Genomic DNA, 72,089 nt, shown 5'->3' on the forward strand with positions numbered 1-72,089 from the left:
AACATGCTGCAGAGATTGCCTAGCTCTCTGTCTCTGTTAGTCTGGGAATTTCCAAAGAGGTGCTGGGAAATGTTGTTGAAGGCAGGATGGGTAGATCTCTCCAATTCGTGTTACAATCATTCTTAGTGAACTGATTTATTTTATTCTGTTGCATTATGGTCCCCACCCATTAATCAGATTATTGGGGTTACTGTATTCCATTGCGGGACAACAGAAAGCAGAAGCCCACATCTATAATATCAGGCACATAGCAGAAGCAAACTCTGGACAAAACTCACAAAGGAAAGCTACAGTTCCTGGTGAAGACACACACGGATAGGTGGAGAATTTTAACAAAACTGTAATTGTTTTAATTATTGTAAGAAGAACAAAGTAAAAGTTAAAAAGAGAGAAGGAACTATCCATCCATCCATTTTCCAACCTGCTGAATCCGAACAAAGGGTCACGGGGGTCTGCTGGAGCCAATCCCAGCCAACACAGGGCGCAAGGCAGGAACCAATCCCGGGCAGGGCGCCAACCCACCATGCATTTGTAAAACTGTAAAGTATTAAAAGTATGCCATTTGCAGGTGTGGAACTGCAGTGATTTAAAGATACTAATTTGGAATTACTGATGTACTGCAATGCTAACATTACAAATTAGTAAAACCTGTGGACCCATGGTCCTAAAATAAAAGTCAAATAAAAACCAAGATAAAAATAAGGCATGATTGATACTTATGTTTTGTAAATCATTGCTACAAAAGGCAATGTTAGACGATCTTCTTGACTGTCAGAATGCATTTGTCCCTAGGGTGTTCTAGTATCCTGAACTTTGTTTTGCACGGCTATGAGCCATCATGTTTGTGTGATGCTCAACTGCTTTGTATTTAGGATTACTTCTTGCTCATCAGTGTGGTTCAGCATCTTGCCTGCTTATTCCTTCTCTTTCTATGTCACTTAATGGCCTTGTGTGATACGCTTAACAGTCAGCAGATGTTGCTGCTCTTTGCTGTATTTCTTTTAATTATGGTGCTTGTCATCACATAAATGGCCTCTGCAATTTGATTGATGGTCAGCTGATATCGCTGCACTTTTTTCTTTCTGCCATGTCACTTGGGTGTGCACTCACTTTTCTGTAATAAACACACAACTGCAGATCCCTTTGCCAAGGTGACCACTACTTGGATTTTTTTTTTTTAATTTCCTGAACTATTCAGGACATAAGATTTCAATTAAGACCAAATTCTAGCCCCAGTAGTTTGCAAGTAATCGTATGATAGATAAAATAGTCCTTAGCTCGTTTATGAAGACAGGTAATAGAATAAACTTTTAAACATTTGATATTTCTTGCTTTACACGTCAGTACCATCAGTGTTTCTCCTATGCCTTTCTTCGGTATCTCAGTGTGTCTTAACCTCTGATGCCTGCTGCTTCTTCTTTCAATCATGTTCCCATAAAACCTGCTTCTGTGAATCATATTTCGAGGCACGTTACTCATCTCCTGTTTGTTTTTGACTACTACCAATGTTAGACAGGCTCCCATTACACATTATGAAAACATCATTTGTGTAACTCCTGTGCCTGAGGGTGACTCCCACCATTTCTGCTACACCTTTCCTCGGTATGGTGTGTCTCAACCTCTCTTGCTTTTCCTTGCTTGATTGCATTTGACTGAGTAACCATAGCGAAACTGACCAATCAGATTGCTTAGAGGGACTGGACACACAGAAGCATATGGTAGTGTTTTATTATGTAGTAGACAGATGATGGCTAATATGTTATACAGTATCATAATAAACATTTAATTAATATTTAAATGTAACCTTTTGGAAAAGTCAGTGCAGTAATAAAATAGCACTATAGCTGAACATCCAGACCTTGTTAACTATTAAGATATTCTGTGGGGCCCCTCAACTTAACTAGGAGTAAAACTGTGTTTCTCATGCTCTTAACCCTATTAAGCTAAGCATAATTTTGTACTTTGAGCGATTAGATTACTACATAGAAAAGATGAAGTTCCATTTAGGGCCAACACCACTGACCAATGGAAGGTCTCAAACTGGTTGAAAACAACTCGACTATAAACGCAATAATTTAACTATCCTTTGTCAAACTGTATTTCTTAGTTCGTTTCTGACACCTGGAGGTGACAATAAGATGATAATAAAAGGTTACTGATCGTCCCTGCTAGCCAGAGGATGTAGTTTTATCCCCCCCACACCCCAATAACTGTATTAAAAACAGCATTTCTCAATTTAACCATCGGTGCCGAGAAAGAAGCACAAAACGAACGGTGTCAGTGACAAGACCCACACCTTACCCAACGCTCAAGATATAATAAATATGTAAATGCTCTATACTTATAAAACGTATTAAAGTGCTATACAAAGACCGTATAAATAATATTATTAAATAAACTTCAAGAACTTTAGAAAAGTATGAAAACCGAAACAGTAACTCGAAGTTACTACCGTGTAAAGGAAATCGTTGCAAATTAAGGGGCTGGATAAAAAGAGGCAGCCAAAGGTCATTCTAACGATGTACGTGCTTAGAGACCCCGCGATTGAGTTACTCCATTGTTTCTCACAGTCCGTTGAATTCCAAACAACTAACATCACTTCACGTACGTCGCACCCAATTTCGCTTAATGTAAATCTAGAATAATTGCAACAGCCTGCGAACACCAGGTTTATGGTACAGATCTTCCGGTACAAGCGCACGCACCAATGTCTCCTGCGCTTGCGCAACTTCTGACGCAATGACGTTGGCACCGGCTGACGCAGGACAACAGCAAGATGGCGTCCGGGCAACAGTGGGTGTTAGTGGAGATGGTGCAAGCCTTTTACGAGGTAATAACCAATGTCTTTTGTCCTTATATTTGTCGCTTTACCTCTTTCGAATACATTACTTTAGTTATATTAATTGATATCAGTCGCTGAAACTTTACTTTTTAAAGTTATACTTGAACGACAGATTCATTCTTAAAAGTAGTAAACTCAAACGCTACTTCAGGAAGTGTTGTTGGGGGTGGGGCCACGTTTTGTTGAAAGACAATTCAGTGGACCAATCAGAAGCAGAGAATGGACCCAGTTTTTTATATTGCACCTATCAGCAACTAGAAACGGATAACAACTAGCTGTCCTCTAAGTTGCCCGGTGTGATTTAAAGTAAAAAGAAAGCATACGAATATTTCGGTAGCTGCCGTTAAGTTATGTTTTACTTTTTAATTACACGAAATTGTATTGCTGTGAATCAAGTCCCTAACATTTGTGCCTAAAAATAAAAATGGAAGTGGTTTTCTGTGTTTTAGTTCCTGCTTGTCTCCCACTCCTGATAGATTTCTTCTTACACTTTTATCGGAGCGTCAGCATCAGAAGATTGTGCAACATTTCAGTGTGACAGTTAATTGTTTTGTAAATCGAAACATTCACTACCGAGTTTCTTCCTTACTCTAATAAAACGGTCTGTTAAAAACCGACATGAAAGTAATCAAGTGAAGTTCAGTGCAGTGCTTGCTTTTATTTGGTTAAATTATTAGTAATTCATACGACCAGATAATTTAAGCGTTCAGTAATACAAGGCGTTGCAGCTGTTCGTAATGCTGTCGCACAGATCTACATCCCCAGGGTTTGTACCTCTTCCAGATCAATGCCACTCGCTTTGTATTTGAGTGTCCTCTAATGAGAAGTGGCACCTCATCCATAATTGGTTTCTCTCTTGCACTTAATACAGATGGGATGTTGGCCCCTAAAGAGCTGGATTAAGAATATTCTCGTGTAAAGTGTTTTTGAAAATTGATGCACCGATTCAGTGATTTGTCTTCTTTTTCGAGCAGCCAGATTGTTGCCTCAGTGCTAGGACTGAAACATTCTATTTTTGAAGCACACTTCTTTCACCAGTGGACGGGGCATCAGTCCTCAGTTGTACAGTACAGATTTAATTCTCCTAAAAGAAATTCCTCCTCAAGTATGACTTTTTTTATCAAAATATTTTCAGAATCGTAAAGTTGGACCAGTTCATATTAGTTTTATCTTCACCATTCATGTCCCTTACGGAAGTTTGAAATGTTCTGATTCAAAATTAGAAAAGCTCAAGATTTGACACGTCTTTAAAATAACTTGCTTTATTTGTAGTGTTGTTTTTCCATGCTGTTAAAATAATTTAGCAATTCCTGACTTTTCTAAAATTAAAAAATGTTTTTTTTTAATAACATGCCAAATAATAATCCTAATGCAAACATAAACCCATTTCCTGCAAACATTTTATCATTTATCAAACGTTTAATTAATTTAGTACATTTTGATATCCAAAAAGTGACAGAGCAGGTAGGTTTGCTGCCTCAGAGCTCCTAGACACCAGGTTTGAATTGCACTGCCATCATTGTCTGTCATCATTGTCCCAGTGTTTTAACAGGTTTCTTGTAGATTTTCTTCCATATCCTAAATATGTGTTTATTTATTGACCTGCTGTGAATATACCCTGCAATATACTGGTTCCCACATCCAGGGATAGTTCATGTGTTCTCCCCAGTGCTGTTTCATAAGGCACAGATGAATGATGACTGAAGTATAATTGCACTAGAATTCTTACTCATGTTTGCCTTCACGTTTAAAAAAAAAAAAAAAAACCAGTAGTGGTAGATACAAGGCAGGTGTAGTTGGTACAAATAATGATCATAACTTTATAAATAGACATAAGACAATATGCTGTACAGTAATGAGCAAACTTGAGTGAATTCCATGTTGGGAATTTTATCTGAGTACATTCATTCAACTGCAAGACAGCAGTACTATCTGTATTTCCCAAGAATTGGCTTTTTATTCTTTTATATTTTATTTCCATACAAAATCTGGGTAAAGTAGATCCAAGTTGTATGTAATGCATATATAATGTTTAACTAGCGGAGCACTGCAAGTTGAAGTGAATTGAAGTCAAGTATTAAATCCGCATACATACTGTATCTTTTAGAGTCATATACCCTAGCCACTAAATCATAGCCTTTACTAAAAGCTGTCCAACTAGAAGTGAAACAGACCAGTCTGGTAACATAGCCACTGTGCCATATTTTTCAGATAAGCAAAATAATTAGTTTCAATGGAAAATACCATTACAGGCTGTTTTACTCATTTTTTTTTATGTATTTACCTTTTTACATTTGTAGCACAGGCAAATAGGGAGTCAAAGGTGGGAATCAAACAAAAAACTCAAAAGTTTTTTAAAAAAAAAAAAGCTGACTGCATCTATGAATGTGCCAGTAATACCATTTCACAGGGCCCAAAAATTGAGACTAAATTTTTTCAATACCTTAAACAGGGAGAGAGTATAATAAATAGTACAAAACAAATTAGCTAAATAATTTTAGACATTTTAGGATCTTGCACACTTTACGCTGCTATTTCATTATTGCTAAAGCAAATTTAGGTGACTTTGTTCACAGTGCTGGTTTTATGTATTTGTAACAGAGATTGGACTTTTTCACTGTGGTGTATAGAATTTGATTTGTAAATCATAATGGGGAGCCATGTGAATATCAAACTGTCAGTTTATTTTCAAACAGCTTAATCCTAGAAAGTTGATTCAGTTCATCTGGACACATTTCTTTTCCAGGGAGATACGTTACATCACTCATCCAAGTGACTTCCTCAGTCTCAGTTGACTGCAGGTTTCTCCAACCTTATAAACAGTACCTTTGCATAATGACTGAAACTAGCACCATTGACTAACAATGGGCTGTGTGATCAATGATATGCAAAATCAAATCTCAGGAGGTACCACAATTCACTGACCACATCAACTCGGTGGACCAACACATCTAGTTCACCAGGGAGGACATGAAACATGACCGGCTAGCTTTCTTAGATTGTGAAATTTCCATCAGCAATGGGGGACATTTGAAAGTTGATGTGTACCGTAAACCAACACATACAGATCAGTATTTAAGGTTTGACTCTCACCATCCACTAGAGCACAAAATAGGTGTCATCAGGACCCTACAACACAGAGCAAACACCATACCCACAGACACAGCGGACAGGGAAGCAGAAGAACATCATATCAAAAAGGCCCTGAGAAAATGTGGTTATCCCAGCTGGACTTTTATCAAAGCAGGGAAGACACCTAAAGAATCACTTTGGTGATCCCTTATGTGTCAGGAGTATCGGAACAGCTGAGACGCATTTTTTCAAAACACCAGGGGCCTCATGTATAATGCAGTGCGTAGAACTCACACTATAACATGGCGTAAGCACAAAAGCGGGATTGTGCGTACGCACAGAAAAATCCAGATGCAGGAATCTGTGTGCACGCAAAATTTCACGTTCTTCCACTACATAAATCCCGATCAGCGTGAAAAGTAATGCACGTGCACGCGCCTTCTGTCCCGCCCCAACTCCTCCCAGAATTACGCCTCTTTGAATATGCAAATCAATATAAATAGCCTTCTGTGAAAAGACAATGGGAAAAGCACAGGGGGAAATATAAGAATTTCAGCGAATACCAAGTGGAGGCAAAGGAAAAACGTACTATTTGTTGGTTTAAACAGTGGTATAATCAACAAAAGAAAGTTGATCGAGTGACAGAGTGTCGGAGAGACTCGAAAGATCAAGTTTACAAAGTCGCACAGTACCCGAAATAAAAAAGAAATCACATATCAAAGTCGCCGTGAAAAGGCGACTCGTAGCCCACCGTCTGAGTGTCATATGAAAGCTTATTAGGGTACAGACAAAAAAAAATTGGCACACAGTGGGAAAAAAAGCATGAAATGTCAACTTTAATCTCGAAATTTCCACTTTAATCACGTAGTTTATTTTGCCATTAAAGTAGAACATCATAAACTTCATCTTAAAATCGTTTATTTTACTAGTTTCTCAAGTAGCACGTTAAATGCTGTGTTCTGTATTTGATCTTCTATGTGCTCTATGTTTGTGAATCACTACGTGCTTCCGTTCTTTCTCTTTCTCCGACAGGACACAGAATCCATTACATTCGAGATATTACAGCTCTCTGAATAATTAAAATACTGAGATGTATACGTGATTTCATTTTCATGATGATAGCAATGAAAGCATGTTATTAAACATGGGAACACGGTGGCGCAGTGATTGTTCATATCTCACGCAAGAGGCTTGCTGCGCCATGTGCGATCTTCGATGAAATAATTTATTACAGAAGTACTGTCTCTTTCAAGCGTACTTTTCTTTCTCCAAATACCCAATCAGCTCTGTAATAGACGTTAAACCATCTGTAAGCTTAGAACGCCAATTCTTCAAAACTTTTAAGGAACATTGAAATATCTTTGTAGTACATGTTTAATTATTCTATCCGTCTATCCTTCCAGTGTCGCGTCAGCACCAGCAATAATACAGCGCAAGGCAGGAGCTATCCGTGAACTAGCTATACGCTGTGGCACCGTGTCCTCACATGTTTAATTATTAACATTGCAGATTATTTAAATGAAGTTAAAGTTTTATCTGTATACTATAAGCAACATATTTTGCTGCATTTCATCTTAAAAATGATATTGTCATCATACGCGCTTTATAAAGTAGCACAGGTTGTGCAATATTATAACTGTAGTGTAAGTTTACAGTGAGGTGATTGTATTTATAAGTACAAACAGTTCTACAAGGAGCACTTGATGGACTGATTGAGTGCGTTTATAGTTCTTGGGATGAAACTGTTTCTGAAACGTGAGGTCCATACAGGAAAGGCTTTGATGCTTTTTGCCGTGGCTGAGGTAGTGTGTACTTGAAACTGTATACCGATAATTCTATTTCCGATCAGCTGCTGCTGTGATTCACACTCAGATACAGTGATATAAATACTCCGAGTGGTGCAGTGAGAGTAATATGGAAAAAGATGATCCGCAGTGGCAACCCTTAATGGGAGCACCAAAAAGAACAAGAAGATGCAGTGAGCTTAACAACGGTAAAGCAGTTATGGTATTTGGAATACTATGGCTATTCCCTGGACCATTATATTGCTACAGGTTAATTACAATCAGATGCATTATACTAATAAACAATATGCAGTTAATTTCAGTGTATTTATAAAGCCGCGTCAGGAATGTGGAGCTAAGAAAGAAAGGGTGATCACACAGGAACAGTAGCACTGCTTTGACGCTGGGTGCCGCCAGTCTGCAAAACCGAGCGGAGAAATTGCGTACGCCAAGGTATGAGTTACCGTGGAAATGTGCATGGCTTTACGCCAAGTTTAGGTTTTATACATTGCGATTTGAGCGTGGAAACATTCGTACGCAACATTTCTGTGCGTACGCACCGTTTATACATGAGGCCCCAGGTCTCAGTGGCTTTCAACCCCCAAAACATGCTGCAGCAAAAATTGGTCCACCCCAAGGATCGGGTGCCCCGGCATAGACAGAGTACTATAGTTTACGCAGTTAAGTGCCAAGTGGATTGCCGTGAATTATACATCAGGGAAACCAAACAACCACTGGCGAAGCGGATGGCACAACACAGAAGACTTACCTCGTCAGGCCAAGACTCCGCAGTCTATTTACACCTACAGGACAGTGGTCACTCTTTCAGTGATGAAGATGTGCACATCCTGGACAGGTAGGAAAGCTGGTTTGAGTGAGGAGTCAAGGAGGCCATTTACGTGAAAAAGGAGCGACCATCTCTGAACCGAGGAGGGGGCCTAAGGGTACATCTTTCACCATCTTACAATGCAGTGATTGCAGCCATTCCCCAACTCTCTGTGAATGGTACTCATGGGCATTGATCAATGGACAATTTGCATATCATTGATCACACGGCCCATTGTTAGTCAGTGGTGCTAGTTTCAGTCATTATGCAAAGGTACTATTTATAAGGTTGGAGAAACCTACAGTCAACTGAGACTGAGGAAGTCACTTGGATGAGTGATGTAACGTATCTCCCTGGAAAAGAAATCTGTCCAGATGAACTGAATCAACTTTCTAGAAATTCCTTACCTGGATTATTGAGCATGCATTGAGACATCCTGCTTAATCGTCTTCTGGTACACATGGGATACAGTTTATCCTGACAGCACTGGATGCAAGTTAGGAAGCAACTTTGAAGAGACACAAGTTTGTCACCTGGCACCTCTACGCACACAGCAACACTGGCTCATAAGTTCCCAATTTGCTGTTGTCAAGTCTGCTTGGATCCTTAAAATGTGGTACTTGTGAGGATGCAATGAATGGATTTATGAAGCGAGCATACTTTTTTCCACTCATAATCTGTGCAGTGTAACTGAATGGCGTCCTCAATTTCCGCTTAAAGTGAGCAATGGTAGATAAAAAGTGATTAAAGCAGAGACCACAGGAGCTACAAGTTGTTGTCTTGTCAAGTCTTGTTTTGTATTGTTTTTTTGTGTTGCAGAATAGGTCAACGTTATCATATTTTTTCAGATGTGGTTTAATGAGAGAAAGGCATTAAATCAGTTTTATATGTGCTGTGCTAGCGAAAAATTAAAATGTGTTTTCTTTATCACTTTTGTTTGCATTGATATGTTGGTCTGTTGGCATGATTCAAGTGTGAGTTCTTGTTGATTTTTGCACACAGGTTATTTCAGGCTGCTGAGTGACCTGTGCATTATTTGCATGAAGATAGAAGTATGAGTATTTGAATAAACATCAATTTTGAAAAGAAAAATTAATTTTTTTGATCATGCAGCACCAGCATAGCCTTATTGAATTTCACAGTTTAAAGAGCTCATGTGTAGTTCTAAAATGGTGATTTGATCAATAATATCAAGCTTTGTGCAAAGGAAACTTACAGCAGCAACTTAAAATGGAAATGCAGCATGCTAACAAAGAGAACATCATTCATTCTTATTATTGTTTTACTAATAATGATAGAAATCCAAGAAATTTGAATTGAAACCCACTGAAAATTGATGAACTGAGAAAACTGCCTTTTTTATTTTATGTGATTTAAATATTTGGACATTTTTATAATGTGCTTTCCTGATTAATATGTTCCACACCCTTTTTTATGAATTTGTGAACGTAGGTCTTATTTTTGTATTTTTTATACATTAAAACTGGAATGTTTCACTTTTCTAAACATACCCACAACACTGTGTGTGGATTTGTGTTGGATTGTAACTGTAAGTGCTTTAACGAGAGACCAAAGTGAGTAAGTTAATAAACCACCAACAGGTGCATAAAATCAAAGAGAATAGTTATTGTGTATTATTGCTTTAAGGATATGACATTTTTCATTCATCCAAAAAGATAAGGAATGATGCTGCTTTATGTGGGTGACCATCATTCATTGTGCATTTCCCCTTGGAATTAAAAAAAGTATCTCTCTCTCTCTGATCTGGAGGGAATAGTTTGCGTGGCATAAAATAGTGTGTCAAGGCTGGTGCGATAAAACCCTATTTTGGATCATACAATCACTGCTCTTTTGTTGTTTGTTTGTTTATGGAGGACTAAAAACATACTTAACATTCATAATTTACTGTACTCCGACCTTTTGTACTTTTTCTAAATCCAAAAGTGGCAATACTTCATGACTAATGAGACAATCCTTTACCAATTGTACCAGCAATATTGCCTAAATTTGCATAGTCAGCTGGATGCTGTATGTGCATATGACTATACAAGTCCTTTGTTTGCAAATCTTTTCTGCAACGAGTAAGTCAGGTTAAATCTTGGGCTTCAAAGCACATGAACATGGTGGGTGAAAAGTATTGCCAATTTATACTTAGCCACCAGTTTGTTCATCTGTGATTTTTCTATAGTAAATGAGGTATTTTCGTATTTTGTTACATTCCATTACGATTAATGAGAACAGTCTTTGTGGACAAAATTTCAGGAGGTAAGGAACAGCAATGTTGGTTTATTTGGTTAAAATGATAATGCAATCGGTGATGTTTAAATGGGCAGGCGATCAACCTGAAAATTCTGTACACCACCCAACTCTATTGTAAAGTGTGTGTAAGTATGTATGTAATTTTTTTAAGCTTTTTTTTTTATTTTTTTTTTACACTGCTCAAATAGATATAGAAGTTGTCTCTATGCATAGTATTGCCACTGGAACCAAACTTCTCAACAAGTGTCACTCTCCCAAACTGGAGTTGTCAAAGACTGAGGAAAGCCTACCATGGATGCCTTGTGGGCTAAATGTTGACATGTTATCAGATATTTGGCTTTTCACATTTTAATGCAAGGATCCTCACGAGTGTACATGGCACCAGTGTACATGGCACCAGTGTACTCTGGGTCAAAGTTCAATGAATTACTTTGTAGTTCTGTTATGTGATTTGAGGCATTATATTCTGGACATTTGCATAAAGAGAAATACTGAGATGTCAGCTGATCATAACTTGGGAATTTTGCTGGCTCAGGTAGATGAATGGCCCAACAGACTAATGGAATATGCTCAAGTCGCACCTCTGTATCTCTGCAGATGTTAGTCTGATTGAGTTAGAATGGACTATGTTGAGGACCTCAATAGTGAAGGCAGCTACAAGTAGTTGTGGATTAAGGGTCCAGACATGGGAATTTGCATGAAGTTAGAATGCGCACTTGGCGCCCTTCACAGGAAGTATACAAAGTACAGCACACTGAGCATACTGAGATTAGACCCAGGACATACTGGCCCATGAATGTGGGAACTCCCCAGGAACTTCTAGAAAAAGTTAGAGAAGAAAGGGTGGCCTGGTCAGCCCAGCAAAGTGTAACTGAGACTGTCATCATAATAAGCAAAATGATGATGGAAGATCTTTTATGCATACTTCTTAAAAATATATTGGCCTTGATTGAGTTCATACAAAGCTGGGGTTAAGTCATTGTGTGTGTGTTTATTGATTTGGTTTTACACTATGTGTGTCTTTATTCATTAAATAAAATCTACTCAAGAACAGTGTCTTTCCTTTTGGTTAAAATATGTCAGTTAGTTTGGTTAAGTTACCACATTCTCTTTTTGCACAAGAGGAGAAAATGCTTCTGTCTGTTATTTCAGATTTCTCCATACTTGCTAAATGAAAGTGTGTGCTGTCAGGTAGTTACAAAAGTTTCTTCTCCTGCCAAGCTGAAGCAGACCAATCTGTTCATTATTACAGAATCAGAAGATATTGTTGCAATTTTCTCAAAATGTAATTGCAATTAAGAAAATTGCAGGCATTATCCTGGAAGCATTGATTTATTTCCTTAATTTTCACAGGCACCTGCTTACCATTTAATTTTGGAAGGGATCCTCATTTTGTGGATAATCAGGCTGTTGTTTTCTAAAACCTACAAACTGCAGGATAGCTCGGATTTAACAGAAAAGGTAAAAAAACTGTTTTAAAGATACCCTTCATTCTGCTGGTTAATGCAAAGTAATTTTAACAAAAATGAATATAGTATATCTTCAAACATGTTCTATTTAACTTTTTCAGGTAATGCTGTTAAATTTACATTTATTCCTTAACCTAAGAGGTTACTTTGTATTATCAAAATTAATTTTGCTTAACTGACTTTTTGGTGGCTTGTGGCTTTGAAAGGCTAGTATTCAGTTACAAATTTAAATCTTATTACTTAATTTTACCTGTTCTTTAGTCAGTATCTGGATATTTTTTAAGCTACAAATATTAATTGAATGAAAAAGAACATCTGTGTTTTATATAAGCTTTATTTGTATGGTCCATAAACTTTATTCTAAATGTATAATTTGAATTTTCTTTTTAATGGTAACAGAACCTTGAAAGCAATATACTAACTGCAAATTGTTTGAAGTGTCGTTTTAATCTTTTTGAAAATGGTGTAACAAAAATATTATTTCTAGGTAAGAGTGCTTCTTTTATTAAAAAAAAAAAAAAAAACTTTGTTAATTCTCACTTTTAGGAAATAGAAGAAATTATTGAAGAATGGCAACCTGAGCCTCTCGTACCACGAATGTCTAAGGAGAAGCCTGCTCCTAGTTATAATATTGTTTCAGGGTAACTATATGTTGTTGTTTAGGCTATATATAATCCTTTGAATACTGCATGTTAAGAGTACTTTTTAAATTTTCTTATTACTGTGCAGAGCACCTGGGCCACACAGTGCACTCCAGTGACAATTACAAATAAGTGTGTTTTTTTTTTTTTTTTTTATTGGACTCCTGGGCTTATTTCCCAGATTTTGTGTTTTGGGAAGAATATAGAAATTAGAAAACTAATATTGGTAAATATATATATATATATATATATATATATATATATATATATATATATATATATATATATATTAAAATGTACTAAACTGTTATATTGGAACAATGTATTTTTTTTTCTTTTTAACAATATTTTTATCATGATTTTCATACTAATTTTCCAGTTGTTCTATTTGTTTAATCCATTATTTACTACCTAGTGGGTCTGATGCTAAAATAGTTGCAGCCTTTTCACATTCAGTGTTGTTTGCCTGGGTGTCTACTCTGCTCATTTTTAATTGTCATTATTAAGATTCAATGAAGGGAGCAAACTGTACAGAGAAAGGGCAAAATATAATGAATTCAACAAAATAGAGTTAAGCATTTAGATCTATAGCAAAACTAGAAATAAAATGTCTCATAAATGCAAAAATCATGCTGCTGTGCTTTTCTGAATGTAAAATAAGAGAAAAGAAAAAATAACACGGATCTCAAATAATTACCTGATATCAGTTGTTGCCACTGATTATGAATCTCTAGTTAAAACATAAACCTGAAGCCACAGAGGTCCCCAAGGACCAAATTTGAGAACCCCTGATATAATGTATTATTGTAGTGCTTTAACTGAAAAATTTCAACAAATGTTTTATTGCTCATGCTAATTACCTATGGTATATTTTATAACTATGCTGTTAGCAAAACACAATTTGCATTCAATCTTTTTTTTTTTTTTTTAGCCCACCATGTCATAAGATTACAGTGAATGGCAAGCAGTGCATTAACTTTGCTTCTTTTAACTTCCTGGGGCTCCTTGACAATGATAGAGTAAAGGTATGTAATGAAGGTTTTGTTTTCTCTGTGCCATTATGTTCAGGAATTATTGTGGGAGGCACAAGACTCTTACATTTGTTATATAGATGTATAGTGTTTAGTTAAGCCTATGTCCCATTATGCAACTTTTCCAGCAATTTTACTTGTAGCCTTCGTTTACATAATCTTAGGGAACTGGATCAGTCGGTGGTGCACTTCTGTAAAGCAGATTGCCTAATGTGACAAAAATAAGACAGCATGATATTGACTGTCAGAAAGGGGTGAGTACAAATGAGCTGGAAGATTGGTGCTCATTTGGTGAATGTGATTTTAAGTTAATTTAATAAGGTGCATTGACGAGATCAGTAACTGCAGTTGGCATCTATGACATCCCCGACAACAAAAAGTCACATAATGTGACATAGGCTTTATATGTGGTATTCGTTTCAAGTTTGGCCACAGCATGATGCTGCTGTGATTGCAAGCCATCAGTGCATTTGTGTCGCATGTTATGGTATAACAGCTCTATCTGTAATGCCAAGTGTCTGGACACTTTTGACATAACATTTAGCATTTGCATTACAATTGCATGAGAGATTCCACGAGAAATGTGTCTGGTCACTATGCACCCAACTAATCTTAAGAGTTTATTTGCTATACCTCCATATGTTTTTAAATGCGAAACCTGGATATTTGATATTAGTGGTATGTGGATGTGGGATATAAAGTTTGTGTATATTTATAATGTTTTACAGTTTTCTAAAGTGCTAATGTTTAAAAATTGTATTCTATTAATAGATAGATAGATAGATAGATAGATACTTTATTAATCCCAATGGGAAATTCACAATAGCAGAAGGTTTCATTTCTGTTGGTAATTCTTTTACTTTACAGAACCAGGCTTTACAATCTTTACGGAAGTATGGTGTAGGCACTTGTGGACCCCGTGGTTTCTATGGTACATTTGGTAAGATTGTTTTTAATTTTGGCGTTTTTTAATACTATTGAAGCTATACCTTTTCCATATGAAGAAGAGAGGCATCATAACTCCTTATCAATGTCCTCAAGTGTTGTAAAAATCTGACACGATTACATGACTAATGTGCTTGCTGCATCAAATCAAATGCTACCATGGCAAAATTATTTGCATTTGGATTATCTCACAAGAAGGGACATTCAAATCTGGAGTGTGATTGTATTTACCACAGTTTTACCTATAATTAATGCTACTGTTTGTTGGTGATTTAAATTCTAGTAGTAACCTTCATACTGTCAAACTTTGATAGTGTTGGTAAATATATAACTTACTATAATAAGGAGGTAATTATTTGCTCAAAAAAATACGGTTGAATGAAAATCTGCAGATACAGTGGCTTACCTCAGTATCTGGGAAGACACTTTTTCATGATGATAAAAGAAATGTAAAATATTCACGGACGATGGAAAGGAATATGTCCAGACTTGATGCAGTGTTCAGCACTTCTTGCTAATTTTATTAACATTTACTTTTAGTTGGAATTTATTAATTGATCATAGGACCTGGGTTCGATTCCCGGGTCCTCCCTGCGTGGAGTTTGCATGTTCTCCCCGTGTCTGCGTGGGTTTCCTCCAGGCGCTCCGGTTTCCTCCCACAGTCCAAAGACATGCAGGTTAGGTGGATTGGCGATTCTAAATTGGCCCTAGTGTGTGCTTGGTGTGTGGGTGTGTTTGTGTGTATCCTGCGGTGGGTTGGCACCCTGCCCAGGATTGTTTCCTGCCTTGTGCCCTGTGTTGGCTGGGATTGGCTCCAACAGACCCCCGTGACCCTGTGTTTGGATTCAGCGGGTTGGAAAATGGATGGATGAATGGATCATAATGTATTTTACTGTATATATACATTAGAATGTAAAAGTTTACGCATTTTCTGCCCATATTTATTATTTAAAGGAATTTGTTTTGTGCTAGCTATATCATTTATGAATAATTATTGAAAAATCAATTGTCTGCATTTTTATGTTGTGTTTTTACTAATAGGGCTGTCACTTATCTCCCTTTAGTGATCTTTAGTTGTGTTTTATTGACTGTTTTGTTTGCAGGACTGAAAAAAAAAACTTGTGAACATCATAGATAGACTCAATGAAAAAAACAAACTAATGATTTCCAGTTAAGTGTTTCAAAGAAGTAAAATAGCTTGAATAGAAGTACACTTGGAACTGGAATTTTCTATGTTAAATGTAAAGCAATAGCATAAAAAAATAAAGCATTATCAGAATGTCAATCTTCCAGTTTCACAGAACCAGAGTGCCTCTCCTTCAACTACTGCTCTGTTGCAGTCAGCTCAGATAATTTTGTATATTAGACACAAAAGTAATTATTGTTAAAGAAACATTATTTTATAAAAAGTGTAAGTTTGGACTCCTTGTAATGTTTTATTTTATTCTAAAAGGAGGAAATTGCGTCAGATAATGTTGAATAAAAGAACTTTTGAAAAGTACTACTGGCCCATGGCACAAGTAAATAAGAAGTTGCCCTTAATTAGTTTATTCCTTAAAGCAATTTTACAAAATTTAGTTATACCATAAAATTTTCCCTTTAGCAAATAAGGTTGTTTTTTAAACTGTCTCTTGTCTTCTGTACATTGACAAGAAGTGTATTTTAAAAGCAGTCTTTCTGTCTGGCATAATAGTGCAGAGAGAAACATTTGATATCTGAAGAGTCTATTGCAGTTAACATATCAACATGTAGAGTGTAATGGGGCTGGTCTTTGTTTACTTTAAAATTAAGAAATTTTTAATGGAAAAATACCTAATGTAGTTTTTTAATATAAATTCATTGTGTATTTTTTACAGATGTTCACTTGGAGTTAGAAGATCGTCTAGCTAAGTTTATGAGAACTGAAGAAGCCATTATATATTCATATGGCTTTGCAACAATTGCCAGTGCTATACCAGCATACTCAAAGAGGGGAGATATTGTATTTGTGTAAGTGTATACAAGTTTTACTTGTTCAAGGTGTTTTTTACAATTTTCAAACACTTCTGGTGGCTGAGCCTGGTTGAAAGTACTCCAGAATCCTGTCTCTTTCATACAGTACTGCATAAGCTTTTCCATTTCATTTTGCTCCACTGCTGAATGGGTTGTCACCTTTAAATAGTCAATTAGTGTTTTTTGGATGGTGTTTGTTTGGTATTCTGACATAAAACAGTGATCATCCTGAAATGAAATGATGCTTCAAAGAAGAATATCTTGTAAAAATAAAAAAATCCCATTATGATTGAATATGCACAATATTGATAAACATTGTATATTAATTAAAAAAACGCATTCAGCTTTGATTCTGTGTATTTGCTTTAGTATCTATCTATCTATTGACTGATGAATGTCATTAACCTAGTTCAAAATTACATCCATAATTATATCATCTGATTTTACTATTTCCTATATAAGTATTTCATGAAGAGAGAAGGAATGTAAATTAATACATAAATCAAGTATTTTATCCAAGGACTTTCCCACTTCACTACTTCCATCCAGGGCATTGCCAATAGTGCTACAGCCACTGCAATGATGTTTTGTATAATCTCACAGTCACTTTGTTTAGAAGCAGTGCGTTTTTTCTACCGAAGTACAACATTTCTAATTTATATACTTCATCTTTAAATCCAATGTGCTTGTTGCAGTTTTAAGTACAGGATGTTAAAAAGTGAAGGACATTTTATAGGCTAAGTATTATTAATATGGAAGCTTGTGTACCTGTTTCAGGGATGAAGCCGCATGCTTTTCAATTCAGAAAGGCTTGCAAGCATCACGCAGTCACATTAAGTATTTCAAACATAACGATATGGAAGATTTGGAGCGTATTTTAAAGCAGCAAGAACTTGAAGATCAAAAGGTAAAGATTCCAAATTATATTCAAAAGCATGTTCATTTTACAAAATCATATTTTTATGATTGTCTTAAAAATTTGTTTTGTGTCTCTTTGTTTATGAATTTATATAATTTATTGGAGAGCACCATCTAGGCATCACTCCATTCCAGATATCAAAATGATGTCTTAGTTTAAAAAAAAAAATATGAAGGAATTAACAAAAACAAATTAGCAAAATAATGGAAAAAACAAAAGCAGTATCTGCTTTCCCCATGGATGAGGGTAGATGGATGTGCCCGTGTCAATTATGTGAAGCAACTCGTGCACCTTTATACTTTCCAAATCACAAGGAAGCTATTTATTTCGCATCTCTTTCACTTCTATCGAAAAAACAAGACATCTTCCTGCCTGGAGTAGGTTTGTCCCTAGACTCTCCACTCAGCCTAGACTAAAGTACACTTCTAGATTGACATGGCTTTAAATACTTTTCTAGGGACACAGGGTCAAACCTCAAAATTATTTCCGGTTGTCTTTTCTTAGGCTCTAGAGCAGGCATGTCAAACTCACTACCATTGGTGGGCCGCTCCGACTGCCATACGTGCGTCAGCGGGCCGCACTGTAACATACTGAAAACTTTAAAAAATGTAACACTTAAAGTTTAAAGAAAAGCAACTTATTTCCATACAATCTCTGTTCAACAGCATACAATTAGAGTCTTAGCCTCTTAGCTAGGCCCTTATATTATTATATTATATTCATTGCTTATATAGGAGTCTTACAGTGTGAGATCTATTTCTTTTGTCCCGACACTTGGCATCTCTTGTTAATAACCAGTTCGTCAATATCAGGCTTGAAATCTTGTGCAGCTGCAACTTTTATGAGGAATGAAAGGTGCTCGACGGTAAGTCTTGAGCGATGTGGGGTTTTGGTAGCTTTCATCAACAAAAACAATTGCTCATAAAGGTAAGTGCTTCCGAACATAGACAGTACTCTCGATGCCAACTTACGGATCTGCACATACGACGGTGGCAGGTAAGCATACAAGCCTGGCACACCAACTTCATTGTATTTTGCCTTCAGAATAGAATCTGACTGCAGTTCAATCAATTCCATTTGGATATTGTCAGGCACATTCTCAACGTTGTAAGAGTATGGTGACGTAAACAGCGCAAAGTCCTGTTCGTGTAAACTGAAATTACGAAAACGCTCACTGAATTCATTGCTCAGTAATTCAAGTTGGAAAACAAATCCTCCAAAAATCAAATTTTACTTTACTAAGTTTACTTCAAAGTTTATATTGTAAAATAAGCAGATATGCAAAAAGCCCCCTGACCTACACAAATTTTACAAACTCAAAATTACAAACATTTGGTAATAAACAACTCACCAACTTCTCGCGTTCACTTCAGATCTTCAGCTGAAGTCTGCACTAACTGTTCGTTACAATACTAGCACAAAATTACATAAAACTAGAGCAAAAAAACGTGAAAATATGCGAGCTATTACTACTCGTGATGGTCAGTTCTGCCCATTGGCCAGTCTCAGCAGCCCAGCCAGTAGTGTACCCTGCTAGGGGCAGCTGTAGGCTCGTGGCAGCCCTGGGCAGAGAAAGAATTGATGGCCCCTTCGCCCGCCAATGTCAATATGGTATCTTATGCACGTCGGATTGCCACATCCGTTGCGGACACTGCATAGCCGCCTCGTGCTCATGACACGCTTCTATATGCACGTGTCTGTAACTTGAAAACCAAGTGGCGGCCCATGATATTCTCATTATGGCAGAACGTTAATATACTACATATAGCTTACTGCTCCGACTCAAGCAAGTAAATACAGCGTACTAATTAACAAGAAACACAATGTTGTTCGGCCACATTGCCGTCAGCTGTGTCGTTATTTTCTCTTTCTGTTTTATATTCAATATATATTGGCGTGGCGGCCCTGTGCAGGTGCACAGTTTGCACATGCCAAAGGCTGCCCCTGCTGCCAGGCTGCTGCAGCCTAGCACTTCAGTTGTGACATTGCGGCTCATTAACTTTGGACAAGGCTTGTGGCTATACTAGCAGATGACGTAACGTAATGCCATGGGAAAACGCGCTTTTGTCAGAAGGCAGAAGTAAGAAAAGTCAATAAGTAACACCGAAGATGCAGAATGATTAAATCACAAACGATAGTAATCATTTTGTACAAGTTTATTGCTAACTAGGATCTGTCATGTGGGCCGCACAGATTTCTGTTGCGGGCCACATGCAGCCCAGGGGCCACGTGTTTGACATGCCTGCTCTAGAGTCTGCAGATTAGAGCTAACGTTAGCATCTTGGATTGTTCTGGAGCTCTTGAAGGTCTCTATGGCACTTTTCTCTCTTCTAATGAGACAACTTGGTCATCTCTTTACATGGATGAACATTCTTCTGCCTTTGAGCAGCCTGTGGGTCCTCAGTAGCCTTGGTTTTCCTTCAGTACCGATGCAGTGTACTGAAAGAGAGCATTACTGTCACAAATTTGCTAGCAAGTAGAACAAAATATTAAAACCCTAGCTCCAACCACAGCAGTCTTGTTATTTTTTGGTAAGCCATAGTAGTATTTAAATATGTAAATGAAACATTGAGTTACTGCACTTTTTAATAATTTTGTAACTTTGCCTATTAGCTGGCTGTGTTCATGATCATTTACTCTCAGTCTGTACCACAACTGTAAATAAATAGTTTTTAATTTTTAGAAATGCAGTGTTATTCAGTTTGTACAAGGCAGGGTTAAAGATGCATCTGCTAAGCTGAACACTGCAGTTTCTTACCTTAAGTAGGATTTTTGAATACTGTATTATAGAAATGATGTTCTACTCTGGACATACATGCGTCCGCTAGGTTTGCCAACTGTTTAGCAACCTTGAAGGAATCTTCTCAGCTTCCTTCCTAGTTGTTTTTCTTGCTCTTGTGCTGCTAGAGGTTTCACGGTGAAGGCACCACCCATGAACTATTGCCTCTTGAGTGGGAAACTCGTTTTGCTGATGTACTTTTTCGCTTACTGTCTGTTATTTGGCATTTTTCTGAGGCACTTTACTCTGTGTATTTTGCATGATACTCTTTCTCTGGCAGTAGCCTATTGCCATCCCAAGACCCCATCCCATTACATTGGTGGTTTTTATAATTAATTTCCTGTAAAACCACACTTCCACTTATAAGCCCAGTAACTATGAGCTTCATTAACTGGGCTCTGGACATGGATGGTTGGATACTTTACACTATTATATACACGTTACATATGATAAATTAAAAATTTTACCCAGATTGCACAGACATTATTCTTATAGCTATTTCAGATTAGTAAAGTCATATTAAATTTGAATTCAGTTTAGTTACTGTGCAGTATCCATTCAGGTGGATTAGTCTGCTTTTGCATTACTGAATACCCCCAAAAACCAAGTGTATAATGACCATTCATTTTCCAGCTCTTGTTTCTAAGTCTAGACTATACTTGCATTAAAATAGTCCCAATAAATTGATAGATTTGCACGTATTACTTGAGAAGCTCATTCATGAAAATTTACAAAAAAATACTGTTGAGGCCATGAGGAGCACACACTAAGTGCAAAACACTATGGGCATATATGTGTCTCATTTTTGTGTGTCTGCAAAAAGCTGACTACAATTACATCCTATTAGGACAACAGAAATAAACCCTGACAGGTGGCGTCACTGTAGTACCATGGTAATATAACACAAGATAGAAAGCCTGTCCAGAGGGTTGACATCTGCTCTAATAACGTTCAACTTGCCCATTTGCAGATATCGGTTCCAAATGCTACTGCAATAAAACTTTGCCATACTGCAAGAATCTTACCACCTGGACACAATCTGTTTTCAACTTTGCAGTCTGGCAGAGGATATCATAGCATCAAAGCCAGAACAGTAGGTTTTGAAACACTTTACCTAAAGTGGTTATTGTCCTTAATAGCTGGATAGTCCTTGTTGTCTGATAGATATGCTGTAACAACAGGACCCTCCAGTATTATACTTGGGAATAACATAATGCAGAGTATCGGTCATGTGATATGTTTTCCTTTCTGTACTTAATTATTTGATACATTATGATTTTAATTTCTCTTTTGTGTGTATTTTATATTGCCTCTTTTAATTAGGAGTCCCATTTATACAAATTATATACAACCTATTGGTTACCTAGAGTTTTTAATATACACCTACCTTTTGCTTTTAACAGTTTAACTCCGTGAATGCAGCTGGAATTTCTAAGCTTTTTAATTCAAGTGAGGTGCAGTTTCTTTAAATTGTAAATAATTTTGAGCAGTCTCCTTTTTTCCTTTCTTCCATTGTCTGTTAAAATTTTTGAGATAAGATATATTTTAGCAATATCTTCACTCTCTTACAGAGTATGGTGCATGTGATATTTTTTTTTCTTTAAGACATGATATATACATGGACTAGAATTGAGACTGTTGCCCCCTATGTTAGGTGCACTCTATGTGAATTCCCAATCTGACAATAATAGAGTGGATATAGGTAGAGTGGTCATTGTGGTCCACAATGGTGAGGACTGTGTTCAGCCTAGACTGCTTGTCTGTAGGATATATAAGAAACAGTGTACTCAGAGAAAAGTAGTTTGGGTGAAATATGCAAACTTCACACAGTCGGCACTCAGCCTGGGATTTAAACTAGTAGTAGTTCTGTGATGTATAGAGTACAGTACAGTGTTTTGTAGAGCAGCTGTAAATAAGCAGGAGTTGCTGTTGTCTTGCTGTTCCAAAACTTAAACTTAATAGTGAGTATTCGATTGTAATTTACATTTAATTTTGTACAGTGTTAAAAATGTGATGTGTAATTTAATAATGTGTGTATACAGTCAATTAAGCTGGTGTTTTATTTGATTGTTTCCAGTGTGTTGTAATTTTATTTATGTTCTTTAAATTTAATAGAATCCTCGCAAAGCTCGTGTAACTCGGCGATTCATAGTTGTTGAAGGACTTTACATGAATACTGGAGCTATTTGTCCTTTGCCAGAACTGGTAAGATTTTATTCAATTTTCATTGAAACAATTTCCAAGATACAGTATATTTAAATTTTTATTGTAGAGAAAAGCCAAGCAAAATGACGCCTTTTATTGGCTAACTAAAAAGATTACAATATGCAAGCTTTCGAGGCAACTCAGGCCCCTTCTTCAGGCAAGATGTAATCAATCTCAATCAATAAATTTCAAATGTATACCTATTGATCTATAAGACTTTATGGCACTGGTTGTCGATTCAGGTTTTTTTTTTTTTTTGTACTGCTTGTTGTTATCCGACAAGTATGATTTCCTGTCTGCAACACACCTTATTGGACCATTCTTTTAAGACTTCTTTGCCTAGTTAAAGCTTGTGCTTTCATCAAGCACTTCACACTTTTTCTTCTATTTCTTAAGAAAGTGGCCTATAAATACTGTTTAATAGATGCAGTTAGCTTTTTGGGTCTTCCATTGCATTTTTCTGCTTTCAGCTTACCTAGATTCTTCAATTTCTCTATGACAGCTTAAACACCATATTTTGAACATCTGGTTTAGTGTGTCATTGCTTGCTGACTATAGGCTTGTTTATATAAAACGCCGATTCTATGCCTGTCAAAGTTTGTTAGCTTAGCTTAGTGATTTCCAAACATCTCCATGAGGTACCACAGTATTTTTTGGTTAACATCCAACATGTATTTGTTAAATTGCACCACTAGCACACCTGGTTTGGTTAATCACTATCCCATTAATTTGAACCAGGTGAGCTGTTAATACCATTTAACAAATAAATGGCATGGGGGAGGCATCAAGGTGAGACTTGTTCTATCCGTCTTGAAAGACATCAGTACATTTTGGATAGAAACAAGAAATATCTTAATTTTTATTTCATATTTTTTGTGTTTATTATGTTGTGTTTTCTTAAAGAAAATCCATTGTTCCTCTCTAGATAACTAGCTTTAGAAGTTGTGAACCACTAGGGAGCATTGCAACACCCCAAACCCTGGACACAACTACACAGGCACAGTTTCAGATTCCAATAAAGTGTTTTATTGCTGCAAATACCTTAATGTATTCCACAGTTCCAGCAATAAGACTCTTCCCTTCTCCACTTCACCACGTGAGCTTCGTCCGACTACTCTGCTGACTCTGATCCCCAGGTGAAGTGGAGCAGCTTCCTTTATACTGGGCCTGGGAGTACTTCCAGTACAATCACCTTGCATTCAGGAGTACCTACTGGGTCATGCTGAACCTCCCCATGATATGAGAGTCCGTCTCCAGCAGCACCCTCTAGCGGCACCTGAGAAGCACAACAGGGCTTCCCTACCAAAACTTCAACCCCCATGCAGCCCTGCAGGTATCCAAACAGGATACATGCCAGAGGTATGTCACCACCCAGTCTACTTGGGAAACCACATTGTCCTTGGAAGCAGACTCTCCCTGTTTATCCGTTATAACGGCCTCCTGACCAGGAAAGGTACAACTAACTAACTTGGTCGGGATGCCCATCCACCCACCTTCCATTAAAAGGGCCTTCCATCCAGGATGCCAGCCAAAAGTACTTTTCTTAGGAGATGTTAGGCCTTTGTTTCTACTGTATATACATGTCTGTGATTCTCAAGATTGGTTTAGTTTTTATTCTTTAAGTAAAACATGTTTTTTGTTTGTTGGTTGGTTTCATTCAGTTATCCAGTTGTGTGAATAAAGCTTTGGATTATTGTATGTTCTCAAATTATACATATTTATAAAATGAGTCTAAATGTCTTTTTGAATGTTTAACCAGGTAAAGTTAAAATATAAATACAAGGTTCGCATTTTCCTTGAAGAAAGCCTGTCGTTTGGAGTTTTAGGACAACATGGACGAGGAGTTACAGAACATTTTGGAGTGAATGTAAGTATATTTAAAGTTGTAATTCAAGTAACTGTAAAATATTACTTGTTATTTTGAAAACAGAATGGGGATTTTGACTCTGCGGTGCCTAAAAATTAGAAATTAAATCTCAGAAAGACTTGAACTGTTTTTATTTATCCTTTTGACTTAGCTTTTAAATGTTTTTTTATGCATCATTTACCAGAGTTCAAGGAATAAAAGAGAAGTAACTTCAGAATATGATCAGTAAAACCTGTTCAGAATCAAAAGTATCAGAACTGTAATTTGAATGTAACAGGCTTATTGCTTTCAAGTAACTGGTTTAGGCTAGACCAGGGGTCTGCAACCTTCACTATGAAAAGAGCCATTTTGCCCCCCCTTCCTCCAAAGAAAAATAGTCTGGAGCCGCAAAACATAACACAGCTTATAAACTTTTAAAAGTTTTAATCTTTTTTTAGATTTTACATGTTACAACCACGGAATACAACAAACAGAAGTGCAGTGTGCATGTGTAGGCCTACTTTGAAATAAATTAAACTGAACTATGCAGGCCTATTTGGGTCCTTCCTATACCTGTGTAAAATTAAAATAAAAACTAGCCCACTTTTTAATATAAATAAAACATTTAGCTGTAGCTTAGCAGCTTTAAAAAAGTAAACATTAAATTCCATTTCAGTGTGCTGAATCAACTGAAGCACCTGAACATACAAAAAAACCTACATCAGCTCCGGGTCCGAAATGAATGTGTTTTTTTTTTCTGAAAAATAATAGCATATTAAATGCTATTGTTCTCACCTGTTTAATGTGACTTCTGTTCCTGAAGTTCGCTGCTGATCATCTCTATGTCGGGGCTGTACGATGTGACTTTGACCTTCACACAGGACTGCAGGCTCTCATGTGTGAGGCAGGAGCGATATTTGGACTTTATGAAGTTCATGCTTGAGAAAACTTGCTCACTTAAGTATGTTGAGCCAAAGATGGACAGGACTCCAAATGCATATTTTTTCATGTTCATATACGTTTCGGGAATGGCACTCCATGTGTCGAAAACAAATTTGTCGGGTTTGGGGAGGTTTTCAATATCACTCCGTTTGTGCTCTTTAGCGAGAGTAGCCTTCTGACGGGCAACTTCTTCAAGATCCGCTGTCAGGCATTTGAACTTGGACACCCATTAATCTTTATCTACTATGTCGTCCAGTTCAATTTCTAGATCGGGCTTACTTACTCACTCCTGTGAATGCGGATGTGTTCAGCAGGGATGGGTCGATGTCCAGGGGTGTGACAGGGAAGGAGAGAGTGTGTGTTTTTCCTTTCTGAACTCACTGAATCTTTCTCTAAATGCAGCTTGCATTTTCTGAACAATTTCCCGTTTGTTTTTAAAGTCGGAGAATAGATGCTCTGATATTTTTATGAACGATTCTTTCATGTATTCTCCGTCTGTGAACGGCTTACCCCTCCTTACGATCTCTTGAGCTGCCACAAAACTAGCAGCTGTAGTTGACTGTGTAGAAGTGATCCACTTTTTGAAAGTATGTTTGCTCTGTTCAGCTTTCCGTTGCAGTTCCGAAATTGCTCTCTTTCGCTTATCTTCACTTGGGTATTTTGAATGCTGAGTGCTTGTTTCGAAAATGTCTTTCAACGTTACATTTTTTGTTGTTCGATAATTTATCGCCACATATTAAGCACACCGGTAAGCCAGCGTCGTTGGCGGTGAAGGCAAATGCTTCTGTCCACGCAGAATTAAACTCTCTAAATTAGATGTTAAAATGTATAACAGTAGTAGTCGTAAATAAACATATATATAAATACAACTTAAATTAAGAAATTGCCATTATTCATTTTCATGTTTTTTTTTTTTGTCAAGGCCAAAGGGAGCCACTACAAGGAGGCTGAAGAGCCGCATGTGGCTCCAGAGCCGCGGGTTGCCGACCCCTGGGCTAGACTATGGTTTCTGTTTTTAATAAAAAACATTTTTTTTTTTCTTCAGATTGATGATATTGATCTCATTAGTGCGAATATGGAAAACTCTCTTGCCTCAGTTGGTGGATTTTGCTGTGGAAGATCTTTTGTTATTGATCATCAGGTATTTGCTTTGTTGGCAAAGAAAGCAGTTTCAGACTGTATTGATACTTATTCTTAGTAGAAACATTTAACTGCTGTTATAAAAAATACTTTTGCAGTAATATGCAGTAGTCTTTTTCTGAATTAACCTTCTGCAGCAGGTTTCAGTAAATTGAAGCTAATTGTAAGGATTTTATGGGCACACATGAACTTTATACACAGAAGTACTTTTATATTTGTGCATATAAAAATACAGTACTTCTGAAAGTTAACAAAATTGTCATGTCCTCATATATCACTTTTAACATTTGAATTTGATTGTAATAAATTAACTTTTACATCTGGTGGCTTTAATTTCTTCATTCATTTGTTAAGGTTGGGTAAAATGTATGTCATTTTAAGACTTTACAGAAAATTAATTTAGACAGACGGAAAGCACAGAATCGGATCTGTACCATAGCTAAAAAAATGCTAGCATTTGTACCAAGTGATAACTGAACAGTTTTAGTGATACTGTTCATCTTCACAAAACTCCTATATCTAGTCCTACCAAGTGCACAACAGAAACACAAGTATGGAGCAGATACAATATTTATTTGATGTAGTATAAAGAAAGAAATGTTTCATGTTTGCATCAAAATTGGTGCATTAGTTTTTAGCCTACTTCAATTGTGTGTGTGTTTTTTCCACACATTGTAATGTGTACAACTTCAAAACGTGCAGCATCTAACGATGGTTAGAACTTTGAAAAGAGTTTTTTCTGTATTTTGTTGGTTTTTGATAGCAAACACATGAACACCTGCATCATCACATTTTTCTATGTTAATTACTTATTCATATACATAAATAAATTGAAGTCTAAGCCCTACTACTGCTACTAACTAAAAAAAAATTATAAACTGTTTTGACTTTACAGCTATCTTCTTATCCAATCTATAACTTCACCACATAATGTAATTTAATGGCCCATTTGTTTAATGTTCTACTAATTAAATGAATGTTTAAACTTCAAAGTTTCTATCTTTGGTCTAGTATTGTACTGTGTGATTCTGCATTACATCATTCTAAATTTAATTCACACAATTATAGCACCATTTTTATTGACAGGAGTATGTGTACCCACTAGATTAATGATGTATCTAGTGATTAATCCTCTAAACTAGTGAGTTCTTACAAAAAAAGTCAATATTTTTTGAAAAGTTGAATTATTTGGAAAAATATCCTGATCCATATTCTTATCAGATGTCAACACAGTCCATGATTACAATGTGGTTAGTTTTATAAATAGAAGAATTTCTGTGCTTATTCAGAAAACTTTTCAGGATGAAGTACATTTCCAAAGTGGATGCAGAGTTCATTTATTTAGCTTCTTGTTTTTCTCTCTAGCTTCAGTACTTCTGAAAAATATGTACAACAGACTGTCCAGGTTGTGAATATTCCTGATTCTTATCTTTGAGTAACTGTTTTTCACAGCGTCTTTCAGGTCAAGGATATTGTTTCTCAGCATCCTTGCCGCCAATGCTTGCATCAGCAGCAATAGAAGCTCTTAATATTATGGAGGAAGATCAAGGTAAATAAATATTTTTCTTTCATTACTGCACAAAATGATGTATGAATTGAGAATATTGATCACAGTACTGTATCAGCAAATTTAGAGTACGTTTTCTTGTCATTTTTTCCAGTTTGCTAGAAAACCAAATAAAGAATAAATTTGACATTTTTTAGCTAAAATCAACACAAGTCCAGTTTCCTAGACCAAAAACATCTTTTCTATATAAAAATTTTATCATTTGTATCAACTTAGAATGGTTGAATGGCAAATATTTTTCTATTTTACAAAGTAATAGAGTGCAGCTTGGTTTATTGGAATTTTGACAGTGGTATATCATTCCAATGCCAACTACTCACTCTACCCTTCCTCAGTCTTGTCTCTGATCTGCCAGTGTGGCAACCGGAGAGACAGAGAGCTGTCTTGACACAAACCAATTTAAAAAAAAAAAAAAACTTTAATATTAAGAAGTACATTGTTTTACAAATAATATAGGATTACTGCAAAATTATTTTAATAGCTCCTCATTCAAGCTTTTTACAGCGTTTAGTGAGGCTAGATGTATATTTAGTGAGTGATATAATTTAGTCTTACATTTTGCTTTGTAGTTTTTACTATTATTGTTGTACTATTGTACAATACTGTTGTGTATTCCTGAGGTGGCAAAGATAGATTGGCCATCGAGCTTTATAAAAAGGATTACTTGTGTTCTGTTTTCTGTATTGTATTTATCCCTCTTTTTGACACCCATTTCATGCCCAACCTACCTTGAAAGTGGTCTCTCTCTGAATAGCCTTTCCCAAGATTTCTGCCGTTTTTTTGTTTTTTTTTTTCCCTACAATGGTATTTTTTTGGGGAGTTTTTTTCTTATCTTCTTAGGGAGTCAAGGCTGGGGGGCTGTCAAAAAACAGGACCTGCCCACCTGGTACTCCTTGTGTGATTTTTGGGCTTTGCAAGAAATAAATAGTTGTCCTTGAGGCTGAATATAAGCAGTTAAACAAGCGCAAGTAGCTAGTTTATAGGTAAGCTGTTTCAATATGTCATTTAGATACTTTGTAAAATTTTGTGGCATGTTTCGGATGCCCAAAAAAAAAAAAAAACTCTTCTTGGCTTCAGTCTTAAATGCATGAATTTGGATTGACCGGTTTTATTTATTTCTCATTGCAGCCTTCTCTTTTCAAGGATAGAGTGGTTTAAATATTTTTATGCCCTTTAGTTCACTGATGTACTTAAATGTTTTACTCTATGCAGCTGCTAGAGCTGTTATGTCTTTATTTTAGTGTGATAAGCAAAACTGCACCAGACATAGGTTTAACTAGTATTATTATACAGTCTAAGCATAACTTCCCTTGATTTATTTTCATCAGTCTTTACAGTAATAGACTAACTTTTTGCTTGTCTTGCTCATTGCCTATAATATGAGAATACGAAGTCAACGTAAACCCCTAAGTAGTACGTTACTCAGACATGCAGTTAGAAAATTCAGTGTATTGTGTATATGGCACTTTATACTTGAACTTGAATTTAAATCATTTCAGAGGTCACTTCCTGTAGGTCAAGGTCAAACATCTTATAATAACTAATGTTCTTTTGTCTGTGTCTATTACTTTATCCATTACTATAGTAAACTTCAGTTTTTCAAGTATTTGCTTGTTTTTTGAACACTGTGCTTAAATTTCTAAACTATATAATATAGAAGCCCGATTTAGTAATTATCAGATTGACAGTGGGATACAATAACTGTTAAATGCTGTTTCTACCTATTTTTTTAGATTTTTAAAAAAGGTACAAGTGCACTGGAGCAGTTAAAAAAAAAAAAAGCTGTTCTTTTTTGCTTACAAGACAGTTTAAAATAAAAATAATGCCTCTAAGTATTGATTTTAAATGTTGAAAGAATGATTGTGTTTTATGCTTGCTTTCTCTGTTTGGATTATTCTGATGGTCATTAAGTGAAACAAAAGAATTAATAATTTATTGAACTGCAGAAACTCCTTATTTATGTATAAATTTTAATTTATACCTTTTCTCATTTAACAGACATTTTCAGACTGCTGCGAGACAAATGTAAACATATTCACAAAGAACTGCAAGGGTAATATAATAGATTTCTGTTAACCTCTTTTTAATCATAAAAAGTAGTTTTAAATGTTGAAAAAAAGTTTGTTTGAAACATGAAATTAATTTATATGTGAATTCCATAAATGTTTTAAAGTTGTCAGGGTTTGGTTTAATTTATTTTGTGGTAGATTGTTGTGTTTTGAAGAGAGGTGGAATAACATTGATTCTTAGAGATCCTCCACTCTGAAAAGACTTAGTTTTTTTTGTTTGTTTTTTTTTTTTAACTAAAATTTACAAAAAGAGGGCAAACAGTAAAAAATAGTCTATTGCAGATCACGTGTGTTTTAGCAACACACACTGCCATGTCCAATATATATGAAAGAAATTACCATTTTCAAAAATTAGCTGAATATGGGGGTGAAAATACACATGCAAAATTTCCCAATGTAGTTTGGAAACATAAATAAATGGACGTTAAGAGGGAAGACGAAAACCTACAGCAATTCACTGATACTGTGATAAATCCAACCTAATAATGATGATTATCTAAAAAAAATAAAATGCTCTTGTATTAGTACCCTTTAAATCTGAAAGATCCATGGTCAAAAACTCTAAAATTAGATGGTGAGTTTTAGAATTTTCAGAATCTGAATGTCAGGAATTACTGTCTAGTAGACTTAGTATTGTGTTTGCTTCCTTGCATGTTTCACATTTAAAATGCAAAAAACTAAAATGAATTTTTAAGTGAAAAAATGTACATATATAATCTATCCCTTTTTATTAATCTTGAAAGCTAACTACTATTCGTACTGTATGAATAAATGACATTGAAGTTAAGTTTGTGGCTGATCTTGAGAAATATTACCCCAGTTCGAAGCAAGTGTTGACCCTCCGCAGCACCCCCAAGTACCTTGACTCAGTCTTATGATGCTCGAGTTTCACAAAAGCATCAATGGATATCATGACTAGTGTAGAGAACGTACTCCAGCCACTCTAGAAGTCGAGATCACATTTGAAAAACTGTCTGAACAAGCCTTCAAAAGAGAAGCATGCATGCTGTCAGGGGGGTTTGGAAAATGGATATATTAAAGAAATATCCTACTGCCATCTGAGAAAAACTATTACACGTAATGACAGTTTTGTAGATGCAGGATGTACCCAAACACTGAATTTATGTAGAAGTTTAATGTGAATTGGAAACACTCAACAAAATTTTTATTTTTATGTAAAAATCTACACTAGTGTTCTGTTTTTTTCTTTTTCTTTTCTTTTTTTATTGTAGTATGTATGAATGGGAAGACTATCTGCCCTAATCCAAAAAAATTGAATTAGCTTTATATGTTTTATTCAACCAGTAGATAGGAACATTTGTTATTTTTTTTGGAAATTAATATTACATGATATTGTTATTGTGTGTATGCTAATTCTTGATGATGGGTATTCCCTGTCCAGAATTCTCTTCCTGGAACTGCGCATTTTGCTCTGTGTATTGACATTCAAATTGATCCAGAAACCCGCACTTTCTTCCTTATATTTTAAATTGCCTGTGTTGATATTTTTCCTACTTTCTACTTCATATAATATGCATCAGCCAGTTTCGATTCTATTTATATTTATTAATCAGTTAGTCTACTTCTTTCAACATTTCAATTTTTTTCTGGTATAGGTTCTTTTCAGTATTTTACTTCATTTGTTATGTCAATTTCCTAAATCATTACAGAGTTTTCATAGGATGCAAACTCCCTACTAGGCCTATTTATAGTTCCTGATAACCTAATATGCACATCTTAGGGATATGGAAGGAAACTGAAGTACTTGATTAAAACATACACAAACATGGGGAGAATATGCAAACTCTAAAGTGGCCTGACCAAGAATCAAACCTTGGTCGTTGGTACTGTGAGGTGCTAACCACTGTGGCAGCATTTCTCATTTGTGATAAATTTGAGTGATCTTTAATTGCATATTATTTTGTTATATATATTTTTTCTTTTGTTTTAATGCACTTTACAATGTGTATTCTTTGGGAGTGCTAAGTCAAATATAAATTGATTGGCTAAGTATGATGTTTTGGATAATACAAAATGTAGCACAGACTTGTAATACAAGTAACTTTGTATGCAAATTAAAAAACAGTATATTCCTTCAAAGGAAAAAAAAAATTTTGCCCACCTTACTGTCCTTTATTGTATTCAATTTGTGATCTCAAACATCTGCGAAAAGCTGTATTTGTAATCACCTGCAGATTACACATTAGCTAAAATTATTGTGCTTTTTTTTTCTCTTAAGTTCTTTTTTAATTAATGCTTTACACCTAGTCATTGCCACAGATAATTATGATTGCAATATTTAAAAGTACCCTAAGTTCTTGTCTATAAGCCGCGGCTTATCTAAGGAAAAAAGTTGTGAAAATGAAAAAATAGAATATCGGCTTATACATAAATCCGGTTTATACAGTAATCCCTCCTCCATCGCGGGGGTTGCGTTCCAGAGCCACCCGCGAAATAAGAAAATCCGCGAAGTAGAAACCATATGTTTATATGGTTATTTTTATATTGTCATGCTTGGGTCACAGATTTGCGCAGAAACACAGGAGGTTGTAGAGAGACAGGAACGTTATTCAAACACTGCAAACAAACATTTGTCTCTTTTTCAAAAGTTTAAACTGTGCTCCATGACAAGACAGAGATGACAGTTCCGTCTCACAATTAAAAGAATGCAAACATATTTTCCTCTTCAAAGGAGTGCCCGTCAGGAGCAGAGTCTGTCAGAAAGACAGAGTAAAGCAAACAGATCAATAGGGCTGTTTGCTTTTAAGTATGCGAAGCACCGCGGCACAAAGCTGTTGAAGGCGGCAGCTCACACCCCCTCCGTCAGGAGCAGGGAGAGAGAGAGAAAGAGAGAGACAGAGACAGAGTTTGTTTTTCAGTCAAAAATCAATACGTGCCCTTCGAGCTTTTAAGTATGCGAAGCACTGTGCAGCATGTCTTTTCAGGAATCAGCTTTACAAAAGATAGCAACGTGAAGATAATCTTTCAGCATTTTTAGACGAGCGTCCGTATCGTCTAGGTGTGCGAACAGCCCCCCTGCTCAATCCCCATACGTCAGGATCACAGATAGTCAGCGCAAGAGAGAGAGAAAAGTAAGCAATCTAGCTTCTCAGCCATCTGCCAATAGCGTCCCTTGTATGAAATCAACTGGGCAAACCAACTGAGGAAGCATGTACCAAAAATTAAAAGACCCATTGTCCGCAGAAATCCGCGAACCAGCAAAAAATCCGCGATATATATTTAAATATGCTTACATATAAAATCACAATTTAAATGACCGCTACGCGCGCGTGTTGACTCGGCAATGCCCAGAGCAGAAAGAACGCGCTCCGGCCGCGCCATGCGGGGAGTGAGAGAGACGCCAATATCTCACACTCTCTCCCCCCTTAAAGAAATTAAATGGGTGCGAGTGAGACCACTGACCTCCCTCTCTTCTATTAGTTATAGGTTATAGTACGTTCGGCTTATCCATGAGTCGGGCTTATCTATGTTAAGATTTTATTTTAAAAATTCGTATGATTTTTGGTCTCCGGCTTATACATGAGTCCGGCTTATAGACAAGAACCTAGGGTAATTGGTTTTGGTTTGTAGCTAGAAGGTTAGTCAAGAGACTCAGATTGAAATATTGAATCTTTTTTTTCTCTTTGTATTCCTACAGTATTTTAGGCTTAAAAGTTGTTGGCGAATCAATCTCTCCAGCATTTCACCTTCAGTTGGAGCAGAGCAGTGGTTCCAGGGAGTCTGATGTCAGAATCTTGAATAGAATTGTAGAATATGTGAGTATGCCATTGCACTCTAATTAAAAACAGTAGTTTAAAAACTATTACAGCAGAAACTCCTACCAAGAGACTAAAATAGCAGGAATTATTTTTTTAAACTGGACTCTTTGATATTTTTACATGTGTTTCCACTTTGTAGCACTGTAATCATTATTTTTCATTTACTTGCTCTGTTTTTCATTGATACTGTCCTGCATTTTCTAAAATCTACTTACATAACTACCAATGCAGTTCTTTGTGTCTTAGCACAACTATTTAACCCCCAAAATTGCTGTGACTTTCATTTGAACTTTTTGATTTTACATAAGACAGTATTACAGTGGTGCAGATCCTTTCTAATAGAATTGGGTGATATATAAAATTTTCGGGTCAATCATTGTCCTCTTGAACATAGTCAATATATGATATTATCGGGTGGGGTTCAAGGCTGAATCACAGTTGTAACAAAACAAAAGCCAAAACTGCTTTTATTGCAGTTCCTGTAGTTTTCAGTTTGGCCACAGGGTGTCATCATTGTTAATTGCCATGTATCCTGACATGGTACTAAAATATCCTTGTTTAATGCAGAAAAACACAGATGTGCAAATATCACATGCCATTATTTATTGAAACTTCTGAATGTAGAAAAAGCACAAAATGCAAGCAGAACAGTATGATACATTGGTACCACAGTTGTTTCACAATATTTATGTGAATAAATTACGTCTGCTTTCCATAATACACATTTTTCTTCCTAAATCACACATGTCATCCTTCAACTCCTCCAGAATGACCTACTGTTACAGAAAATTAGCCTGGAGTTAAATTAAGGGACAGCATACATTTTGATTGTAATAACTGATATCAAATACTTTTTTGAGCAGTGACAGGGATATGTGACCCATCGATGGGAGATTGAGGCAGAGACGATTGGGGAGCAGAACACACTGTTCAAGTACACTGGCTCACTGGTGGCTTATTTATTGCAGAAACCCTTGATAATGTGTTATAGCCAGTACCAGTGGCAAATAATAAGCCATGATGCTATTTATATATGAAGTATGTATTTGTATATCTTTTTTTTTCACTGGTCCTGATTCTGTTTACACATCAAGACTGACCACAGTAAATTTGTGACTTTGCCCAGAGCTGTCATAATTGCAATAATACATCCTCTGCCTCTTCATAGTATATCACAAGCGGCTTCTTCCACTGGCCTTTAAAACTGCATGCCTACCAAGTTGAACCTTGCAACAGAAGAGGTGTCAGGTTGCTAACGTAAATTTTCAAGTGAAAATGTATTCAGATTTGTAGCTTTTTGCTAAATAAAGTTTTAAACTTTCTGGTGTAAGTAAATACAGTGTGTTAAAAGCCTATCTTGTATACATTAGGGATACAAGTGCATATAGGGTATTTACAATGTGTTTAATCACTTGGTTAAAACGCTCAACAAAGGAAAGTTCATCAACACAAGCCTACTTAGTACTACTGAAGAAACTGTTAACAGTTTTCCAAAGGTAAAACATCTGTCATTACAGCAACAGGCTTCAGAGCAGCATTCACTGACTTGAATACACTAATATCTTGCTGCAGAGAGCAGGTGCCCGCTTGTCATCACCTATAACATCCCTGAAGGCTAGTGCTTGTACCAGGATACCTTAACTTTCTATTCTAACATGAGCTTGTCAGCGTTACTTCACCAAAATTGAACAACCACACAACAATTTTTACTACCTGTTGTGAAAGTTTCAAATCCACCCTGCCTTGTGATGTTCTTGAGAACCATTATAAATCACACAAGTTATACAAGCAGAGTGAATGAGTTTCAGTTCTGTGGAGCACTAACATTACAGACAGACAGACAGACAGACAAGTTCAGCATGCTGAGTGTGATTGTGGGTCAACATCATCATTGCTGCCGTTAAACACTGATGGTAAAAAAACAAATTCACATCACCTAGTATAGCCGGGCATCTTGAACAAAATGATACACACACTACACTCTATGTGAAACTTAAGAGGGCTTTGAAGTATAGGTCTGATTCGGAGACAGAATATCAGTAGATCAGCCCTGTCCCTGGTAATGAATACACTTGCTGTCAAGCTTTTTCAGTCACCCATGGAGGGATATCTATGGAAAGCCTTTTTAGCTTTTAACAGTATCAAAATGGGCAGCTATATCATTCATAAATTCCTGGAATAAAAGCACCTTTCTTTGTCTTTGTTATTTTAAAGGTGATGTGGCAATACCTACAGAGAAATGTTTTGGAGATAATTAAATATTATGAGTTTCTATAAGAATTAAACTGTAATTCCTGTAATGAATGTGTATGCAATATCCTAAGTTCTAGTTGAAGGGCAACTGTGCCTTTAATTGAAGTAGTACAACAATGTAACCACTTTTAATGATTTGCTAAGGTGACTGTCTGTCTTGCAGGCTTTGAAAACTGTGTTCAATATCAAAGTTAAAAACACTTTCAGAATTTTGATATGAACAAATAGAATTTTGAATGCTGATACCAAATATTGAAAAGTCCAATGTCCGATTTCAAAAATGTGGTATCTGTTGTTAAAGTTAAGATAGAAAAGTTTTACAAGAAACAATATCTGCCTTTTAAAATTCAGCATCCAAAACAGGCTGAAAAAATATTAAAACTGCTTGCCATAGATATCTGACCTGAAACAGCACAGTGCAGGTGCTATGCATATCCAAGCAGCTAAAGAACAGATGACACAGAGTGGAATCATTCAATTCCTCCAAAACAGTCATGGCATATTGTTATTGTTTAATAATTGTAAGTTACATACTGTAGTCTGTTACAACATACATTAGAATATATTTTACAGTTAGTATATATAGTTAGGTACTTAAGTATTTGGACAGTGATGGATTTTTCATAGTTTGGCTCTATACACCACCACAATGGATTGAAATGAAGAAATATTTGGAAATAATGAGCAAACTTCTCATACCTGGCTATGGAACAGCTTGTCAGTCAATTGTCCAAATACTTGAAAGTGGTGGTACCATGTATATAAAAATGGCTGTCCTTTCTAAATGGCTTATACAATGCCCCGACCCACCCTACAATTAAAACTGCAAGTCTATACTTCAATCACATCTTGATTACTTCATTTCAAATCCAGTGTGGTGGCGCACAGAGACAAAAATTATGAAAATTGTATCACTGTCCAAATACTTAAGTAACTATACACTTTTTCTGTAAGTAATGAGTAATTTAACTAAGTTACTTGTAAAATTTAATGTTTTCCCAACACTGGTCTCTTCTGAACATTTTGTTTTTTAGTTTATTGATGGAAGTCCCATGGAGGGTTTATTTATGTTTGTGCAATAGCTGAAAGGACAATGTTTTTATTCTTACAACTATCCAGTTCAATGTCCATGAAATTTCTAATACAATTAATTTGTATTACTTTCGTAACATACTATTCTCAAGCTCACTTAATCCAAATCAGGGTCATGGCGAGTGTCAGAGTCTATCCTTTTCAATATTTGGCACAAGGCAGGACATGGCACCAGTCCACTGGAGTGCCTACTCATGACCACCTACACTTTCAGTAACACAGTGGCCAATTAAATGTGAAGAGAAAAACCCAACTCAGACTTTGGTAAACCTGGTACAGGATGTGTGAAGCAGCAGCGTTCACCCTGTTTTATCTATATGCATCTTTCAAACTCATTGAGGGGACTGAATCGTACTTTTGCTTCAGAGTTAGTCTTTCCCATTGGGAAATAAAAACTTCAAATTACATATACAATTAAGACACAGCATTAGAATCAGTTTACCTAAACACTTCTGTGCACAGGGGAGGGGAATGTCTAACTTGTTCTAAATATAAAGTAAGCATGTGTGTGGTATTATTTTAACATTTATGTGTAATAAGTAAATTAATTTGTTTTTTTTCTGTTCTAAAATGCCTGACTTTTTTTCTTATAGTGCATGGATCGAAAAATTGCATTAACACAAGCCCATTATTTGGAAAAAGAAGAAAAATTTCTTCCACCACCAAGGTAAGATTAATCTTGTATCTTTTGTTTCTGATTTGGAAATTAGCACTAGTAATAATGTTAATTTAGTGTTATGCTAGAGCAGTGCATATGTTTTATTTTGGTAAGGTCAAAACAATTATTTTTTGCTTGGTAATACATTTTTTTAAACTTCTTTCGGCTGCTCCCATTAGGGGTCGCCACAGCAGATTGTCTTCTTCTATATCTTTCTGTCCTCTGCATCTTGTTCTGTTAAACCCATCACCTGCATGTCCTCTCTCACCACATCCATACACCTTCTCTTAGGCCTTCCTCTTTTCCTCTTGCCTGGCAGCTCTATCCTTAGAATCCTTCTCCCAATATACTCAGCATCTCTCCTCTGCACATGTCCAAACCATCTCAATCTCGCCTATCTGACTTTGTCTCCCAACTGTCCAACTTGAGCTGACCCTGTAATGTCCTCATTTCTAATCCTACCCATCCTCGTCACACCCATTGCATATCTTAGCATCTTTAACTCTGCCACCTCCAGCTCTGTCTCCTGCTTTCTGGTCAGTGCCACCATCTTCAACTCATATAACATAGCTGGTCTCACTACTGTTCTGTAGACCTTCCCTTTCACTCTTGCTGATATCCGTCTGTCACAAATCACTCCTGACACTTTTCTCCACTCACTCCACCCTGCCTGCACTCTCTTTTTCACCTCTCTTCCACAATCCCCATTACTCTGTACTGTTGATCCCAAGTATTAAAGCTCATACACCTTCACCAACTCTACTCCCTGCATCCTCACCATTCTACTGACCTCCCTCTCATTTACACACATGTATTCTGTCTTGTTCCTACTGACCTTCATTCCTCTCCTCTCTAGAGCATATCTCCACCTCTCCAGGGTCTCCTCAACCTGCTCCCTACTATCGCTACAGATCACAATGTCATCAGCAAACATCATAGTCCACGGGGACTCCTGTCTAATCTCGTCTGTCAACCTGTCCATCACCATTGCATATAAGAAAGGGCTCAGAGCCGATCCCTGTTGTAATCCCACCTCCACCTTGAATGCATCTGTCACTCCTACTGTAGACCTAACCATGGTCACACTTCCCTCATACATATCCTGTACAACTCTTACATACTTGTCTGCCATTCCCGACTTCCTCATACAATACCACAAGTCCTCTCGAGGCACCCTGTCATATGCTTTCTCCAGGTCCACAAAGACGCAATGGAACTCCTTCTGGCCTTTTCTATACTTCTCCATCAACACCCTCAGAGCAAACATTGCATCTGTGGTGCTCTTTCTTGGCATGAAACCATACTGCTGCTCACTAATCATCACCTCACTTCTTAACCTAGCTTCCATTACTCTTTCCCATAACTTCATGCTGTGGCTCATCAATTTTATCCCCCTGTAGTTACCACAGTCCTGCACAAACCCCCTTATCCTTAAATATTGGCACCAATATACTTCTTCTCCACTCCTCAGGCATCCTCTCACTTTCCAAAATTCCATTAAACAATCTGGTTAAAAACTCCACTGCCATCTCTCCTAAACACCTCCATGCTTCCACAGGTATGTCATCTGGACCAATGGGTTTTCCATTCTTCATCCTCTTCATAGCTGTCCTTACTTCCTCCTTGCTAATCCGTTGCACTTCCTGATTCACTATCTCCACATCATCCAACCTCTTCTCTCTCTTGTTCTCTTCATTCATCAGCCTCTCAAAGTACTCTTTCCATCTGCTCAACACACTCTCCTCGCTTGTAAGTATGTTTCCATCTTTATCCTTTATTACCCTAACCTGCTGCACATCTTTCCCAGCTCGGTCCCTCTGTCTAGCCAATCGTTACAGGTCCTTTTCTCCCTCCTTAGTGTCCAGCCTCTCATACAACTCATCATACGCCTTTCATTTAGCCTTCGCCACATTTCTCTTCACCTTCCGCCTTATCTCCTTGTACTCTTGTATACTTTCTGCATCTCTCTGACTATCCCACTTCTTCTTTGCCATCCTCTTCCTCTGTATAATCTCCTGTACTTCCCCATTCCACCACCAGGTTTCCTTTTCCTCCTTCCTCTGTCCAGATGTCACACCAAGCACCCTTCTTGCTGTCACCCTTACTTCCTCTGCTGTAGTTTCCCAACTGTCTGGTAATTCTTCACTACCACCCAGTGGCTGTCTCACCTTCTCCCTAAACTCAACCGTGCAGTCTTCCTTTTTCAAATTCTACCATTTGATCCTTGGCTCTGCCTTCACTCTCTTCCTCTTCTTGATCTCCAATGTCATCCTACAGACCACCATCCTATGCAGCTTAACTACACTTTCCCCTGCCACCACTTTGCAGTCTTCAAACTCCTTCAGATTGACTCTTCTGCATAGGATGTAGTCTACCTGTGCGCATCTTACGCCACTCTTGTACGTAACCCTAAGTTCCTCCCTCTTCTTAAAATACGTATTCACCACAGCCATGTCCATCATTTTGGCAAAATCCACTAACCTCTGACCTTCTTCATTCCTCTCCTTGACACCATACCTACCCATCACCTCCTCCTCTGCTCCCTTTACCAACATGTCCATTGAAATCCGCTCCAATCACCACTCTCTGTCCCTTGGGTACACTGTTCATCCAACTCATTCCAAAAATCTTCTTTCTCATCCACTGCACACCCAACTTGCGGGGCATATACACTAACGACATTCATCATCACACCTCCAATTTCCAGCTTCATAATCATTACTCTGTCTGACACTCTCTTTTCACCTCCAAAACACTCTTGACATACTGTTCCTTCAGAATAACTTCTACCCCATTTCTCCTCCTATCCACACCATGATAGAACAATTTGAATCCACCTCTGATCCACCTGGCCTTACTCCCCTTCCATTTAGTCCCTTGCATGCACAATATATCAACCTTCCTTCTCTTCATCATATCTGCTAACTCTCTCCCCTTACCAGTCATACTGTCAACATTCAAAGTTCCCACCCTCAGTTCCACTCTATTTACCTTCCTCCTCTCCTCCTGCCTTTGGACACGTCTCCCCCCTCTTCTTCTCCTACTTCTTCTTCAGCCAACAGTAGCCCAATTTCCGCCAGCACCCTGTTGACTAACAGTACTGGTGGCGGTCGTTGTTAACCCGGGGCTCAACCGATCTAGTATGGAAATTTGTATTGTTGTCCGCATATTGATTTGGCAAAATTTTACATCGGATGCCCTTCCTGACGTAACCCTCCCCATTTATCCGGGCTTGGGACTGGCACGAAGAAACACACTGGTTTTTGCATCCCTTGTGGCTGGGTTGATACATTTTTTAAACAAAATAATTAAACTATTGTGATGTCTGTGGAGTAGCAGTAGTCATGTACAGTGGAACCTTGGTTCACGAACGTCTCGGTACACGTACAAATCGGTTTACAACCGAAAAGTTCGCCAAACTTTTGCCTCTGTTCACAACCACACACTCGGTATACGAACAAGCCAGTTTCCCTTTCGGTTTGTACGTGTTCAGTCTCTCCCTGTGCATTTCCTGTGCAGCGAGCAAGAGAGCGCGACACACACACACACTGGCAGCAGGAGAGAGAGCCGCGCACACACACGGGCAGCGCGAGAGAGAGAGCTGGAAGCATAAGGTAGGAAGGCAGTTAAAGAATGCACTGGGCTTGATTTTGTTTTCACTTCTGTTTACAGCGATCGGTTCGTAGCGTGCATTGTTGCAATGTTACTTTTCTTGGTGGTTTATTAAATTACGGATCTTTTCAAATGTACATTTTTTTTCCCTGTGCCTAAAAGTGTTTTTAGCCAGCGGTTAGTTGTGCTATAGCGCAAACTATTGCAGTGTTAGTTTTCTCTGTTGTTCAAGGTCTTCTCAGTGTTATTCAATGTGTTTACATTTAGTTTACTATTACACTGTGCATTCTATGGTTTAATTAACTATATTTGTGCTTAAAAACTTTAAAAAATATATATACATTTACATACAGTTCGTATGGTCTGGAACGGATTAATTGTATTTACATACAATCCTATGGGGGAAATTGCTTCGGTTCACGACCAAATTGGTTTACGACCAGAGTTTTGGAACTAATTATGGTCCTGAACCGAGGTTCCACTGTATATATGATTGTCTGTAATTCTTATATCTCAATATTATCCTTAGTTGTCCTAATCTCTTCTGCTAAATTTCTCATTTTTCGATTCTGTTGAAGCCATTTTTTGTGATCATGTTTCAAACACATTTACCCTGCTTATTATTTTATTTGATTATCTTTTATATACTGTCATAGAAGGCAAGGTCAGGCAGGCATCATTGAGGGGATGGATGGTGGTTCTTTACCTGGCCAGGAAGCCTTTTATTATGTAAGGACAGTGAGAGATGGCCTCCCAGAGATCTATGTTCCCCCTGTACGCTGGGTGGTAGCATATCTCTGGTGGAGCTTCTAATTGTGCACCTTCAGGGCAGCATGGAAACTGGGGTACTTTGGTGATGCCAGAAGGACATTCCACTGTTCTAGGAAAGTTCCACCTGATCTGGAAATGCTTCTCTCTGGCAGTACTATTACATTGGAAGTACTTTCAGATCTGGGTTGAAAAGGAGCTGCTCACGGAATCCCAATTGTATGTTGAGTTGGGCAACGCTTACCTAGGAGGACTGGAGGAGAAGGAGAATGAATTAATAAAGGAGGAGTATTATTTATGTGAAGAGCCAATGAAATGGTGTTTTGTAAAATAAAAATGCTTTATGTGAGCCTGGGACTGTGTGTTTGTAGATGTGTCAAGGATTTGAAAATACTCCCTTGTGGTCACAACAGCTAAATCTCTGAAATATGAGAACTACCTAAGTAAAACGTGACCGGTTTAGTCCTGAGACAGCAGGTTTTTGTTTTGATCAGTTTCACAGTCAGTGAGTCCATTTGACATCTAATTGATATAATTGTTTAATTAACTAGTTATTTGTTGGTTTCAGGAAAGTGCCATAGTGTGAGATTTATAAGAAATTTTGAAGTATTTATATTTTTGCCATAATTTTTAAACAACTTACTCTCTCTTGTCATTTGCCTTTTACTTCATTTTCTGTGTTGTTTGCTGTCCTTATCCTATCTTAATAATAAGCATTTATCAATGAGTGAAGTAGATACTGTGAGTAAGCAGCACTGAATGCTGAAAGGTTGCACCTACTGTACTTTGGTGTTATACTTACTAGTGTGCTTATTAATGAATGACAACTTAAATATCGAGCATCTAGGAAAGTGTAACAATAAATTATGATAATAATGGCAAAAAACTTAAAAGTAAACATAAAATCACTAAATAATCCGTATGTAGCATCTATAAATGCTTGTTGCATTACAGTAAACATTTAGCAAACCTAATTTTGTAATTTATCCTGTTCTATTTTAGTTCCCTTTGTAATCATGCCTGCTTCTCCCTGGCAGCATTGGGGTGTGGAGCGAGGGCTGAAGCGAGCATGATTAAAAGCGGGATAAAAAAAAATACAGTATGGTGCCATCAGTCCCTTGGGTGGAGGGGGAGTGGGAGAATTATACCATAAAAAAGACACTAGCTGAAAGTTTTTTTTTCTTTCTCTCTCTCTGTCATACTCTCATGACATAGTGGCACAAGTTGTGTGATACAGTAATATTTGATGAGGGTTTGGGGTATCCTCGTGTGAAACTTCGACAGGTACAAGTAGAGCATTAAAACTAGTCCTCAGTGCACAAAGAAACATTTCCAGTGTGCTGAAATTTTGAAATTGAAAGAAAACTTCCCAGAAAACTAACATAGGGAGAACATGCAGCAGACAAAGTTTTGGTAATTGAACCCATGATGCTTGAACTATAAAACTACAAGCCACGATGTTTCAAAGTCATACTAAGCAGTACTTACAAATCAAGTGTAGCCTCAAGTCCTTCATGAAACATGTCATTCTCAATAAAGTAAAAACTTTGCTCAGAATCTAACTCGAGATTTGTATGTACCAGTGCACAAAGATGAGCTGTTTACATAGACGTTATATTTGTTGCCATTAACAGAGAGCTGTGTCATGAAGTACAAGTGATCAAACACAGACAACTAAACACCATTAGAATGCTCTAAGCTTCAGCTATCCAATGGTAATAAAGTCTTTCACTGAATGTGACTCAACATACTGTAGGTGGGACATTTGATTAAAGCAGATTAACTCTGCTGCAACACACTGCTCACCTTGGGGTATATGTATGCAAATCGCATATTTTAATAATGAAAGAAAGCAAACAACATAGAAAACTATGATTTATTTGAAAGAAGACATTTTTAGTTTGTAAAAAAGTGCGTATAAGTGGTTAAGGGAGGAGTTCAGTTAAAAGCTAAAGTTAGTTGAGATTCAAAACCTGCAGCTACAGTTGGCCTTCAGGACTGAACTTGACAACCACCACTCATCTTTTGTTTGGGCTATCTGTTTGTGCACCCTGAAATGACCTATTTTCTAATGTGTTTTGTGAGGTTTTTAAATAATGATCCATTGCAGATAATGTATTTTGACAAATGCATTCTAATGGAGCAAATTACCTTAATATAGTAATTGCATGTCTAATTCTGAACTATTTCCACAGCATTCGTGTTGTAGTTACGGTGGAGCAGACTGAAGAGGAACTGGAAATGGCAGCTAATCTCATCAAAGAAGCTGCCCAGAATATTCTTCAGTGAAGCATGTGACCTGTAGAATGAAGATCCATTTTCACAGTTGTTACATTGTCACAGAAATGGTAGACAGATAACACGTTAAGCACGTAGGACTGTCTGCTGAAAAGAAATACACTGTGTTAACCAATTTAAGTGGCTTATTCTTCAGTTGGGTCTAAAACTGAATCCATATAAGCTGCTGTACAACACTGTAATTCAAGCAACAATGTACAAATTTATTTAATACAAATCCTTGACACATTTTCTTAGAAATGTCATAATATAAGTATGTAATTTGTTTCATTGCAATAGCCAGGATGGACATGGTTTTCATAGGTAAACTGACACATATCATTGACTTTCATTCATTTTTTTGTTTTGTTTTTTTGACTGTTAATAGTTAAACAAAATTTATGTTGCCATATGAAGTTTATGTATGACAGATGGCACACTTGCTAATGTGTTTGTATTAAAGGCCCTTTTTTCTATTTTTCTAAAACACTTGTTGCTCTGTAGCATACATGCATCTGCTTTTATAAAGGAGATGTCCTCTGGCTAAAATGTCCCTCCCATGTGTTTAACTGTACAAACTGGTTTACGTTATTCCTTTGAATCGTACTGGTAAGTTAATTCTATTTAAGTATATTATCTGTAACTGAACTCTGCTGGATTTTACATATTTGTGTCAGTTTAGCTTTTTGTCACATTTTATTGTGGGGAGGGGGATTATTTTTTATTTGTAGGGTGCAGATCAGCAGGGCAATGAATCCATGAATCCATCTTCTAGCAATGTCTACATACATACATGGACATTTTTTTTCTTTCAGTCTGTAATTAAAATCACATTTTGTACTTTTACTTAATTTCTCCTCATATGTCTACATCTAAATGTAATAAAAGGGGCCTGGCTACTGCTGAAGTACAATCAATTTCAAATGTTTAATGCACAAGCAAAATTCAGTATTGCTCATTTAAAATAGGATAAAGAAAATCTAGTTCATGACAGCATTTAAGCACAAACCTTCATTACATGAAAGCAAGATGTTCATATTAATAAAGACGTACTGTGGGTAATTAGCTATAAATCTGCACATTATATTGAAATGGGTGGGCTTCTCGGTTTTAAGAGATTGTTTTATATTTATGCATTCAGCAAAAACAAAAACTAAAGGCTGTCTTAGGGTTAAAGCATAACGAAACACCAATTTGTGTATTTTTCAAATTTTTCATCCACTAGTTTATCATGTTTTATTATAAAAATGTTTTATAATAATTTAACACTATTGATGAAAGAGTTGAGCATTCCACTTTTTTTTCTATTTTTATTATAAATGTGCCTTTTGTGTTGCTGCTAATAGTATTTGTGGGTTAAAGAGAACATTATTTAAATAAACTTAAATTTAAAATACCAAATTGTCTTTTTTAACTAAAAAAGTGACTTTTAGAACTGCATTAATGCCTTCTTGTGTTTATTAACAGAGCTCCGTGTAAAATGCTATTTGGGCTGCTGTTTAAGAGATTTACATTTTTTTTTACATGATTTGATTACAAACTTACAGATGGAAGTAAATTTAAATATAAACATGAATCTGATCCAATTATGACTCTGTAGAACCCACCAAAAGCAGGTGGCAGATGGGTTAAATACTGAGAACGTGTCACTGATACTCTGAGAAAACCTAACAGCTAGTGGATTTTCATAATCCAAATTAAATTAAACTGTAATGGACCCCTTTAGACATTAATCAACGGGTTCAGGTTTGCACTGGCATATGATGTGCTCTCCAGTCAATCTTTATGTAGTACCTACCATCTGTAGGGAGAATTGTCATGAAGTGGGGATTCTTGTTTTTTAAGGCCGATACTGATCACTGATTTCATGTTACTGCCAATTCTGATTTTTTTTCTTTCTCCTCCTTTCATCCCTTTAAAAAACATTTTCTACTAAGGTCCTGCATAACCAGATGTATAGAAGCCTTACGTCCTATATTAAAGTGTATTTTAATAATTAAACTATAGACCCACAGGTGTTATCTGTTCATTTCAATTAACAAAATGAAATTCTGTAGGTTTTTTGACCATAAAAACACTAAAGTAAATAATATTTACTTAAATATATACTAATAAAATATGTACAAAAATATGTATCCATAATACATATATGTATACATGAAAATAAGATGCTCCTTATAATTACAAGCTGTCATATGATTTTGTTTTTTTCTGTAATGTACCTATCTGAAGCAAGGCTTATTAAAAAAAGTAGTTTTCACCATTTTTTTAACAACAACAAAAATTTATTTATATATATATATATATATATATATATATATATATATATATATATATATATATATAATCAACTAATTGGTACGGTTAATTAAAACACTGCTTAAAAGTAAGTATACCTGCACCTGTGGGTTTTAATCATTTTTAATCATTAATTGCACTACAGCTTTTTTACTGTTCAAGTATAAATATGCTATGTTTATACAGGTGTCTCTTTTTCTTCAGTGCATCAGCTAGACATTCATAATTCTTGAGGTGGTGTGTTAAATATGGATTACCATTTTAATAATGCAGTAATTGTTTCTTACCAAAACTTGTGTTGTATGACACACAGCAACAAATAATGAACACAGTACAAATCTTTTATATAAAAAAAAGCAAATATAACACATGTTCATAAGTTGTTTATCCTGAAGACACAAGACTATTGTTAATTAAGCAGCAATTTCAAATTCATCTTTATCTTTTCTTTTTCCAATTCAAAAGCTGAGACACTTAAGACAAACTCACAGTCCAAACTCAAACGGTATCCATTTAATTAAAGGACAAAATAAAAAATGTAATTAATTAAAGGAGCTGTTCTTGCCGCCTGTTTAACAGCACATGACAACTTCTCTGATTCCTCTACTTTCTTTAACGTAGAAGCTAATATTCCAGTCGCCTCTTGCTGTCTTGTAAAACAAGCCTTGACTTGCTTTGAAAAAAATTGGCTCAATTAACATAATACCTCATGTAAAGGAGCACTGCAACTAAATTACTATAAAGCCTAGAAAAGCACGGGCTGAAAAGATCGGTTTTGTGCCAAAAGATCAGGCAATTTACTGATCAAGTCCTCTTTAGTGAAAACTGGCTGCCAATTAATCGGAGCAACTCTATCACGGAATACTTCACAAAGACATCAAGTACATTACAGCGAAAATCTTAAACAAAATACAAAAATAGTGAAAAGGCAGGCATAGTTGATCAACATGCCCAGGAATTTATTACTCACAACAAGCAATTTAGGGACGTCCATTAAAAAGGACACGGCTTGATGGTGGTGATCTCATGTTATATCGATATGCTTCTTTATTGCAGTTGTCAGTCATTTAAATGACTTATGGCTCTGTCACATTTTTCCAGTGATTTTTCAGTCACAAACTTCACTTTGACTGTCTCTGACTCTGAGGCAGTCAATACAAACTCCTCTGACCACACATTGTGTATTGTGACATATTCACCAACTCACCCTGACTGGTTTGATTTTGTCTTATGTTGTAGTGGTGGGCTCTTTTATGTGCGTGAGAGAGAACGGACTACAAATGAGCAGAAGTACATGGCAAACAAAGCAGCAAAGAGCAATAAGGAATGCTGGTGTTTTGGACCTCACAAATAGAATGAAGCTTGTCTGTCTGATGTGTCCGGTTTCACGTACCATAATAGAATGAGGAAAAAAGGGCAAAAATTGTAGCTGAACTTGCAGTACCTGTAAAGTCTTCACACAGTCACTGGCTTTGTCAGGCAGCACATCATTGGCTGTAAGAAAAAGTGCAGAGCGCACAAAACTTTGCAAATGTGAAAGTGTGCTGTAAAGTAGTCACATAATCATCTAATTTGACATACTTGCCATTTTCTAGTTGTGTAGTAGTACATGCTCAGGTAATGGTATTAGCAACTACAGTCCTCAAGTTTGTCATCTCCATCCAACTGGAAGTCATGTAATGTGACATTGGCTTTAGTCTGCACTAAGACCATGCTGTCAGTCAAACATTGTATGTAGCTCATATTGTTCACTGGATACGGTAAAGGTGATGCTGGCAGTGAGGGTTGCTGGAAGTCTGTCCATCCATCAAAGGGTGTGGAAAGCAAGAGGAACAACAGTTGGACAAGTAAGTGGTTCAGCAGACTGTCAAAATTACTATGACAATGCATCCTGCCACATAAAGGGATGCAGTGCCCACTGTGGGTTAACAACCTAGAGAAATTAACATGTTCTCATCTGTTCAGCTCAGAGCTGAAAGCAGGCCTCACTTAAGCAGTCATTAGCTAATATTTTAGACTTTAGACCCCAAGCTTGCCAGTTCAATCCTCCACATTTGCTTAGCTGGTGTCTCAGAGTAAGTCACCATACCAGCCAGCACTCCCACTGATTAAAAAAGGATTTCAAACAAATCAACAATTATTAGCTGTGTACTCACATAGCATCACAGGAAGTTGTTTATTATTGAAAGGTGCTATACAAGAATAAAGTTCTAACCCATTTCTGCCTAAACAAATTGTTCATGAGTGTTCTTTGACAGTACAGAAGCAAGCAAGCAATTATTATTGTTGATTTTAATGATTTTGTTGTGACGAATAAATCACAAATCTCAGATGAGTATTTCATGTTATCATTTTTTATTCATGAAAGTCGAGCAATCACTCAGAGATGTTGAAATATCAAAAATGTTAGCAATGGCTTTGCCAGCATAATTGAGACCAACATTAATAGATTTCTCATACATTCTAAAGACCCTTTAAACTGTTCCTTGTGAAATGAATTGTATGTTTACATTTTATATACAATATTACATAATTTCTGCCATTTTGTTGCACTTTATTGTTCCAGCTGAGTAGGATAGGGCAGCTGTCAACGAAGTATTAGTACAACAGATTATCTGCTGTTCAGAGAGCAAGTGTCCTATTTGTTGTAAACACAAACAGAGCTGTTCGAGAATCAGGAGTTACTGTGAGTCTAACACTGAAACAATCAGAATCAGCATTCGCTTTATTTGTCAGGTACGCTAATGTGTACTAGGAATTTGTCTTGATAGTATTAGTGCAACATAGAAGGACAACACAGAATACAAAAGTTAAGTATAAGAAGATAAAATATGATGCAGCATACAAGGATAATACAAAAAAGAGAAAGCAGGATTAAAATGTCCAGACAGTCTAATGTGCAGGTATACATACCGTAGATACTGAGTAGAATCTCAGACCTGCTTAGTAAGAATAACTGCACATGGAAAATAACAGTTTAGGTGAGGGGTTGTTTTAGTTTTCATTGCAAAAAGATGTTTGCTGGAGGGGAAGTCTTTGGACCAGGTGATGCCCTGGGTGAGTCAGATCAGCAATGATCTTTGTGGCCGTCTTCCTTACCCTGGACTGAATGTGTGGTACGTTATAGCTTGTGATCGTTTCACGGGCTTTAATGATGTGTTGCATATTGGTGTTAGCCTGAGCAGAGACAGCACCAAAACAGACAGTTATAGATGAGGTCAGAATGGACTGGATGATGGCTGTGTAGAATTGGACTAATATTTTTTGACGGAGATTTAATTTCCTCAGCTGATTCAAAAACAAACAAAGATCTTAATATAATAAGGTCTGAGTAACTGATATGCCCAAAACTTGTGACTCAGTGAATCAGGAACCTGAAGCAGGGGTTTAAACTGTATCTTATTACTAGTGTTATTGTTCATAATTCTATTTGTTGGAATTTAAAAAACTGAAACTGGCATGTGCAAAAGGGCGAGCAGCCTTGTAAGGCCTTTACTTTTTGGCATTAAAACTGATCATCTCTTTCAGCCTAAAATTAAGACATGTGAAGATAATTTCAGAGCTGAGTAAACACCCTGACCCTTTTGACCTTACTGGATGTTTTGCGTCTTCTAAACCACCATGGGTTCCTCAAAGTAGCTGACTGAGCGATGCATTGTAAAGATAATTGACTTTTACATAGCAGCAGAAAATTATAAAGTGATATCTGAATTCTTTAGCTGTTAACATTCTTTAGAATGTGAAAAAGTCACTTCTAATGGGAGTTATGGGAACTGATGGAAGTCAGGAAAATCCAGAAGTCACCTTGGAAACCCAGAAAATCTTGTATAGAAAAGCAGAGCCCAAAAAGCACTACTAAGGACCTGCTGGAAGGTTTGGCTGACCTCTCAGTGGTGGTACTCCGCACCATCACTGCTTGTGCAGAAATGGTTGCTCTCCTTCCAAATGTATGAATCCTGCTTTCAAAAACACTATTAGTGATGCTCGCCTGCTTGTACAGATACAAGGCCTACAGATTTAATGCAGCATGGATGCCCAGATGAAGAATAACAGTGAGTTCCTGGCAAAGAGAGTCTTCTGGGCTTCACTTATTTCTATAATTGCTTTTGCAATGTTGAAAATAAAGGGTATGTTATATTGCAGGGGTCCTCAATCACGGTCCTGGAGGACCACAGTGGCTGCAGGTTTTTGTTCCAACCCAGTTGCTTAATAAGAAGTACTTATTGCTCAAGTGACACTTCTGCTTCACTTTAGTGGTCTCGCTCATTACGATTTTTAACCCTTATTGCTTATTTTCATCTTAAACAGCTGTATTCTTATCTATCTTCTTGGGTTTGAATTGCTCCTTATTAGCAATAACATGCAAATGACAAAAGAGACCAGCATTTCTCCATTTAGACAGTTACCATTTACACCTCTGTGTATTTATCATGCACTATTGGGTTTAATTAAGTACTTGGAAGGAAAGTGAAGAGAAAAAAGTGAAGGACTGAGAATTACTCCTCCATTTTAGCCTTGAAATCATTTGGATGATTGGAAATCTAGGATATGAGAATGACCTGACATAGCAGAGTTAAAGCACTAACAAGCCATGAAATTAAATTATTGGCAAGAATTACTTTCTATTTAAGCAACCGGGTGAGAACAAAAACCTGCAGTCACTGCGGCCCTCCAGGACTGGGATTGAGGACCCCTGTTATATTGGATGTGTATTGTGTTTTTTTTTCAACCATCCATCCATTTTCTAAACCCACTTATCCACACCAGGATCACAGGGAAATAAGCCTATCCCTGCAAATACTGGGTACATAGCGGCCTTGGGGAAACGTTATTTTGTGTCACAGTATGCTGCAACACTGTGTATGGATGGTATAACAATAAATCCACTTGACAAGGCAGGAACAATTCCTAGACAGGACACCAGTCCATTCAACCAAATGCAGAAAATGTGCAAGGGCATGAAAAGTTTAGAGGGATGCTGCAACTAAATAAGGAACATTGGCATATAAATTACCAGAAGATTATGACATGGCAAAGAAATATTAATAACAAAATGTTCTTTTTCTTCATTGTTGTAACAGCGTTTTCAAAGAAAAAAATCTGGCAAATCTGAATCATATGAAATGTAAAGCTTTCCTTCATCCTGTCCATTAACCACATGGTGCCTCTGATTACAGGCTCAATTTCCTGCGATCGAGATGAAAACATAGCTTTGGAACAGACTAGTTGTGGAAAAGAATCTTTGCTGATTTCCCATTTTATGTATTTTTTTCCTGTTAACTTTAAGAAATTTTATTTAATCTCCCAGTTTCAGAAATGGCACAAAAGTGTTCCACTGTACTTACTTACTTTTTAAATCTTCATCTGTTCATCTCTTAATGACATTAAAAAAAATCACACTCTTGGTCGTCTACTCAGATTTTTTACCAGCAATGTGCACTGTAACCTTAACCACAGACTATGTTAAATGTAGTTTTAAAATAAATATAAGCTAAAAAAATAAACAATTAGACGCATATTTAAATGGACTCAGGAAAATGGCTCCTCTGTAAGCCCCTCAGACACCTCTGGTTACTACATGGTTGTAACATTGGCCTTGACCAGCAGAGGGTGGTATGAAATTAACACTGGACTTTGCCAGGTCCTAAAGACTTGGGAACTGCTAATATCTTATCACAATCCACTAGCGGCCAGCCTGGAGTTTCTTCATGTCATTTGTGTTAATTGGGAATCACCTGGCCATTTCTATTGTAAATGCCAATAAGAGAGTTCTTAGGGGCATCTAAATGATAATCGGAACCCAAGAGGTAAATCCTGGGGTGTAACTGAAAGTAGTTCCTGAGTGGGGCTTGAAAGCACTTCCTACTGTTGTGTTATATTCAAGGTTTATTCCCTGTCTTGTGTTTATTTCCTATTTTACTGATGTTTTTATGTGTTTTTCATATATTTGTTACTACTGTTATGTTTATTATTAATGTATTATATCCTTAAATGTTATACCATTCCTTGTGGGTGGAACACCAGAAGGCTGGACTACTCTGACACCACAGCTGCTGGGTCTTCCCTCTGCCTTTATACTGAGGTAGGAGAGAGGGGCTCATCGGTGGTTCATTGAGTTTGTTTGTCCTGTAAGCTTTGCTTCTCTTTATTTTATGCTTTTTTAATTATCACTTCTATTATTGGATTGTGCACCTGCTTTGTGCATTAGGGCTTGTTTTTGCTCTTTCTTTACATGTTTCCCTGATTTTGTACTTTCTTTTAACTTTCTTGAATAAAGTCTTTGATTTATAAAGATTCTTGTTGGGATTTGATCACCTAGCCAGAAGTTATATGGTTCCATTAATTTTATTTTTGAACTTTAAAGTCCAGGGCCCCTTTTTAGACCTGTACAAGCCGAAACCTGCCTGTGAGGGTTGGGGACTAACTGTCTAGGGTCAAGCCATATCTGGGCATGTTAGAGAAGGACCTGGTCCTGCATCATGGAACTTTTAACAAGCCTCTCACCCCTTTCACCTTGTTTTTTGACCCCATTACACCATATCAACTAGATCATGGTTGAGATTGGAGTGAGGAGGTAAATCAGTGGGAAGGGAGACTGGAATTGTATTGAATGGGAATTAAACTGGGAGCATTATATTTTAATTCAGGGAAATCGGAACAAAAAAATTACAAAATTCAAGAAAGAACATTAGAAAATGCAAAACTATCCAAATTTCCTAAATACAGAAAAGAAACACTGTGCTTAAGAACAGAAAAGCAAAATAGGAAAAATCAAGAAAACCAGTAATTAATAGTTACATTTTAAAAATGTAAAATACAAAATTTTAAAGCCTAAAATCAACACTCCTAAAATGAAAAGCCCAAAAATTTAAACTTGAAAAATCAAGAAAACCAGTAATTAATAGTTACATTTTAAAAATGTAAAATACAAAATTTTAAAGCCTAAAATCAACACTCCTAAAATGAAAAGCCAAAAAATTTAACCCTGAAAGTCAGAAATCACTAAACTCACTCAGATCTAAATACTAAAGGGGGCACTGATTTATTCATGACATTTACAATGTACATAGTGGTACCTGTGTCTAGTGGGGGTGTCTTTGGTGAGGATAGTGGGGGTATTATGAAGATTTCTGTGCCCTGTGGAATTAAGTGTTCCTTCTGATTTGGCGCATGGGGTTTTAATCTAGCCACTTAGCAAAGGAATAAACCCGGCCTGAAACAGTACAACGTTTCACATCAACCTCACACTACACAATCTCTGAACTAAACAAGGCCTTATAAAGTGATTTTGTATAAAAGCATATCAGATTGAAATTATAATTATTATTATTTTTTTAAATATTACCTTTATTTCGGAAGGCTCCTAGGAAGGCTCTGTGCATTTCTATGTTCCCGCCCTTTATGAGGAGCCCGCGCTGAGCCGCAGTCATCGCGACGTCACTAATTGGTTTCGGTCCGTGTCCTGGTGCTGTCCTCGGTCGCGTTAATCCGTACACTCATTCTATTTATTCGGATGTTTTTATGAAATATCCACATTCATATCAAAATGGCGCAGCAAATGAACTAGTCGAAGGGCTCCATGGGGTTGAAAAACTTAACTATAACGAAGGACTGGTTAAGTGAGGCTATAAAAGAACCTGGAAAAAGTGGGCATCATGAGCAGCCAAAATGCCATTGGGAATAAAAAAGTGAAAGTAAAATGGGTGTTGTGAAAGTGAACGTCTCCTTTATCCTATGTGTTGGCAAGTAAGTAACATAATAATCAGGCTGGAGATTCGGAGGGCGATGTGGCTGTGCTTTCAGAAGGCGCAGCGTGTTGTGCACATGACACATCTCAGCGAGAGGAGTGGGAAGAAGAATGGGTGGAAGGAGCGCGAGGGACGGGTTAGAGGGTCGAAGGTGCTGGAATGGACGAGAACGGAAGTGCTGTTGTTCGGCGTTGTAGACGGAGAGAATGAGAACACGCTATGCCGGAGCAAGTAGATGGGGATCATGAGCGACAGAGCGGCACGCAACTAGGCTGTAACACTGAAGCGACAGACGAACGGTGTACAGTAAAGGAGTTAAACGAGTCAAATTGCGATTAAAAAGTTGAGCCGTCTCCCATGTCTTGAACAGTGGGAGAAGTTGGGAGGCAGTCAATAAAGGCTCATCGGCGATTTTAAACTCCAGAATTGTGTGCTGGTGTTGTACCTCCCTGACTGGTTGATTTTTGTGGATGTTATCAATATCAATTTGATTTAGGCCACCTCATGATTTTCAGTGTCCTATAGTAATGAGATGAAAAAAACAAAACAACCTGGAATTCGATCAAGCCTCTTTACTCGTTCAGATATTACCTTATTAGAAAATCAGCATAATATCAAACAGGTAAAGTATCCGCTTAACATAGACTAACCGTTGTTGGCTGTCAAGGAGGCTTCTGTAGACATTTGTTGGATAGAGTCCACTCATCCAGACTGTAGTGAAAAGACAAGAGGGATTTAGTGGAAATGACAAAGACTCAAAGTCAACAACCCATCGTTTATTACCATTTCCTGTTGAGCAGCCGATGTTTCTTTATTTTTAAGTGTAGGTAGGTTGAAAACACACTGAATTAGATAGACAGCTAGATAGAAATGAACTGTAAATATAGGAGAGATGCCATATTACATAAAAATATTAGATAAATAAGTAGGCAATATTCAGAGGATTCGACCCACCTCACTAATTACACTCCTCATCTCCTCGTTTAGGTACTGCTTCTATCCTGGTAGGGCTTCCTACAACTACTATCTGACCTCTCCAGCTCCTCCAATATACATCTGCTCAACTGGTGTTTTTTCTGTTCATTGTTCACTTCTACTCCTCTTCTGCTTCAGTCTATCAATTGGCTTCCTGATGCTGCAAGGATCCAGTTCAAAATGCTTGTCTTGACCAACGGTTTCTGAATGGCTCTGTACCTCAGTATCTCCAGTCTTTGGTCTTCATTCTGCCTCTTGTCTGTCTGCTGAACACCCCTTCCCCATCTTTTCCTCAGACTTTCCAAGATTTGACAATGATTCTCCTTTTTTACCCCAAAGCTGTGGAGTGATCCCCCTTTGTCAATTCAAACTGCACCCTTTTACTCATGTTTAGGCGTCTTTTGAAAACGTGCCTTTTCATTCAATATTTTGGAACTGCTGAGTTTCTCATCTACAGGACTGGTGTTGCTGTACTGAAAAAGAGTTTAAGATACTGATTGTGCCTTAGTCTAGCTGCAGGTCTTGCTCGTTTTTTATTTTTATCTTTTTCTCTGTTGCTTTTGATACTTGCAACTTCTGATCATTCTTGTATGTATTACAATTTGCTTTGTACTGTAGGTGACCTTGGATAAAAGGCTAAATAAATGGTTATAGCTATACAGGAAATTAAATATATTAGATATGAAATGGTGAACTACATTAGAATATCTATATTCTGTATAATCTATATTAGATGTAACAGGAACTATAAAATAAAATGATAGAGATAAAAGGCACTACAGTGCATCCGGAAAGTATTCACAGCGTATCACTTTTTCCACATTTTGTTATGTTACAGCCTTATTCCAAAATGGATTAAATTAATTTTTTTCTTCAGAATCCTACACATAACACCCCATAATGACAATGTGAAAAAAGTTTACTTGAGATTTTTGCAAATTTATTAAAAATAAAAAAAATTGAGAAAGCACATGTACATAAGTATTCACAGCCTTTGCCATGAAGCTCAAAATTGAGCTCAGGTGCATCCTGTTTCCCCTGATCATCCTTGAGATGTTTCTGCAGCTTAATTGGAGTCCACCTGTGGTAAATTCAGTTGGTTGGACATGATTTGGAAAGGCACACACCTGTCTATATAAGGTCCCACAGTTGACAGTTCATGTCAGAGCACAAACCAAGCATGAAGTCAAAGGAATTGTCTCAAGGCACAAATCTGGGGAAGGTTACAGAAAAATTTCTGCTGCTTTGAAGGTCCCAATGAGCACAGTGGCCTCCATCATCCGTAAGTGGCAGAAGTTCAAAACCACCAGGACTCTTCCTAGAGCTGGCCGGCCATCTAAACTGAGCGATTGGGGGAGAAGGGCCTTAGTCAGGGAGGTGACCAAGAACTCGATGGTCACTCTGTCAGACCTCCAGAGGTCCTCTGTGGAGAGAGGATAACCTTCCAGAAGGACAACCATCTCTGCAGCAATCCACCAATCAGGCCTGTATGGTAGAGTGGCCAGACGGAAGCCACTCCTTAGTAAAAGGCACATGGCAGCCCGCCTGGAGTTTGCCAAAAGGCACCTGAAGGACTCTCAGACCATGAGAAAGAAAATTCTCTGGTCTGATGAGACAAAGATTGAACTCTTTGGTGTGAATGCCAGGTGTCACATTTGGAAGAAACCAGGCACCGCTCATCACCAGACCAATATCATCCCTACAGTGAAGTATGGTGGTGGCAGCATCATGCTGTGGGGATGTTTTTCAGCGGCAGGGACTGGGAGACTAGTCAGGATAAAGGGAAAGATGACTGCAGCAATGTACAGAGACATCCTGGATGAAAACCTGCTCCAGAGCGCTCTTGACCTCAGACTGGGGCGACGGTTCATCTTTCAGCAGGACAACGACCCTAAGCACACAGCCAAGATATCAAAGGAGTGGCTTCAGGACAATTCTGTGAATGTCCTTGAGTGGCCCAGCCAGAGCCCAGACTTGAATCTGATTGAACATATCTGAAGAGATCTTAAAATGGCTGTACACCGACGCTTCCCATCCAACTTGATGGAGCTTGAGAGGTGCTACAAAGAGGAATGGGCGAAACTGGCCAAGGATAGGTGTGCCAAGCTTGTGGCATCATATTCAAAAAGACTTGAGGCTGTAATTGCTGCCAAAGGTGCATCGACAAACTATTGAGCAAAGGCTGTGAATACCTAAGTACATGTGATTTCTCAGTTTTTTTATTTTTAATAAATTTGCAAAAAACTCAAGTAAACTTTTTTCACGTTGTCATTATGGGGTGTTGTGTGTAGAATTCTGAGGAAAAATATGAATTTAATCCATTTTGGAATAAGGCTGTAACATAACAATATGTGGAAAAAGTGATGCACTGTGAATACTTTCCGGATGCACTATATGTCAGACTGATGTCTCCACCTAGCCCATAAACAGATGGACATATATGAAAGGCACTCTGTTAGTGGTAATAATAAAAAATACTATAAAAATGTTACTTGTTTTGTAAAAGTATGCAATAGTCCAAATAATATTTTTTTTAAAAAATGAGTATTTTAAGGTTGTTTAAATGAACAGGGCAGTAAAAAGCAGTTCATCAAATTAAGTATTAGCAATCAATTTTATACCTAACAAAGCACAGATCCCTCTCAAAAAGTAATTTGGATAAAATCCTTACTGAGAAAAAGAAAAAACAAATTTAACAGAATGAAAAAGGATTGTCTGCACTCTATTTTAATAATTTTAACATTTTTTATATATAATAAAATGGCATAACATTTCCAGAACTAAGTGAAAGCTAAATCTATTCAAAATGTCATTCTGGAAAAACAAATTTTATATACAGTATATATATATATATATATATATATATATATATATATATATATATATATATATTTGGAAGAGAAGGTCTGTGATACAGTTTGCATATTTGCAGCTGGAGATCCACAAAGGGAGAAAAAATGAATCGTGTATCATAAAGTAGTTTTTATTCCTGAGCTTTCAGCCCCTGCCAGGGGTCTTCATCAGAGGACCCCTGGCAGGGGTTGAAAGCTCAGGAATAAAAACTACTTTATGATACGTGATTCATTTTTTCTTCCTTTGTGGATCTCCAGCTGCAAATAAATATATATATATATATATATATATATATATATATATATATATATATATATACATCCATCCATTTTCCAACCCGCTGAATCCGAACACAGGGTCATGGGGGTCTGCTGGAGCCAATCCCAGCCAACACAGGGCACAAGGCAGGAACCAATCCCGGGCAGGGTGCCAACCCACCACAGGACACACACAAACACACCCACACACCAAGCACACACTAGGGCCAATTTAGAATCGCCAATCCACCTAACCTGCATGTCTTTGGACTGTGGGAGGAAACCGGAGCGCCCGGAGGAAACCCACGCAGACACAGGGAGAACATGCAAACTTCACGCAGGGAGGACCCGGGAAGCGAACCCAGGTCCCCAGATCTCCCAACTGCGAGGCAGCAGTGCTACCCACTGCGCCACCGTGCCGCCCATATATATATATATATATATATATATATATATATATATATATATATATATATTACAGTGAAAACAAGAACCCATTTCTATCTGCTACACTTTTATACTAAACAACTTTATACGGCCTGGTTTAGTTTAGAGATTGCGTAGTGTGAGGTTGACGAGAAAAGCTGTGATATTTCAGGCAGAGTTTATTCCGTTGCTAAGTGGCTAGACTAAGACCCCATAGTGTCAAAGCTCATAAAGTCCCCACACTATCCCCACCAAAGACGCCTCCACTAGGCATATGTACCACTATGTACATCATATATGTCATTAATAAATCAGATACAGGGACTGAAAAATCCAAAACTTTATGTTGGGTCATATTCACCTTCCTTTTTCTTAACTTGGCATGAAGCAAAGAAACTGATTGATGAGTGCAACATCACATCTGCAGGATCTCTCTCTCTCTCTCTCTATATATATATAGTATATATATACATCTCTATATATACTGTATATATAGTGTATATATATATATATATATATATAGAGAGAGAGAGAGAGAGAGAGAGAGATAGATTATACTTAGCTATATTAATTTTGGTATATGTTATGGTATTTGATTTTTTTTTACATACTAAACTATGTTCATTTTCAAGGCTGCATGTCCTCTGTCAAAGTTGCATGAAACCTCCTGCCTTATTTTAACATCTATATACAGTATGTTTGAATTCGTAGGTTTGGCATGAAATATCCTTCATAAAATAATCGATGCGCAGTTCACTCCATGGCTAACGTTTCTGTGCTCCCGTGCCCAGTAGGGGTCGCAATGCACGAAGGTATAGTCCGTGTCTCGTTCACCTACCCACCCCTCCCCAGGGAGAGGTCCTTGTGACGTCACGAGTTTGGAGACTTTCAGCCTGACTTTTTTGGGCACCCTGCCTGCAGTGGCTGCGCGGATTCAGAAAGAGATGCCTGGTCCTTTTATGTAAACGGGGGATGAACTCATGTCTTCCATCGTTTTCATGGGAAAAATATATGCATTACAAACACACGAGCAAATACAATTCAGGCAAAGAAAGTGAAGTCACATCGGAGAACATTTTACCTGTTTGATTGCGCATATAGAGTGCCTGTGAGCTGCAAGAAAAGCGGAGCAGCAGAGCGGAGATTTGCTAACCTCTTCAGATTGGAGACGATTACTTTCTAGAAGGGCGATGAGGAAAATAAGGAGAACGACTTGGACGCGTGTGGAAATGGTGCTTGTGTTCGCCTTGGCATTTTGGTGGGACGTGCACGCAGGTAGGAATAACTTATTTAGTATATTTTTTGTCCTAAATACCGAATCGATTTAAAGTGTCTTCATCGAAACTCAAATCAATTTCATCAGGCTGAGTTGATCGCATTGGAATTACATTTTTATAACTTTATGTTGTTGATTTTCATTTTTTCACGCGGTGCCCGCAGACTGCTAAGTACCCGGCGTGCGCGCTTGCTGGTTTGCTACTTTGTCGCCTACGCGTGCTTTGGACGGCTCGCGCAGGGGATCACGGCACAGACTTTTTACACTCTTCCTTTTCGTCCTCTGTATCTAAGAAACCAAAGGAATTCGGTTGAGTGACCCTTGTGTTTAAAAGCTGGATGAACTCAAGTTGTTAACATCTGACCCCGGGCCACTAGCCAAGGAGCTCGTCTCTTAGCATCTCTTTGGAAAAAAAAAAAAAGAGGACCAGGCAGCGTTGGAGGAGAGGAGAGGCGAGACAGTTCACCGATAACTTTCCGCGCTTCTTTGGAGCTTTTAAACATCGCACCATCACCTCGTGCTGTTTATATTGGTATAAAGAGCAAAATTTTTCCGATTCACAAATATCATCGAATTCTTAAAGGAGAAGTCGCTTATTGAGGCGGAGGGTGCTAGCAGGTTATCCTAATAATGCAATTACGCGTTTTAACAATGGGCCAGTGGCCCCGACTTTTACTCCTTTCTTTTACAAAACTCTCCACATTTGCACTGCAAATTTCTCGCTTTTTTCTGTTCAAATCGACGAGTCCGCGGTTTCTTGTGTGGAAGATGGGGGCCGATTAGAGCGAATGTGTTAATCAATCGCATGTTTAGAGGTGATCTCATGCCTTTGTTGGCTTCACTAATCCGTTTTACTCCTCGGCGGGAGGTGACAGATACCGAGACATTTCCTGTTGTGGGGCTCGGGGGCTATAGGATAAAGCCATTTGCTAATGTGAAGGGGGTGTTGGTCCTTGAAAATTTCTCTTGTTTCCGTAAAGTCCGTTTTGAATTAAATACAACACTCATTTGCGGCGAAACGTTTACCGTTAACTAACATGAATACAATTCTTTAAGAGGGACAAATGTCTTTTAAAAAGTTCAATCCAGGGTGCTACAATCTATTCTGAAATGATCTATTTTGGTTTGTCTTAATGGTACTTTTTTCTGGCTAATTTAAAATTTTACATCATTAACAATAGGGCTTTTGATACTTTTTTTGATTGTACTTGTTTTGGAAGATGCTGTATATAAAGGGTTGATTTTTGTGTATTACCAATGCAGATCCATGTAGTCTGCAACAAAACTAATACATAGTGATTTATTTGAGGTAGTGGAGTGTAAGACTTTAGGGGCCTTCAAATTCTCAATAGGAATGGCAAGCTTATTGGACTGAATGACATATTCTGGTCACAATTGTTCGAATGAACTAATTTTTATAGTAATATAGAATTGTTTCATGAGGTTGACTTTAGGGTGCTTTGAATGAACTAATTTTACTGTAAAATAAATAAATATATTATAAAGCCTGTTAGAAAGCACACAGGAATGTGATGGAATGCAGGAAAAGACTCACAAATGCAATTAAAGGTTCACTGTTACATAAAGTTCACCAAAAGAAATAACGGTTACAGGGCCCTAGTCCTGCAGCACGGAGCTCTCCATTTGTGCTGTTTCCATTGAATATGAAGGTTTATAGTGTTATTAGGTCAAGTGTAAGATCTGTAGCTGTATACGTTGCACTGTAACATATTCCATAATAAACTCTACGTAAGTCATGTTATATGAAGTTTTATTTGATACAGGTTTTTGCACTGTGAACACCATCCTAAGACCCTGTACAAATACAAAGCCATGGTTCAAATGTGTACATAAGTGTTTTACGATTGGAGCGTGGGCAGGTTAAGTGAGTTGCTCAGGGTCACACAGTGAGTAAGCCATGGGGGTTGAGCAGATGACCTTGTGATTCCAAGCCACTATGCCTTACAGCCCTTAAAACGGCAATATGTCAAATGCAGCTGATGCCGGCAGCTTCAGAATATGAAGACACCACTCTGGGAGTTTAGTGGGATGACGTACTGGTGTGAGGCAAAGTCCGTTAGCCACATGGAGACCCAGTGTAAACCATGTTTGCATAATGAATAGAAACATTTAAAAAATATGTGTAAACTAATGCATATTGGGATGCAAAATTCACAGTTCGACCTGTCTAGACTCCTATATAGTCGAGTGAACTCTCTTAACAAAGGTGGGCCTTTGGACCTTTGCCATGCCACACATGGAGTATCTTTCATTAGCTGCACCCCTCCTTGGTTCTTATGCAGGTAGGATGAGCATGTTGATGATGAACCAAAGACCCACTTAGTTCATTCATCATTAGCTGTGTGTATCCAGGTGGGCACCATGAAACTTGGAAGGACTACACAGTTATTGTTGTGGTGGAAAGCAGAGACACATGGGGGGTGAAGGTCATCAAAGCCTGATAGATAAGACAAAGAGGCTCACCAGTGATGGTGAGGGGAGTGCTGCTCAGGGAAATATTGACTGTTAAAGTCTGCTGGTTTTCAATGAAGCAACTGATTTTTGAGTAAGTGGAAAACTGAAAAGAAAAATAAAATAAATAATGTCATTCACTACTAAATGACAAAAATAAAATATCACCTGTGTAGGTGGCACTGTTATTTTTGGGAAGAGCTGTGAATGCATCTTTGTGCCTTACTGAGGCAGGCACTTTTAATGAAGAGAGAGCCTTGTCCGTAATTGTTCAGCATTACTCCCCTTTTGCTATTTCTTTTACTGCAGTTTTATTAAATGGAAGGCTCCTTTATTTGAGTTAAGTCTTCTGTCTTTTTGCAGCCCCTTCATTAGTGACATTCCAATATTTGATAAGAATGTGTCTAAACCTGTCCCAATCCTGCTGTTTCCAGCTATTTCCATTGTCACTATCTTAATGCTTATTTGGCAAAATAAAAATCAACTGGCCTTTATGGTCATATTAAATTATTTAGAAAAAAAAAAGCTTACTTCTTGGTTGCTTAACTTGCTTTCACTTTGTGTTGGATTGGCGAGTTCAGAAAGTGTATGGATGCTTTGTGATTGCATTGTTGGCTTCGACTGTACCAAGTGGCACTTTTATTATAGTAGCACACCCCAAAATGCACTCCAGGTGAGCAGAGGATGGGCTCTGACATGGCAGGATAAGAATATTCAGTTGAAATAATAGGAATTCAAAGTAACATCAAGTTAAGGAATAAGTCAGTCAGACTTTCATTTTATAAATTGCCTTTTTATAGTGATTGCCATCGGCAGGCCCCTTTACATGGCAATTAACAGGATCAGATAAATCATTGATGAGGAAAAGGTAAGTGGAAGCTCAAACATTCCCAGCATGCTGCCAAAGTCCAATTAGCCTCCAAAAAAGTCAAATATGCTAATGTGTGTGTTACACTCTTAATCATGCTTTCTTTTAATTTACATTCCTCTGTGACCTCTTGGCACCCTGGAGGAGAGAATACCCAGTGTTTTATTCTGTGACTTCCCAGGAGGCCATGTGAACCCCCTCCCCCGCTCCACGTTGTGTGGCATGGAGGATCCCATCGCAGCACTGTGACGTTCCTTCAAAAGTGCTAACCTTAAAGTGAACCTGATTATGCTGTCCTCTGCATAATAAAAAAGAAATCGGTCAAAGCCACTTTTTCATTAAGCCGCCTTCTGGATTGTGTGTGTGTGTGTGTGTTTTATATTTGCTTGGAAGAACTGCAATGGAAAAAGTCCTTTGGCTGTACAGGAATGTGTTTGCAATGAAAGTCATCGAGTGAGGGACAGTCAAACCCCGGTTTTAATATGCTGATATGCCTTGCAGCACAGTGCACACTTGGCGTTGTCTGATGTATTTATTCTCAAATATGAAGCTGTCCTTGGAAGTGGGGATCATAGGCCTACATTATTTGGTGTATTGAATACTGTGCCAATTTGCCTTTAGTGCTGTGCTTAGAAAAAATCGTCCAGAGGCCTCACTGTAGAAGAGATCATGTACTCGTGGCACCATGTGATACAGTATGTCGTTATGGAGGCCATAATGGCCCAGGTTCTTGGATGGCTATGTCATTTAACTCTTGTCTTTGAAGACTTGGTTTGTCTTCAGAATGTTACCAGAAGATTAAAGAAACCTTCACACATTAATCTTTAAAGGAGAGTTTGGGCAGAAATGAGCTGACATGTTTGGCATTACATATGACTACATCAGGATGGGTTTGCGAGTTTTCAAGGCAGCAACAAGTGCAACGTGTTCTGTTATCCAGAACCATAGGAAGAAGCTCAGACTGCTGAGTACACTGGAGCAGGGAGGCACAATGTTTTACCCTACAAGCCAGATCTTATGTCCGATACAACAACTGGTGTTATTCAAACCCCTTTCCTGTTTAGATGATATTTTGTAGGATTTAGTAGCTGACAGCATGCAGAACATCCTACCCTGTTTTCTGGTTCTATAATGGGAAATACTGTAGAATACCAGAATATCTTTATTGTCATTGTAACAAATACAACGAAATTAGGTGCAGGTGTCAAAATATAAATAAAATATAATTTAAAAAAAAGGATAAGAAGAAATAAGGTAGAACACAAACATTCAACATAAGACTTTAATTGCACAAGATGTCATCCATTGCACTGCTGCATTGGAGGTGATTAGGTGGCATTCAATGCCCTAATAGCAACAGGGTACAAACTGTTATTCAGTCTATTAGTCTTTATTTTGATGCTCCGATATCTTCTGCCTGGTGGCAACAGTTGGAACACGTCATGAGCGACATGTCATGAGCGGGGTGTGAGGAGTCTTTTAAGATATCTTCTGCTTTCCTGAGGCACCAAGAGCTGTGCAGTTCATCCAGAGAGGGTAAAGAGCAGCCGATGATCTGCTGGGCAGTCTTTACGATCCGCTGTTGTGTTTTCCTCTGCGCTGTTGAAGTGAGGAATCACTGATAACAGTATTATGTCTTAGTATATTTAATAATGATGTTTCATTGAGACACTGAACACAAGTTTGTTTTTTAATTTTCAGTTTTTGTTTAACTATTTTAGGCATAATAGTCTCTACAACAGTGCTAATGTTTCCACTGTACCATCTGTGAGAATGCAAAAGCATTGGATTGCATTAGTACTTATTTCTTTTACATTCCCACAAATGGCACTTTAAAAATGTTGCACCCCTGCAGCCAGATACCCTGGCTCTGTTTAGGTCAAGTGTCCGTATTCATTATGGTTCACATAACTTGACATATTCAAATCAAAAGCCCTGGCACACTACAAACTTAGGCCTGTCTCTCCAACTGTAGCTGCAACTGAAGGCTCATTTTTGCTGAATTTTGAATTCACAAATTGCTGTAATGTAAGAGGTTGTTTTAGAAGCAAGGACAAAATGGAGGGCGTCAAGAATTGGCAGTTGTAACTAGGAATTTGGGGCACAGGACTAATATGATGGTCAGGGTGAACACGATAGGGTACTGTTGTCGCTACATGGCAGCGTTGTGTCCCTGGAGAGAGTTTTTTTTTATTATGCACTACAGGCCAATGAATCCATTACTGGAGTTTAAATATAGTCTCTGGTAGAGAAAATCCTTGTGAACAGGCCTGGGGACTTTCACAGACTTTTTTGTCTTTGGACATACTCCCTAGGTGATGTTTTTAAAGCCAGTCTCTGTGCCAGAGACTATTAGAATCTGGAGTTCAGAGGTGAGTTGGTAGAGGGATCTGCTTGGCACGATGAAGAAAAGTCAAGACAGACATGCAGGCAAGCAGATAGGGTTACAGGACGTGTAAAAGAGACTATTTTGTGTAGTCCATGAAGGCATGTGGGTGAGCCACTCTACCTTGCATTTATGAATTTAAGCCTGTTTAAGATGGACGAGTGAGACAACTGGGTTTGGTTTTGACATTATTTGGTGATCGTAGGTGGGTCGGTGCAGTGAGAGTGACCTCTAGTAGCAGTGCCTGGCATTTAGGCTTGCCTATATTTTTTACAATAGCCTTTGAGAGCTTGTAGTCAACACAGTGGTTAGTGTTACTACATTACACTGTCTACAAGATGAAGTTGAATACTAGCCTATGTTTTGAGTTTGTTATACCTGTCTCCTCGTATTTCCATCAGCAAAGATGTACCTTATAGGTTAATTGGCCCACTAACAGAGTATGCGCCCTCTGACAATCAAGCTTTTCACTGCTGATTCCTGCTGATTTGTAAAATAGATGGAGGCACCCATTGTCTTGCCTTCGATCCTTTATACACAAAGGGGAAAACAAGAAGTTGTGCTACACTGTTCTATGAAAGAGAAGAAAGCAGGCGAGAAGGGTCTGCTTTTAAAAGCAGGCATCCTTCATTTGGAACTCTGCTTGTGAGCCAATGTGAGTGGCATGCTGGAGACAGAGCGGTTAGAAATGGTCACACTGGAGCCCGCCATTAGCTGCAGTCAAACTTTATAGAGGAAGGTGCTGTACAGCAGCCAGCAGTTTTGATATCTCCCACCGAGGCATGTTGATTGGGTTGGTACTTATCAGAGCAGACAGGGGGAAGAGTTATTCAGAGTTCAGATTCTTTAATCCTCTGGTAACATTGTGAACAAAGAAATTCTTCAGAGTTCTATGTAACCTTCAAAAGCGTATGGAGTCTTATGGCAGAGGTTGTTGGAAGGATTTGCTTAGGGCGTCTTGGGATCACTCACTACTTTGCATTTGGCCAGGCACCATTGAAGGAAGATCATATTTGACTGTGTGTTTTCAGATGCTCCTTGTTTCTATGGACAAGTATACAATATCTTTTCCTTTTTGTTTTCTTTTAATTTCTTGTACTTTGAAAAGCAATTTATATGAGGAAACAGGAAATTCTTCAGCATCCCAAGATGTAGGATTTTAGTTTTGTTGGTCACATAATAACAATGGGGGGGGGGGGGGTTTGGGGACCCATAGGAAGCCAAAACTAGTTAATAGGCTTCTTGTCGAGGCCGTGTGATACACAGGTTTGTGTGAAATATTGATAGAGAAAGAACTAAACACTGCTAAAGTATGATCGCCTCCAGCCATCTGTAACCCTGATAGGTTAAGCAGGTTTGACAATTTATGTTGTGTTATAATGAACACAAATATGGACTTGATGAAGTATGGTGTATGTCTGACAGGGCTTCCTCACTCATGATGGGCCTGGGCTAGTCTTAGGGGGCCAGACATGATTGTCAAATTAGAATACACGTCTGGGGACAACCCGTTAAAAAGTGTATAGTGAATGCCGGAGTATTGTTCTCTAGGCAGGAGCTCAGTAGCACAAGGTAACTGAAGCTTAATAATTAATTTGCACGCTGTAATGAGCTCTACGGCAGTGGAGACAGACAGACAGACACACACACACACACACACAGACCACCACAACTACTGGGCTCCATATGTTTGAGAAGTACTTCAGTCTGCTACAATATCTTTCTGCCATTTTAACTATTGCATCACTATAACATAACAGCAAACAGAGTTTAGATAAGCATTGTGGTATATGGCATGGCATGTATGCATTTCTAAATAGACACCAATGTTAACTTCATTTAGTTTTTCATTTAGAAGTGCAATCAGAAGATGGATGTTGTGCACCTTCATCTCTGAACCTCCTGGTGTTGTTAGGCAAATTTGTTGATTCAAGTATTTTGAATACTGAAGTCTGCATCTCTGGTGGCTCTTCGTTATCAGCTCTCATAATGGCAGTCCTTTCAAAAGGGTGTGAAACATTGTATACATATTTTGAAGTTCATATTTTCATGAATGTAGCTGCCAGTTGTTTCTGGCTTGCAGTACATTGACTCTTATACTATTGTTGTCTTGCTGAACAACAGAGAGCGCACACAGCACCTGCGACAACATAGCGTTCACATGTACAATTTGTTCATTGATGCTGTCAAATGACAATATATGTGGTGCTGCAAAAAAATATTCTTGGATCTTTTTTTTTTTGTTTGTTTTTAACAGATTATTTATATTTTTAAAATGTGCAATGTGCTCTCTGAACGTGCAACACACATTAACATGTTTGTTTTTTTTTGTTTTTTTTTCTGTGACTTTTCGACTGTAGATGGTTAATCATAAACAGCTTGCTGTCTGTCCAGGTTAACAAAAGCACCTCTGATCTTTACAGTTCAAAATTACCTCCCCTAGTTTGAGCACCACCTTCATGAGGTGTTGGATTAATTTAGTAAAGTGACACTCAGTGAGCCATCTAATTGTTCCCACTAAGTTTTAAGCAAAATTCACTCCGATTGTCTCCAGACATTTATATTACAGTGATCCCTCGCTATATCGCGCTTCGCCTTTCGCGGCTTCACTCCATCGCGGATTTTATATGTAAGCATATTTAAATATATATCGTGGATTTTTTGCTGGTTCGCGGATTTCTGCGGACAATGGGTCTTTTAATTTCTGGTACATGCTTCCTCAGTTGGTTTGCCCAGTTGATTTCATACAAGGGACGCTATTGGCAGATGGCTGAGAAGCTACCCAACTTACTTTCTCTCTCTCTCTCTCTCTCTTGCGCTGACGTAGGGGGGTGTGAGCAGGGGGGCTGTTCGCACACCTAGACGATAGGGACGTTGCTACCTTCTGTGTGCAGCTGCTTCCTGAAGGACATGCTGCACGGTGCTTCGCATACTTAAAAGCTCAAAGGGCACATATTGATTTTTCTCTCTCTCTCTGCTCCTGACGGAGGGGGTGTGAGCTGCCGCCTTCAACAGCTTTGTACCGGCGGTGCATCGCATACGTAAAAGCCAAACAGTCCTATTGATTTTTTTTTTGACTGCTTGCTTTGTTCTCTCTCTCTCTCTCTCTCCTGATGCGCACTCCTTTGAAAAGGAAGATATGTTTGCATTCTTTTAATTGTGAGACAGAACTGTCATCTCTGTCTTGTCATGGAGCACAGTTTAAACTTTTGAAAAAGAGACAAATGTTTGTTTGCAGTGTTTGAATAACGTTCCTGTCTCTCTACAACCTCCTGTGTTTCTGCGCAAATCTGAGACCCAAGCATGACAATATAAAAATAACCATATAAACATATGGTTTCTACTTCGCGGATTTTCTTATTTCGCGGGTGGCTCTGGAACGCAACCCCCGCGATGGAGGAGGGATTACTGTATACGTCTGGCTTCAGCGAGACCAGGCTTGGACTGGCAAAGAAACCTGAGAATGATTTGAAAGACTAAATGTATAGTGGTAAACCTCCCCAGCTGAAAGACCCATTTGTGTGCAGGTCCTAAGCTAGTCTAACAGCACCTTGTAAGTTTGTATGGTCCTTAATTTTATTCACATATTATACTTCCACTTTCTTTAATTCTTCTGTTCATCAGGTAATTTTCGCTTAGCATCACTGACTGACACTGTGTAAAATAAATGGTTGACTAGCAGGAAATATGTTTGCAGTACACAGCACACACTTATGAATTTTAAAAGTGTTGTTCTCATTTTGATTGCAAATAACTTTATTTGGTGTAGTGTTTCATTGGAAAAAGGATCAGTCACTTTGGGAGGGTGGCGGGTAAGCGGAGGAGCAAGGTATTTGTCATATTTTGGATGACGTCCTGCCAAGGCTGTATCCTACCTTGCATCTAGTGCTCTGGGCCCATTCTAGAATCTCCAGTTAAACCTAACCAACATTTCCTTAGGATCTAGGAGAAAAATTTGGAGTATCTGGAGAAGAAACTGACACAGACACAGAGAGGGGGTTCAGACTTTACTTAGAGAGTGACCAAGAATGGGATTTGAACTAAAACTGCTGGTTCCTCTAGAACTAACCATGGTACCACCTCTCTTTATATAATGTTACATTTGATAATTATACACAGTGTGTGTGTGTGTGTGTATATATATATATATATATATATATATATATATATATATATATATATATAAGGTTAACCTGGCAGGTAACCATCCAAAATAATCGGTTTGCAATTCAGACATATGAATATAATACTCCGATCTTCATCCTGTCAAGTAAGCGAACCAGTTGCTGTGGTGCAACGTCAGAGACTTTACCTCAGGTGCCGACCTCTGAGGTTCGATCCCTGTTTTGGGAAGCAAAGTTGTGTAGACTTGATGAGCCCCAATTATGGCAAACAAATGTCGTGTATTCTTTGTATTATTTTTACAAGGGGTGCCAATAATAGTGGAGGGCACTGTGTGTATGTATATATTATATATATGCACACGCACACTTGCAATATTCTTTAATCTGCTTCATTAATTTTAGTTTTTTATAGGATGAAACCTATCCTGGTAGCACTGGACACAAGGCACAAAAGAGGCATGGATGGACCAGTGGTTCATTGCAGGCCCCACTTACAGTATGCTTGCACTCACGCAGGGCCATTTTAGATTTCCCAATTGTTTATTTAACTTTGTGGCTGCTAAGCAAGCAAGACATGTTAAAAACTAACACTTCTGCAATTTGCATTTTACAAATGGCTCAATGTTTTATTTCATTTTGTCACTTTTGTTGCAGATTGTTTGTAGTATGCAGATGTGCTGGACACCAGAGATGCTCCGGATGAGCTGGGCTTTGGGCTGGGATTTTGAATGCTTTGTCACAGTTGCTGATGGTTGACAGTACATGCAGTGTGTGGAGCTATCTCCTGCTTTACATCCATTTTAACAAATTAATTTTAAAGGGATGGGAGATGCTGAAACTCTCTCAGGTTCTGCTTAATGTATGCATGTTTCTAAGGATGTAAAAAGGCTTACTGTTTTATTAGTGTATGCCTGTAAAAAGATGACCAGTATGGCCTCTGCTCCCCCCCAGGGGACGTGAAGATATTTGGACATACCCCGATAACCCTCCTGATCTGGGAAATATTTGAACAAGAACCCCTGTGTGTTAAGGAGGCATCTGGGGCATCTAAAGTGTCAACTTTAGAGCAGTAATTGGTTGAAACAAAGCTGTGACTGTTCTTGAAAAGCCCAGCATGAAGTAGCCAGGCCGAAAAACCTGGTCACTAATATAAAAGCCTTTCTTCCTTACGAAATTCAACACTTGCCTGGGAGCAAAAGTCTTTAGTGCACATAGCATATTCACAGGGGTGAGCTACATGCAAGCATTTCAGGTCATGTTGAACAGGAATGGCTACTATGTGGTAAGGGCAGCTGAAGAAGCTCTGGTCTGAATGGGTATATAGCAGCCCGCTTTGGTTATGTAGTACTGATGGGAAAGTAACTTATGTTTATTGTGTTATCCATCCAGTGAAGAGTAGCACATCGGTGTCTGTGTTGTTGTTATCATCTTATTCAGGGCAGCTAGGTTTGTGTCGTGTCTAGATGGCAGACTCTTCTTTGGGGTCTAATGGATGACACATACTGCTGGAATTTGCTGATTCTTGTATTTGATCAGTTTCCTGTGGCTTAAGATGAACGTAACTAGCGCCATAACACACAAAACCGCATGGTGACATCCCCTCTCCATCAGACCACCCAAGTACATTTGAAATATTTTT

General features: G+C 37.7%; 2 protein-coding genes across 2 annotated transcripts in view; both read left to right on the plus strand.

Moving 5' to 3' along the window:
- The first annotated feature begins 2,726 nt into the window (after window positions 1–2,726).
- Window positions 2,727–45,903, plus strand: sptlc1 (serine palmitoyltransferase, long chain base subunit 1). The gene is made up of 15 exons (XM_028804877.2): window positions 2,727–2,830; window positions 12,137–12,244; window positions 12,799–12,893; window positions 13,825–13,918; window positions 14,792–14,864; window positions 16,726–16,858; window positions 17,639–17,768; window positions 22,675–22,764; window positions 24,524–24,631; window positions 26,598–26,693; window positions 28,145–28,241; window positions 30,258–30,312; window positions 33,987–34,104; window positions 38,046–38,119; window positions 44,686–45,903. The coding sequence occupies exons 1-15, from the start codon at window positions 2,777–2,779 to the stop codon at window positions 44,777–44,779; spliced, it is 1,419 nt and encodes a 472-aa protein (XP_028660710.2). The 5' UTR covers window positions 2,727–2,776; the 3' UTR covers window positions 44,780–45,903.
- Window positions 45,904–60,217: 14,314 nt separating this feature from the next.
- ror2 (receptor tyrosine kinase-like orphan receptor 2) overlaps window positions 60,218–72,089 on the plus strand; it is a 245,078-nt gene continuing 233,206 nt past the window's right edge. The window contains 1 exon segment of the mRNA XM_028804876.2: window positions 60,218–60,599. Within this exon segment, the coding sequence (XP_028660709.1) occupies window positions 60,515–60,599 (85 nt within the window). The 5' untranslated portion in view covers window positions 60,218–60,514.

This window comes from Erpetoichthys calabaricus, chromosome 7, assembly GCF_900747795.2.
Source record: "Erpetoichthys calabaricus chromosome 7, fErpCal1.3, whole genome shotgun sequence".
In the NCBI taxonomy this organism is placed as follows: domain Eukaryota; kingdom Metazoa; phylum Chordata; class Cladistia; order Polypteriformes; family Polypteridae; genus Erpetoichthys; species Erpetoichthys calabaricus.

What these genes read in the sequence shown, in the direction of transcription:
- sptlc1 (XM_028804877.2), top strand. Translation starts at nt 2,777, where the DNA reads ATGGCGTCCGGGCAACAGTGGGTGTTAGTGGAGATGGTGCAAGCCTTT. An exon ending in TTTGTCCTTTGCCAGAACTG is followed by an intron (nt 22,765 to 24,523) that starts GTAAGATTTTAT and finishes ATGTTTAACCAG; the next exon opens with GTAAAGTTAAAATATAAATA. An exon ending in CAGAACATTTTGGAGTGAAT is followed by an intron (nt 24,632 to 26,597) that starts GTAAGTATATTT and finishes TTTTTTCTTCAG; the next exon opens with ATTGATGATATTGATCTCAT.